A 59,072-nucleotide genomic window follows, 5' to 3' on the forward strand; every position below is an offset into this window, starting at 1 on the left:
ACCAGGAGGAAAAGAGGGTGCGGGGCGAGAGATGAAGAGACCTCGGTCGCAGCCCCTCGTAACCACACCTTCCCCGGCGGAAACCATAGAGGTGACATCGTGGTCGAGGGTAGTGGGAAGGAAAGAGAAGGTGGGGGCGGGTAAACAGAAGGCCCCGGCAAAACAAACCGCCAGCAAGGCGGAAAGTAGGCCGGAGCCCAGCGGGAAGTCCGCGAATAAGAATACCACCCCTACCCAACCGAAGAAGACCAAACGCAGGGTGCCGAAAACGTCGGCGGTCACCCTGACGTATTCCAAAGAGGGAAAGTACGCCGAGACCGTGGGCCTAATGAGAAAGGCCATTAAACTCTCGGACCTTGGGATTGAGAAAATCTCAAACCTGAGAAAGACGGCCACAGGAGCAATGAGCTTTGAGCTCTCGGTTAAAGACAGCGCGGCGAAAGCGGATGCTCTTGCCAACAAAATGGCCGAAATTCTCAATGGGAAAGAGGGAGTTAGGATAGCCCGCCCTGTCATGTCCGCCGAGCTCAGGATAAGCGGGTTTGACGTATCGGTGACGGGGGACGAAATACGGGATACCCTAGCTGCTAAAGGAGGATCGCACCCCTCCGACATAGCAATGGGGCCGGTATGACGATCGCCCAATAGGCTCTGCACCGCGTTTGTAAGGTGCCCAGTGGCGACCACGAACGTGCTTACAAGAGAGAAGCGCGTGACGATTGGATGCGCGAATGCAAAGGTCGAGTTGTTAGACAAGCGACCTTTGGAATGCTACAGGTGCCTGGAGTTTGGTCACACCAGGGCCACCTGTGGCAGCGACATTGACCGCACCGGTACCTGTTACCGGTACGGTGAGTCAGGCCACCAAGCCCGACTATGCGAGGCGCCGTTTAAGTGCGCAGTTTGCGCCAGTCGGAGATTGCCCAGTAACCACCGAGTTGGCAATAAGTCATGTCCCGGTGGTAAGAGGAGCAAGGGAGGAGCAACTCCTCCAAAGAATGGAGGAAAGGCAACCCCAAAAGCGGCAGCCAACACGAAGGGCGGCGCCGCCAATAGTGGGACGGAAACGCCGGCTTTGAGCAAGAAGGCCAAGGCGTCGACGACAACCTTAGACACAAAACCCAAGCCCAAGGTTGTCAAATCGGTGAAGGTAGCCGGCTTCAAGGTCGCTGGTGACAAGGTCACAGTCAAAAAGGCCACGAAATTAGCGGTTGAGGCCATTGACACAAACAGACCCAGGGAGGAAACGAAGGAAAGGGTGGATCCCGCGTTGGCAAGGCCAGATGAGCCAGTGGAGATAGATGCTGTCACAGCAGAACCAACGAGGACAAGGGTGGAGGACCCCGTGGGAACGAAATAAAATGTCCCTGCGGGTCCTACAAGCAAACCTGAACCACGCCCGCGCCGCACAGGATTTGTTTTTCCATGTCCTTGCGAAACGCGGGTGTGGTCTGGGAATAGTGGCAGAGTTCTACAGGGTCCCGGCAGACCACCCCTGCTGGGCCGCGGATCGTAGTGGCTCCGCCGCAATCACGTGGAGGACACTGCCACACTCCCCCCCGTGCAATCTCATCGAAGCCGGGGATGGGTTTGTGGCAGTCGAATGGGGGCCCATTCCGTTATGGGAGTCTAAGCCCCTCCGAGCTGGGACCTGGTCAGGTTCAAGCGGATGCTATATGACCTTGCTGCGTGCGTCCGCAGACGCCTGCCTGGCTGGGTCACGGTGGCGGGGGACTTCAACGCAAAGTCTTCGCTGTGGGGTTCCCCGCGCACCGACCGGAGAGGCAAGATCCTGGAGGGATGGGCGGCGGGCTCGGCCTGGAATTAATAAACACAGGCCGAGAAAGCACCTGCGTGCGCCGGCAGGGGACGTCGGTAATCGACCTCACGTAGGCCAATTCCCTTGCCGGGCGCGAAATACGCGACTGGAGAGTGGTCACGGGCCAGGAGACACTCTCCGATCACCTCTATATAGAGATGACGGTCCGGGCCACCCCTCCAGGGTTGCTTGCCCGCCGCCGAGACGCGGAGAAAAAGCGACGGAGATGGGCCATAAAAAAGTTGGACAAGGACTTGTTCGAAGCGGCAGTCCTTGGACTAACTTGGGGAGAGGAGGGCGTGCGACGCCTCTACGTGGCGACGGTCCACTGCGTACAGCAGCACCGATCTGGTGGGATAAGGTGGGCAAAAGCGTCCACCTCAGTAGGCAAATGGCGACGGCCCAGCGCATAATTGCAAATAGGGCCGCCAGAGCCTACAGGACCGTCTCCCACGTGGGGACGACCACCCTTGCCGGGATTCGCCCGGTCCACCTGATCGCGAAATCCTACGCCGAAATGTATAGGTCGGTGAGGGCGATCAGGGAAAGGCTGGGGGAAGTTCCGGCGAGGGCAAGGAGGGCGCTGAAGCTCCAGGTACAGGGGACCCTCCTCCGCAGCTGGGAGGAATATCTGGCGAACCCCCAGTTGGCGAGTAGGAGGGTACGCGAGGCTGTCCAGCCGGTATTAGCGGAGTGGCTGAAACGAAAAAAAAGGGGAATTTTGTTCCACACGGCACAGGTGGTCACCGGGCACGGCTGCTTCGGTGATTACCTGTGCCGGATCGGGAAGGAGCGCACCACGCGCTGCCATCACTGCCCGGGGGAGGCAGACACGGCGCAACACAAGTTGGAACACTGTCCAGCGTGGGACGAACAGCGCCGTGTCCTCCGGGCAGTCATCGGGGAAGATCTCTCCCTCCCGGCCGTCATTGCAAAGACAATCGAGGGAGGAGAAAAAGGCGACAACAACTGGAAGGCGTTTGCCTTCTTCTGCGGCAACGTGATGTCGCGGAAGGAGGCAAACGAGAGGATAAGGAGGGGGGAAGCGGCGGAAGGCGACGCGGACCTCGCATGGATGCCCCTGCCGCTGCTCTTGATAGAGCACAGGACTAAGACAACGGTTGGGGGGTGAGGGACGTCGCCTGCTGACGCGGGTGGCATTCCCACTCACCCTTCCGGCCGGGACCTCCCCTCTCGGAAGGGGGGTGTGTGTCAAACTAGGAGTGCGGCGGGCGATTGATCCGCACAGAAGGGGGGGTTGGACGGCGGCGGCACGGGGGCTCTCTAGGGGCCCGTTCCCCTGCCGCTGATTCTCGTGCCGAGCAGGTTGGTGGAGGATGCGGCCCGGGAGGGGCTCGGGCGGACTCCCTATGGGGTTTCCGTCGCGGACGCTCCTTCCGGACCGTGGAGGGTTGGGGGCGGGGCCTGGGGGTGTCTCGGCGCTCCTGGGTTTTGCCTCCACCTGCCCTCCATATGGGAGCGCGAGGGGGGAAGGGGCCCATCACATGGTGATGGTCACTCCTCCCCTCACTCGCCCGGGGGTGGGCGCGCGGTCGGGGACAGCCGCGCGCCCGCTGCTGCTTGCAGCAACCCCCGGAGGGGGGTGGCGGGTGGGGGTGGTGTCATCCACCCTCCACAAGTTAGATTCAAGCCCTACAGGGCTAGGCGTGGGGAGGCTCATGGACGAATCAGCGCGTTTCCCGGGGCCTTCCCACACAAACGCCGAGAGGGATATCCGGGGGGTTTTAGCCGGTAGAAGTTCGGCATGACCGTCCGCCCCGCCCCGCCCCGGTATCCGATGAGGATTTCCCTCCCGTTAACAAAAAGAAAAAAGAAAAAAAGACAGATATAGATATATAACATAGAAAACAGGGTTAGAAATGTTGACATTATCGACATCGAGGAAGTTCGGCCTCCGCTATAGGATCCCCTTAAGAATAAAATAATGTTATCAAGAGACACGGTAGTGTCTCGCGCCAAGTATACGCGGAGCGAGACCGACCGTGACTCTTTTACGCGACGCGACGGGTTGCGAGTACTCGAGATGTTGAGATCTCGATAACGAGTGAACGGATCAAGTTCTAATTAGGCTTGATCGATAGCTTGGGGTCGATTTAGAGAATTTTCAAGTTATTAAAATACTCCAGTGTCACTTTTGGAGTAACATTGGCGTGACATAAATGTTCTACTGCATAAATTAAATTTTCACAGGTAATTCTATCTATCAGCTTCTTCAGAGATGTTTAGAAGTTCTGAAGCGTGAATTCAGCGAGCTTAAAACAGTAATGGCAGATCAGTTAATGTATGTCAAAGAGGATCTTTCTTATATTACCGCACCATTATACGTTTTACGATTTTATTGTAACTAAGGTAAAGATACTAAATGATAAAACTTATGAAGCAATATCACAATGTTGGCATGTTATTTTAATGTATGTAATATTGTGATTAGGCACGAGGAAAAAGCGAACCTCTGTTCACATTTGACGTTCACGATGATATTCGTGTTATACACGATGCTTCTGTCGAATCCGAGGAATCACATGCCGGAAAAATTTTACTTAGGTATATTTATCATTAAAAGAATACTTTGTATAATTCTCTTTTATGTTATTTCTCATTAGATCATGGTACGAGAGGAACAAACACATTTTTCCAGCGAGTAGATGGGAACCTTTTGATCCAACGAAAAGTTGACAAGTATACACTGTCGGATAAAAATAGGAAGAAAGATAAAATCTGATAAACTTAGATTCAACGAATTGTCCAATTTCGTTTAAAGGATTCAGATTCAAAAGACTAATTTAGTAGAGCTACATAATCGAGTAAATGAATTAAATATTATTATATAACTGAATGAATTAAAATCACAGTCCTTAAAAATACAATGTAGCTACAATATATATACATATATATATTTGTATATATATTGTAATATATATATATATATATAAATTACAATCTGTTGCATAATGAATCAATTGTACGATGAAACAAAGTTATTTATCTGGTTATAATATTTACAGTCCTTTGAATCTGAATCTTTTAAACGAAATTGGACAATTCGTTGAATCTAAGTTTATCAGATTTTATCTTTCTTCCAATTTTTATCCGACACTGTATACTTGTCGTAACTTTTCGTTGGATCAAAAGGTTCCCATTTACTCGCTGGAAAAATGTGTTTGTTCCTCTTGTACCATGATCTAATGAGAAAAAATAAAAAAATAACATAAAAGAGAATTATACAAAGTATTCTTTTAATAATAAATACCTAAGTAAAACTTTTCCGCATGTGATTCCTCGATTTCGACAGAAGCATCGTGCATAACACGAATATCATCGTGAACGTCAAATGTGAACAGAGGCCCGCTCTTTCCTCGTACTTATAGATATCCATTAACAGGTGGTACTTATGGTCGGCAGTCCAGACTCCGGAAAATCGCATTTTGCAAAGAATTATCTGAAGGAATACGGATACGTCAACAGAGACACTTTAGAGAGCTGGCAGAAGTGCATTGCCGCAGTCCAACAATACTTGAATCAAGGAAAAAGTATAGTTATAGACAATACCAATCCCGATCCAGCTTCGAGAAAGAGATACATTGAGGTAGCCAAGAAGCGCAATGTCTCGGTCAGATGTTTCGTCATGACGACAAGTATAGAACACGCAAAACATAATAATAAGGTAATCGGAAATTAACATTAACCGTCATCGTGTGAAAGAATCGTATGAAGTGATGTTTCCGAAAATTCTAATCGATTTATTATTATATTACAGTGTCGCGAGTTGACTGATCCAAGCCACATTCCAATCAACGAGATTATTATCAACTCCTACGTGTAAGTAGATTTTAGATATATACATCTCTACTCAAAATTATTTATCTTTGGATATGTAATTATACTTTGATGTTACTCCTTTGCAGGTAAATGGTCGACAGAAGCTTACAATGTGGTACATATTTTTAACAATATTTCTATATGTAAGTATATTTGATGAACCAATAAATGGTAAACATAAATTCAAAATCTTGCTAATAGTTATATGAAATGACTGTTTTATGATAGTTCAAACATATATACATATTAGATTTTATAATATATTATTAAAAATTACAAAGTGCAGTTTTCTTTATTTTAATTATGTTTAATATAGAATATTCATAAATAAATCCGCGATTTATCTTGGTTGGCGCTCGCTTGTATATAGTCAATATCAGCATCCTTAGTGTTAGTTGTATATACTAGTTAATAAGTTGCATGTATTATTAGCGTACATTGGTTGGAACGTTACCGTCGGTAACACCAAAATCGTAATTCGTGACTCGCGCGAGACGTTGGCGGATCGCGATAAATAGGCAACACTCGCGCGACTCACCCGACTCGTGCTGCCCGCCCGCGGGTGGCCCGCCCAATTGCTGGAAAAACTGGTACTCGCTCGCGCCGCAATTCGCAGGTGCGTGAGACGATGGAGTACCGGAGCACACTTTCGCTGTTCGAACGCGAACTCGTCAACTCGCACGCGGAGTCGACTCCCTTCGAGCCCGTGCTTTGCTTGCCTGTTCTGTCCGCTGCACCGCTCGCCTGCCTATCTCGGGCCTTGCCTAACTTCCTGCACTGCTTGCTTGTCTATCGTGCCTTGCCTGCTTGCCTGCCGGCTCGCCTTCTCGCTTACAACGAAGGGCTTACCCGAGGGAAGGACGAAGGAGAGAGGAATAGAGAGAGAGACGAGAAAACACCATCCGAGAGGGCAACGGGCAACGAACGGTGAGTCGCTTGGCTTTGCATTTTTCACTTGCGCTTTCGCTTTCGTTTTGCATGTCGGTACATCTCGTGAGGGAACGGTCCCTCTGGTCCTTCGAGTTATCGCTACACGCTTTAGACCATTCGCGAATCCGGGGCGACTAATACCCCCCCGAGCAATCTTTTATGTCCTTTTCCGATCGTTTCCAATAATCTTCATTCCGTTGTCATACTTACGTGATATACATACGTGTAGCATGTTGATTTAAGCAAATAAGACTTTACCTTTGTCGATATACTTGTCACTTAACTGTTTGGATCTGTTAATTGCATATTCGTAGATAAAATAGCAAGTCCTATCAAGCTTATCCATACATTTTCTAAGAGTAGCAATTTTGAACAATATCATAATGATAAAGATACAAGACATAACGAGAGACATTTTTGTAAAACTCACAAGTGCTTCAAATAAAAGAATTTGAATTTTTTTCTAATTGAATTGACAAATGGTTAATAAAAATATAGCATCGTATATTATAGATAGTAGATGATACGTTATGTCGAGGCGGAAATTCCAAAATCCGTGGAAGAACAATTAGCCGAGTTAATGGCGAAATCGATAAGAAACAGGAACGGTTAATAAAACCTGTTCTAACCACGCAACTATCAATTTTAGTACTTAATAACTTTTTTCCTAATTGAGAGCGACAATTTTAACTTATAGATTCATGTTTTACGCACCAAAATACACAAAATTAAAATTATAGCCAATTCGGTGAGGAAGCCCCTCTCCTTCATAATTACCTTTTTTAAACCACATTTAACTGCTTATAAATATAAATAATATAAATATTATAAATAATTAATATAAATAATATAAATAATTAAATTATTTACATTCAACCAATTAATAATTTTTAAAATATAAGTAATTTATCTGAGACTATTTATTTATTATTGAAAAAATTAATAATTATTTTCCACTAATTATTAATTTTCAAATAGATAGTAATTTATTTTTGATAAACCATCTATTAATTATTTTAATAATAAAGAATTTATTTTTACTAATTACCAGTTTACAAAAGAAATTAATTCATTTTCACCTAATTATTAACTTTCACAAACTAGAAATTTTTCTCTGACAAATTACCAATTTTTTAAGTAATCTACACTTTTCACAAAAATTAAAGGAACACTATATATCTTTAAAAATATGCAAAATTCAAGCAGCTGTAACTTTGTTAAAAATGAACGAAATTTAAATTTAAAAAAAGGATTTTAAAGCTCAACATTTCTACTTTCGAAAGGTTACTATTATTTTTTAGTTTCTGTGAGTTTGGTAATTTTTACATATAGAAAACTACGAGCTAGACAAAATAGAAAATTTTCTTCTCACTTTGTGGGCCTGTCAAGTGCACAAAAAAAATCTGCGAAAATTTTCGACTTTCTAACGTAAAAGCTTGAAGTTTTCCTTGCAAAATCTTTTTTAAAAAATGTTTCTACGATTTTTTGTTACTGATTTATCGCGGATTGAATAAGAAATGAGGATTTTGACTTTGATTGCTCATAATTCCCTTAGAAATCATCGTATCGCAATTCAAAAAATAGATTCTTAAAGCTGAAACTTTGTTCTATTGAACGGTATAATTGCCAAATTTTTTTAAATAACATGTAGATATGATACAAATAGATGAAAATAATGTAAAAATTCAGGTTTTAAGCTTTAAATTTAAATTTTGTTAATTTATAACAAAGTTACAGCTGCTTGAATTTTGCCTATTTTTAAAGATTTTAGTGTTTCTTTCATTTTTGTGAGAAATATATAATTTACTTTTACTTAAATATTATTAATTTTTATGTAAATAGTAATTTTTTGTAACTAATTATTAATTTGCTACTTTAATAAAAATTTAATTTGTTGTTATTGCCAATTTCGTGAATAATTAAAAAATAAAAAATAAAATTTTTTTGCAGATCTTTGCTTAACACTACAAAATGGGTGATATCAGTACAAAATTACCTTTTTCAAAAAAAGTAAAAAAAGGCGCCAAGTACACGCAATGTATTTTGTAAATTCAAAAATCCAACTTAAGTGGTAGCTTTATTTCTTTTTCACAAAATTATATTACTTAACTTAACTCAAGTGACATATATTTCAAAAAAAGATATAAAATCTTTAATTTCTTCTTCACAAAATTATATTACCTAACTCAACTCAAGTGACATGTATTTCAAAAAAAGATATAAAATCTTTAATTTCTTCTTCACAAAATTATATTACCTAACTTGAAGGGTAGTGGGGAGACGTAGTGGACGAGTTGGCCCGGAGTGGAGAGGAGTAAGAAAAGGGTTTTGAGAGAAGGTAAAGAGTAAGGGAAGATGAAGTAGGGTGCGGAGCTTGTTAAGGAGGTTCGGAGGAAGCCGTGAAAGTGGAGGAGAAGTCGAGGATAGCGTGGTTGAAGAGTAGTGATGAGAGAAAGTAAGGGAACGCTTGAGAGGTTAGAATGAGAAGCAGGATAAAAGGGCCAGGTTACACGATGAGGAAGCTGAGCGAGTTGGCAACATGGAGTTTCGATCGAGCGATCGGTCGACCTGTCGCGAGACAGAGAGATTGTCGATGGTGGCGCGGCAGGTGCGAAACGGAGCAGGGAGTCATCGAGACGGGTCGATGGATCGAACGATCGAAGGGGCCGGCCATATAGACAGGTGATAGAAGGAGAAGGAGAGAAAGCGACGAGGAAGGGAGTAGATTAAGGGTGAAGATGGACGAGGATAAATTGGTGGATACGAGGAGGGTAAGAGAGAGAGAGGAGAAGGAAAGGAGAAAGGAGAGGAGAGAGGAGAAATGTAGGAGTTTGAAGGGGACGGAGGAGAGTCTGTTCGGAAGGGTTAAAGGTAAAGGCGAAGGTGAAAGAGGTAAGCGAGGAGAGAGGAGAAATGGAGGAGTTAGAAGGGGACGGAGGACGAGATTACGGAAAGGATGGAGGAGAGTCTGTTTGGAAGGGTTAAAGGTAAAGGCGGAGGTGAAAGAGAGTGAAGGTGGAATAAGGAGGGAAGGCGGCGAGCGAGAGGATGGAAAGAGACGGAAGGAAGAGCAGTGGCAGAAAGGAAGGAAGTAAAGAGGTGGCTGAAGCAAGGGAGGCGGAAGGAGACGGCCGGATGGAAGACGAAGGGAGGGGAAATGAAATATAAGGTCGCAAGGGAAGATGATGTTATAACACAGTTTATTTTCAGAGAGAAGGTGGAATAAGGAGTGAAGGCGACGAGCGAGAGGAGGGAGAGAGACGGAAGGAAAGGGGAAGAGCATTGGCAGAAAGAAGGGTAGCAAAGAGGTGGTTGAAGTAAGGGAGGCGGAAGGAGATGGACGGATGGAAGACGAAGGGAGGTGAAATGAAATGTAAGGTCGCAAAGGACCCAGGTAGCAAGGTGACGTTAATATGACGTCAATAATTCGTCATTTTTTGGGTACGACGTCATTTTACCAACTTAAGACGTATAAATGTCGTGACTTTTTTGACGAAATAATAACTAATCGTAGAATGACCTCATTATAACGTACCCTTGACGTCATTTGTATAACCATAAAAACACTTCGACAATTTAACCAAACTATAACGTCCAAGTAATGTTAGATTAGTGCCCATTTAATGACGTTAGTTATTTATCCATTGTACGACGTATCTGAGACGTCAGAATTTCGACCAATAAAAGACGTTAGTTAAATCACTTTAATACGACGTTTCTGGTTCGTCAGATTGTAGACCAATAAATAATGTTAGTTAACTGACGTTAATACGACGTACCTGAGACGTCAGACTTTAGACTAATAAAAGATGTTAGTTAACTGACGTTAACACAACGTACCTGAGACGTCAGAATTTCGACCAATAAAAGACGTTAGTTAAATCGCTTTAATACGACGTTCCTGGTTCGTCATATTATAGACCAATAAATGATGTTAGTTAACTGACGTTAATACGACGTACCTGAGACGTCAGACTTTAGACTAATAAAAGATATTAATTAACTGACGTTAACACGACGTACCTGAGACGTCAGACTTTAGACTAATAAAAAATGTTAGTTAACTGACTTTAACACGACATACCTGAGACGTCAGACTTTAGACTAATAAAAGACGTTAGTTGACTGACTTTAACACGACGTATCTGGTTCGTCAGTTTGTAGACCAGTACCCAACCCAAGGAGCAAAGTGACGTCAGAAGACGACATCGACATAATGACGTCTATTTTTAGTCATTTTTGGTCTATGACGTCGGCAACTAATAATGGACGTTTATAAGACAATGATAACTATTTCATGCAGTGTTATAGCTATCAAGAAGATATCATTACAAGATTTTTGAACACTTTAAAGATGTACTTGTTATAGACAAGTACAGTTACTAAGGAAGCATCAGGGTCAGAAGATCGTCACTGTTCACTGGATCATCGAAGTCAAGCAACACGGGCGCGGTACTGTACTAGGATGGGTGACCGCCTTGAGAAAGCGGGGCTATATGCACATGATACGTAAAGAAACAGTTAAAAAAGCGTTTTTTTTTTCATAGATAAAGAAGAAAAACGGTTTTTTATAAACGTTTATCAAGTGGACATTTTAACATTTTAATTTCATAAAAAATAATGTAGATTAAAAAGTTGTCGTCAAATAGACGACATTTTATGGTCAGTCTTGTGACTGCCATTCCAAGATGACGTCCAAATGTTCAAAATCTGACGTACTTTTATTTCGTAACGGCGACGTCATTAATTACGTATTAGTGACGTCAATATATGACGTCACGGAGATGAGACAAAAGTACGTCATTTTTACGGCACTTTGACGTCATTTCATAACGTCGCAATCGTCAGAACATGACCAAAAAATGACGTTAAACAGACGTCACTTTGCTACCTGGGGAGGGGAAAGGAATTGTAAGGTCGTGTGGAGAAGGAGATCACGAGAAGGATGGAGGAGAAACGGACGAGGACGAAGTTCAGGGGAAGAAAGGAGGAGAGAAGGTAGAATAAAATAGAGGGGTGTGGTGAGCGTGAGGAGGGTGAGAGACGGGGGGAAAGGAGAGCAGTGGTGGATAGGAGGGAAGCGGAGAGGTGGCTGAGGGAAACGGACGAGGACAGGGAACAGTTGAGACAGGAAGGAGGAAGGCAAAGGTACGCGGAACCGGAGGAAGCAGAAGAAGATAAACAGAGGGATGAAGGAAGAGGGGGGAGGGAGAGGGAGATAGAATAAATTGTAAGGTCGCATATGGCCAGGGCGTGTAAGGGAGTGATTTGTAAGAGGTTTGGGTACGTTCCTCATAAAAAAAAACGCCTTGTAAACCCTACGGGGATACACAATAAATCTACATACATATTACCTAACTTAACTCAAGTGACATGTATTTCAAAAAAAGATATGAAATCTTTAAATTAAATTACGCCAATTGCAAAGAGAATATGTATATTGCTTTGAAAGATAATTGTTGTGCAATTTCTTCTTCACAAAATTATATTACCTAACTCAACTCAAGTGACATGTATTTCAAAAAAAGATATAAAATCTTTAATTTCTTCTTCACAAAATTATATTACCTAACTTAACTCAAGTGACATGTATTTCAAAAAAAGATATGGAATCTTTAAATTAAATTACGCCAATTGCAAAGAGAATATGTATATTGCTTTGAAAGATAATTGTTGTGCAACTACTTAAAAAAAATAAAACCCAAGTGGTATCTTTGTATTCCTATTCAAGGGTCTTCCTATTCCAACCCAAGTGATAATAGCTTCTTAATTCTCTTTAACAAATTTTTAATATTACAAAGAATTATTGTAATTACAAAGAATTAAAGAAGTAACAGTACAAAATAAAAATATTTAATTATAACAAAATAAATAAATTTTTCTTGTAAAGAAACTTGGCGCTGCTAGACTTTGAAACTTAAACATTAAAATTTAAACATTAGTACTAGATTTTTGATTGAATAAAAAACAATAAACATAATTTAGGGAAGAATGCGACAGGAGTAAAAAAGCAGCGCCAAGTTTTTTTACAAGAAAAATTTATTTATTTTGTTATAATTAAATATTTTTATTTTGTACTGTTACTTCTTTAATTCTTTGTAATTTAAATGATTCTTTGTAATATTAAAAATTTGTTAAAGAGAATTAAGAAGCTATTACCACTTGGGTTGGAATAAGAAGACCCTTGAATAGGAACACAAAGATACCACTTGGGTTTTATTTTTTAAAAGTAGTTGCACAACAATTATTTTTCAAAGCAATATACATATTCTCTTTGCAATTGACGCAATTTAATTTAAAGATTTCACATCTTTTTTTAAAATACATGTCACTTGAGTTAAGTTAGGTAACATAATTTTGTGAAGGAGAAATAAAGCTACCACTTAGGTTGGATTTTTGAATTTACAAAATACATTGCGTGTACTTGGAGCCTTTTTTTACTTTTTTGAAAAAGGTAATTTTGTATTGATATCACCCATTTTGTAGTGTTAAGCAGGGTCGGCAAAAAATTTTTATTTTTTATTTTTTAATTATTTACGAAATTGGCAATAACAACAAATTAAATTTTTATTGAATTAGCAAATTAGTAATTAGTTACAAAAAATTACTATTTACATAAAAATTAATAATATTTAAGTAAAAGTAAATTATACACTTCTCCCTAAAAATTAAAGGAACGCTAAATTTATCTCTAAAAATAGGCAAAATTCAAGCAGCTGTAACTTTATTAAAAATGAACGAAATTTAAATTTAAAGCTTAAAACCTCTACTTTCGAAGGTTTACTATTATTTTTTAGTTTATGTGAGTTTGGTAATTTTTGCATATAGAAAACTACGAGCTGGACAAAATAGAAAATTTTTCTCTCACTTTGTAAACCTGTCACGTGCACAAAAAAATCTACAAAAATTTTTGACTTTCTGACGTGAAAGCTTGAAGATTTCCTTGCAAAATCTTTTTTTAAAAACGTTTCTACGATATTTTGTTACTGAGTTATCGTGGATTGAATAAGAAATGAGGATTTTGACTTTGATTGCTCATAACTCTCTTTAAAAAATCATTGTATCGCAATTCAAAAAACAGATCCTTAAAGCTGAAACTTTGCTCTATTGAACGGTATAATTGCCAAATTTTTTAAAATAACATGTAGATATGATACAAATGGATGAAAATAATGTAAAAATTAGCGATTTTTCCCTTTTTCATTTTGACCCAGAAAACAATTGTGCAAAACAATAAAACAAATTTATTCTTTATGTTTTTTTGTACTTTTAAGTACCCTGCATTAAAAAACGTAAAAAAATTACGTCTGGGAGTTTAAACGATTTCATGTTTTTCTGCATTTTCTTTCGTTTTCCATGTTTTCTCCGCTATAGACACAATTTTTATGGCCATTTTCGGATTCTACGACTCAAAATACGTAAGAATATGTAAGATATTTATTCGTTCCCCTAACAGTTCCCAAAACTCAATTTTGTGTACCCCCCTTAAGCAATTTTACAATCTTTTGTACGTTTTGCTCCATAAAACCATAGTGGCCACCATGAAAAAAATGTCATAGCTATTTGGCAAATTTTTTTTAAATGCAGGGTACTTAAAAGTACAAAAAACATAAAGAATAAATTTGTGTTGTTGTTCTGCACAATTGTTTTCTGGGTCAAAATTAAAAAGAGAAAAATCGCTAATTTTTATATTATTTTCATCCATTTGTATCATGTCTACATGTTATTGAAAAAAGTTTGGCAATTATACCGTTCAATAGAGCAAAGTTTCAGCTTTAAGAATCTGTTTTTTGAATTGCGATACGATAAATTTTAAGGGAATTTTGAGAAATCAAACTCAAAAAGCTCATTTCTTATTCAATCCGCGATAAATCAGTAACAAAAAATCGTAGAAACATTTTTAAAAAAAGATTTTGCAAGGAAAACTTCAAGCTTTCATGTTAGAAAGTCGAAAATTTTCGCAGATTTTTTTTGTAACAGGCCTACAAAGTGAGAGGAAAATTTTTTATTTTGTCCAGCTCGTAGTTTTTTATATGTAATGTCACGACTTTTTCACTCCCGGAGCGGTCCGGGACGTGTGCCGGATCAAAAGGGGAAAGGAGAGCGGGATGATAGGCCTCTCCGGTGATTCTCTCGCACCTCCGACACTTCACGAAGCGATTCTCTTGTTGGGCGCCAGACGCGTAAATTCGCGTCCGCGAAATCGCGAGAAACCAAAAACGAGACGCAAAACGAATAAGTCGGTGTGCGAGGGAATGGCTAGCTCGACCTAATAGCAGGGCGGGGTTGATGAAGGGCAGCGCAGTATTCGGCGGGGTGACGCCTAATTAATAACGAATGTCGTAACTCAAGCCATTAACAAATAAAGAATAACATTTATTCTGTAATGATCCCCGGATGAACAGTAAATGCCAATGGGGCTTTCAAAACAAAAGCAAATAGCAGGTGGTAGATAACGCGGGCGTCAAATTTCGAATACAAAATATGATAACGCGGACGCCAGAAATAAACGGAAAATTACGTTAACTCAGTATACGCGCGGAAGGCGCAGCAAGAGAACGTGTGAGGAAAACTAAACTTACCAAATCATCGAGATCATATAATTTCACAGCTAACAATAGTAGAAAAGCTCGCGGGCAAATAACATAGAATATCGGTACAAATTACGACTGACTACGACATAACGGAAATAAACGCGAAATAATAGCGCGCAATACCGCGAAATTATAATGCGCCACGCTTGGAGCGCGTGAACGCAAGTTTCCAAACCCGTGCCGGGATTCTGTCGCCAAATAATCTTAACCTAACGCAAATCATAATCTTAATCTACCGCAAGTAATAATCTTAAACTAACGCAAAGAATAATCTTAAACTAACGCAACGAACGCGACGCGAGTAACGTCCCAACGCAAGAAGGAACGAACGCAACATGTGATATCGCCAGGGATATCCTCACGCGAAGAATAAAGGCGCCGGGGCGCTCGACGAAACGCGAAATACTAAACTAACGCGAGAAAATATACGGAAGTACCGCGAGCAACATTATAACTAACGCGAAATGACCGATTTATCCTAACGCAAGAACTGAGATTACGCCAGTGATTCTGATCGAACGCAACACACGCGATCGTCAGCGATCGTCCAACGCGAAAAATGATGCGCCGAGACACTCGGCATAACGCGAAATACTCGAATTAACGCGAGAAAGATTACGGAATTACCGCGAGTAATAACGAGACGCAACCTTAGGTCGACGCGGATGGTATCTTAAGGCGAACCACATCCTACCGCGAATAATATCTCAACGCAGCCGATATCGCGAGGATAGTCTAAATGCCCGAACGCGAATCGTAAGTAACGCAATTAAACCAACGCGAATATCCCTCTGACGCCATTAATATCGCGTGCAGAATCTACGATTCGACCGGGCGCAATACTACGCATAACGAGACACGCGGTCGTGAACGTGAAGGGCGCGAGAAATGGCGTATTCGCGATATCGAACGTCGTCATCGACGCGCCTACCGCGATCTCCAGAGGTTCGTAGATTTCGATCGCGATCCCACGGCCACGAGACCATTCCGGTGCCCCTCGCTCTCGCTATCGATCGCTAAATACGCCTTGTCGGCGAATACGCTAATTATCGCGAATTTTCCCGAGCGAGAGCGCGACCCGGGGAGCGGTGTCGTGGCTTTACATAAAACGTTACCGAGGCAACCTCACCGTAGGCAGATTCTCTCCCGAGGGTCCTCGCCGTGTCGTCCCAAGGGTCGAAAGAGAGCAGCCGGACGTCGTACTCAGCTCCCAAAATGCGACTTAACGCGAAGAGAATATCGCGACTTGGCCTTTGACGTGCGTCGGTTATCGAGGACGATCCACGAATGCTCCCGAAATTTCGCTCGATGGCGGAATCGATAGCACACCCCACCCCGGGCGTACGCGGCCCCGCGACGTTGGAGCGCGGACCAATGAGGGGTGAGCTCGCAGGCTCGCGGCGGATTCGTGCGTAGGGCCGTGAATTACGGCTTTCCGCAGGGCGCTAAACGGCCCTTCGCTCGCGCGGCAACTTTTCCGGGATTCTTCCCGGCGGCGGACGGGACGTGTCTGCCTCCGTGTTCCTCCTTTTCGGTTCGGGAATGGCGGCCGCCTATCCCGGAATCCGGTCAGCAGTGTGAGGAGGGCAGATGAGCTGATTTAGCCCCGGCGTCCCGGGGCCCTGCCATTATGGGTCCGCCCGCCGCTGTGTCACGCGCCGCGCGCGTGTTTTCCTGCGCTCCGTCGCTCTCGGCGGCCCGCGAGTCGCTTCGATCCGCTTTCCGTCGTCCGGTCTCTCGCCGTTACCCTTCTCGTCGACTCCGCTTTCGCGTCCTCTGCATCCTCTCAGGAAACTCCGGTCTTCGGCTCGGTGAGGCGCCACGCAAATGATACAAAATAAAATAAAAGGGATCAGTAATTTGTAACGCAATTATAATATGCCCCTGGAGATCTCGCATCGATTCGTTGAACCGTCCTCGGGCGTGAAAAAGGTCGCGAAACCCGCGCCTTGTGACGGCGGCGGGGCGCTGCAACCATGCAGCGAAACTGCACAGTAAAAATTACCAAACTCACAGAAACTAAAAAATAATAGTAACCTTTCGAAAGTAGAAATTTCAAGCTTTAAAATCCCTTTTTTTAAATTTAAATTTCGTTCATTTTTAACAAAGTTACAGCTGCTTGAATTTTGCCTATTTTTGAAAATAAATTTAGTGTTCCTTTAACTTTTGTTAAAAGTGTAGATTACTTAAAGAATTGGTAATTTGTCAGAGAAAAATTTCTAGTTCGTAAAAGTTAATATTTAGGTAAAAATAAATTAATTTATTTTGTAAACTGGTAATTAGTAGAAATAAATTCTTTATTATTAAAATAATTAATAGATAGTTTATCAAAAATAAATTACTATTTATTTGAAAATTAATAATCAATGGAAAATAATTATTTATTTTTTCAATAATAAATAAATAGTCTCAGGTAAATTACTTATATTTCAAAAATTATTAATTGGTTGAATATAAATAATTTAATTATTGCAGTTAAATGTTATTTAAAAAAGGTAATTATGAAGGAGAGAGGTTTCCTCACCAATTTGGCTGACAATTTTGTGTATTTTGGTGCATAAAACATGAATCTGTAAGTTAAAATTGTCGCTCTCAATTAGGAAAAAAGTTATTAAGTACTAAAATTGATAGTTGCGTGGTTAGAATGTCTGTCATACCGACATGATGTAGACGCACATGATCATGCGTAGTGACGTAAAAGAGCATGAAATTACAGTAATAATACAGTATAACGGCAATCTGTCCTACAATAGTCTGGCGCCTTACTTTAATTATGTGCTATTATTTGACTTTGTATTTATTATACTTTGTATTTATATACACTTTTTAATATACCAATTATTTTCTGCTTTAAAAAAAGCATTAACTTTATTTCTATTATCTTTCTTAACCATATAGTTAAAAAAAATCTCTAGGAGTCTCGTGAGTCGAAAGGCTCAAAACAATGTGACACACTACTAGGCGGCCGGTCCTCGCGGTCCGGTCGTCGCACGAGCCCGGTTTGCCGTACGGCGCCTCTGCCCGTCGTCGGGATCTCACCGCTTACGACGGCACGGCGTCTAACGGTCGAACATGAGTTTCGCGAGTTCGATGTCGAGACTCGGAATCGTCTGTAGACGACTTAGGTTTTTAAAGCAGACTAGAACATTACAAGCGCTCGCTACGCGCGCGCCATTTAGCTTTTTTTCTATATTATTACACAAAACATTTGCAACGCTATTGCTCTTTAATAGTAACATATTAAGAAAAATTCAACGGTATATACATAACAATATGACTTTCAAATGACTTTGTACAGAAAAATTTTTATTTAAATTGATTTCATGTTTTTTGCAACGATATAAATACACTTTTAATAATTAATTAAAAACCTCGAAAAAAATACGTACAATTTTTATATACAAAATTTTTAACATGCTTCTTATCTCTTTGATATCGAAATTGAATTCTTAACTCTCCGGCCCCGCCTCTCTCTCTCTCTCTCTCTCTCTCGTTCTCTCTGTTTCTTTCTTTTTCTTTCTCTCTGTCTCTCTCGACTTTTATTCTTTTTCTTTTAGTTGTCATCTTTAACTTTGTCATATCCAATCATGGAGAACGAAGAAATTACGAACACACACGCTATCACCATCTTCATCGTCGACGAATTACGTACAATATAAGTTTAATTATTATTTTAAGGCTTACCTCCCTCCCTCTCCTTTTCTCTCTCTCTCTCTCTCTCTCTCTCTCTCTCTCTCTCTCTCTCTCTCTCTCCTCTCTCTCTCTCTCTCTCTCTCTCTCTCTCTCTCTCTCTCTCTCTCTCTCTCTCTCTCTCTCTCTCTCTCTCTCTCTCTCTCTCTCTCTCTCTCTCTCTCTCTCTCTCTCTCTCTCTCTCTCTCTCTCTCTCTCTCTCTCTCTCTCTCTCTCTCTCTCTCTCTCTCTCTCTCTCTCTCTTTCTCTCTATCTCTCTTTCTCTCTTTCTCTCTCTCTCTCTCTCTCTCTCTCTCTCTCTCTCTCTCACTCTTGTGCGTCGGGCTTTGACGGCATTCCGCTTCATGTTCTTCGTATTGCTTGGCCGGTTGTTTCTCAATGGCTCTTACCGCTGCTTAATCGCTCACTTGAGTCTTCCTTCTTTCCTTCAATGTGGAAACGCGCGCTGATTCGTCCTCTATCGAAAATTCGTACTCCGCTGTCTCCGTCCGATACGAGACCCATCGCTAATTTGCCGGAAATGTCTAAAATCCTTGAAAGAATTGTAGCCTCACAAATCACAGATTACCTAAATAAATACAACCTCTTGAATCCTAGACAATCTGCGTATCGGGTGGGTCACAACACTCAATCTGCACTTCTACGTGTCTGTGACGATATTAAGAGCGGAATTGACAACAGACTAATTACATTAATGATTCTATTTGATTTTAGTAAGGCATTCGATACTGTCCCACATCTAAGACTGCTCATCAAGTTGAAAGAAATCGGTTTTTCTGATGCGGTTCTCGCGTGGATTTTCTCTTATCTTACTGGCCGTTATCAAGCTGTAGTGGATGATGAGGGTAATTTTTCTGAATGGTTATACACGTCTTCAGGCGTTCCTCAGGGCTCTGTACTTGGCCCACTTTTATTCGCTCTTTACATTAATGACATTGGTGGAATCCTGTCTTTTGTTTATCATATGCTATTTGCTGATGATATACAAATATATCTGCAATGTTCTTTGGCTAATATTCGTCATGCTCTGGAGCTTATTTCAAGAGATGCAAATGCGTTGTTCAACTATGCCAACTTGAATGGTCTTAAACTTAATCCGGCTAAATCAAAGGTAATCATATTCGCTAGTAGGTCTTATACTAATGATATTGACCTCGACTGCTTGCCACCTATTATTGTAAACCAGACGCCTTATCCCTTTGTAAGTGAAGTGAGGAATCTGGGCGTGACATTCATGTCTAATTTATCATGGAAAAAACATATCTTACATGTCTCTCAGAAGGTTCATCATGCTTTGTACAAGCTTAAGTTCAATAAAAATTCTCTTTCTATCGGGTTAAGGATAAAGCTAGTATTGTCTCTAATTATGCCTCATATCGACTACTGCTGTCTGGTTTATCATGGCTTGAGTGGAGAGTTGAACAATGCATTACAGAGACTTGTCAACTGTTGTATTCGTTTCATTTTTTATCTTAAGCGTGATGAACATATCACTCCGTTTAGACGCCAACTGAAGTGGCTTTCAGTTGAGAATAGGAGATTGTATTTTCTCGGCTGCCAAACGTTTCGTATACTTTATATGTCTTCTCCTTCTTATCTGAGGGAGCATTTCACTTTACTTAATCCATCGTTGAGGAGATCCGACCGTCATGCATCACAAACTTTTCATGTTCCTTCCCATAGAACAACCACATACAGAAACTCTTTTCATCTTTCCTCGATCTATTTCTGGCATTCTCTTCCTTGTAATATCACTTCGGCTTCTTCATTCCCTTCCTTCAAGAATCTTCTTAGGAAGTTTCTGCTTGCTAGCGAACTGTGATGCATTGGTCTGTCTTTCCTCAATTTCTTTTTTATTATTAGCTTTAAGTGCGTTAGTTCTTAGTTTTATTTCTTACTTGTTATATTAGTTTTAAGTGCGTTATTTTATACCGTAGTTATTCTATTTGTACTATCCAATATTGCAGTTTTCCTTGTTTCATTGCATTTCTAGTCTGCTAGTGCAATACACTGTGTAATTATGTATATTTGCCCTTTAGTCATGCTTGGGCATAATAAATCATATCATATCATATCATATCTCTCTCTCTCTCTCTCTCTCTCTCTTAAAATTATTGTTTATGTATGCTAGTTCTTACAGATATTTTTATGTCGTTATCTTGCCATTTTGTATCTTTGCCCTTCGGCCTATGCTTGGGCATATTAAATATATATCAAATCAAATATCTCTTTCTTCTTCTTCTTCTTCTTCTTCTTTTTCTTTCTCTCTGTCCCTCTCGACTTTTCTTCTTTTTCTCTTATTTGTCATCCTCAACTTTGTCATATCTAATTACAGAGAACAAAAAAATTACTAACACACAATTACTAACACAATTACTATCACCATCTTTATATCGTCGACGATTTACGCACAATATAAGTTTAATTATTTTTTTAAAACTTACTTTCTTCTGTTTTCCTCCATCTTTCTCTCTTTTTTTCTTTGTCTCCTTCTTTTTCTCTTGTTCATCATCTTTAACTTTGTAATATCTAATCACAAAGAATGAAAAAATTACGAACGAACGCTCTATCATCATCTTCATCATAGACGTGTTACGTATAATATAAGTTCAATTATTATTTTAAGGCTTACCTCTCACTTTTTCTCCCTGTCTACTTCTCTTTCTTTCTCTTTTTTGACACTTTTTAATTTGCACACACTGTCTGCACTGAGCGCACACGTGCGTATATATGCTGTCTCTTTTCAATATTCTCAAACGTCATCAGGTTTCAAGATTGCCGGCCATGCATATATTTCTCTCTCTTTATACGTATCTTTATATAACCTTATATAGTAGTAATTTTACTACTGTTGTATGCACAAAACATTTGTACACAAAACACATTGTTAGCAACATTTATGAAAACCGTTAATAACTGAAATAAGAAGATAACACAAAGTATCTTATGTAAAATAATAAAATACTAAAAATTATAATAAAAACATTATATAGAATTTATCTAAAACTTATCTGAAATTTTTCGATGACAACCGTTAACAGACGCGCGCTGCGCGCGCGTTATTTAGCTTTTTAAATTTTATACTTTTTATTATAACTTACCCTGCTAAAAATGACCGATTGAATCCGATTAAAAATTTTGAATCCGAATGAATCTGGATTCTTGATCCGGAAATCACGGATTTATAACGATTACACCGACTGAAAACGATTGAAACGGATTGGTATTCAAGGATGTAATTTCAATCGGATTCTATCGATTTGAATCGTTATGATTTTATAAATGATTACACTGATTGAAAACGATTGAAACGGATTGGTATTCAACGATGTAATTTCAATCGGTTCCTATCGGTTTGAATCGTTATGATTTCGTAACGATTACACCGATCGAAACCGATTGAAACGGATTCGTAATCAATTAACGATGTAATTTCAATCGGTTCCTATCGGTTTGAATCGTCATGATTTCATAACGATTATACCGATTGGAAACGATTGAAACGGATTCGTACTCAAGGATGTAATTTCACTCGTTTTCTATCGGTTTGAATCGGTCTTAGTCAATCGTTTAAATCGTTATGATTTCATGAACCCCGAAATCACGAAATTATAATGATTTATACGGATTGACTGACCGATTCAAACTGATAGAATCCGTGAATTCCGGATATATAAACAGGATTATTTATTACTTTATTATAATTCCATTCTTTGTACTACAAATTTATTACAATGTGCAGTATTTATTCAAATGAAAACATTTTACAGTTTTGCAAATATAGAACTCATGACTTTACCAAAAGGAAATCCTGTAGTAAGAACTCTATTACGTAAAAATTATGTGTTGTATACAATTTTAATGATTAAGGCGGATTTAATCCGATTCACATAGCTACTTTAATTACCCGATTTAAATGGATTAAGCGCAGATACGATTGAAACCGATTGAGTCGGATTCAGATAAATCCGGAAATATCGCATTAAATCCGATTCCGGTGTTGTATTAAAATTTCACGATTGATGCGGATTCAATAGGATTCATGTGGTCATTTTATTTACCCGCTTAAAATGGATTGGCATTAATACGATTGAAATCGATTCAGTCGGATTCAGATGAATCCGGAAATATCGCATTAAATTTGATTCCGATGTTGTATTAAAATTTTACGATTGATGCGGATTCAATACGATTCGTGTGGTCACTTTATTCACCCGATTAAAATGAATTGGCATTAATACGATTGAAACCGATAACGGAGGATTCAGATCAATCCGGAAATGCCGAATTAAAAACGATTCCGATTGATTTGTTATTGATTTGTGATTGATTCACTTCCAATCGGGCATCCGATTAACCGGATTGAAAACGCATTTATTCCGATTCAATTTCACCAAATTTAATGCGGAACCAATCGGATTCAATCGGTCATTTTCAGCAGGGATACTACGTTTACGCGAACGTTTTACTTCTGTAGTAATTTATACGATAATTCCTCCACGTAAACGGAGGTTCTGTAGTAACTTATGATAATTTATCCCGCGTAAACGAGTGAATTATCGTAAGTTACTACAAAAGTAACGTTCGCGTAAACATACAGTTTGACAACTTTTACAAGATAGCATATACGTACGTGTACGATTTTGTGGATACACCTTCCTTCTTAAAGATCTTTTCGGCATCAGCTCTCTACGGTCAATACAATATATATTTCACTATCTGTCACGACTATCACACACTTATCCTTTTCTAGGTTATAACTGACTTACGTTTACGCAAGCGTTACTTCTGTAGTAACTTACGATAATTCACTCGTTTACACGGAATGAATTATCGTAAGTTATTAGAATAGAATAGAAATGATACTTTATTACCCCAAGGGGTCTAAAAGGGCGTTTTGTAGGGACGTACCCAACCCTGTACAAACATACAATTTACAATCTTATTTCCCGACCTGGCCATTGAGCGACCTCACAACTTATTTCCCTTCCCTCCCTCTTCCATCCTGCATCTTTCTGGCCATCTCCTTTAGCTTTCCTAACTTTAGCTTCCTACAGTGCCAGACTAGAGTCAAGCTCAACAGGGTCTTCTTTCCCCGCTAATTTTTCCAAGCCCGTTCCCTTGGCAGTGGTTTCTCCAGTACCTGACGTCTTCCTTCTTTCCTACTCTACCTTCCATTCTAAATATAAAATAGAGATTATTCTTACTGTCTTACAAACTTACCTTCTTCTCCTTTTCCCCTCCCTCTCCCTTAACGCTTCTCCCATTATCTCTCTTCATCTCTCCTTTTCATCCTAAATTCTTTCTATTCTTTTCTTCCTATCTGCTTCGTCATCGTCCGTATCCATTAGGTAGATTCTCTTCCATCCTTTTCGCTATCTCGTCCTCCTTGGTCCTTTTTGACCTCCTGCTTTCCTCTCCTCTCCTCTCTTTTCTCCTTTCTTTCTCCTCTCTTTCTCTTATCCTCGTTTCCACCGATTCATTTTCGTCTATTACTTACTCGCTCTCTCGCTCTCTCGCTCGCTCGCTTATTCGTTTATGACTTCCGTTTCTTTTACATCCTTCCATTTCATTCATATCATTCTCTCATCCATCTCTTCCATTCTCCTCCCTCCATCTTGTCTCATTTCCTCTATCGCTTTCATCCATTCCTCTCCCTCTCCTTTTTCTCCCAGTAACCTCCCCACCACATCCTGCCATCCCTCTCCGTCCCACTTCCCCCATCTCGTACACTCTTCCCATATGTGTTCCCATGTTTCCTCTTCCCTCCCACACATCCTACACCTTCTATTCTTCTCCCTTTCCCAATATAGTCCTTCTCTAACTTCATTACTGAGTCTAAACCTTGCAATCCTACTCCACCTTGCTTCCTCCCAGTCCTTCTTTAAGTATTCTGGGATCCCGTTCTTCCTTATAATCTTATACCACTGGTTGTATCTCGAGCCCATGATCTTTTCTATCCTTTCTTGTTTTTGTTTCAATTTCTCTTTATTCTCCAAAGTTTCACCTTCCAATTCCTCCTCTTCTTCAGCTCCCACCCCAATCTCTTCCAAATAACTATTTCTCTCCCTTCTGCTCCCACCTTCCTATTATCTTCCCCTTCTTCCATCTCTCTTTCATTTCTTCCAGGCATTTCGTCGCTATTCCCCCTCCTTTGCCTTCTTCCAGTTTTCTTTCAAACCATGCTCTCTTACTTGCTCTGCCTCTCATCTTCTCTCTCTCCACTTCATCTCTCACCATATATCCTGTTGTCCTCCAATTTAATCCAAATATCCATCTGAGATATCTCTCCTGTATACCTTCTACCTCCTTCCTTTCTTTCCATCCCCATATTTCCGCCCCGTATCCCATCACTGTCCATATCAAGGTGTCGTAAAACCAGATCCTTCTTTTCCAATTCTTTTTCCACATTCTTTTCCCTATCCCCCAAACTTCCCTTATTACTCTCGCCGCCTTCCTTCTTCTCTCTCTAATGTGCGCCTCTTGTCCCCCACATTTTCCTTTAGAATATATCCAAGATATTTGAATTCCTTAACTTCCTCTAATTTCTTTCCTTTCCATCTCCAGTCATACTTCTTCCTTCCTCCACCCTTTCTGAATTTCATTATTTTTGTTTTCTCTATGCTCAATGTTAATCCCTTCCTGTCCAGGTATCTCTCTAGCCTGCTTATCATCGATCTCATGTCCTGTTCCTCTTCCGCCATCAACGCTACATCATCCGCATACATTAATGTGTATATCTTCTCCCCTCTCTTGTCAGTGGTGTTATTCACTTATTGGTCCTTTTTTTCACTTATTGTATATTTATATTATAATCGTAATATTTGGACGGTCTCACATTTGCATGAAAATTCATTACATAAGATACAGCAAATCTCATTTTAAACCTTCGCCGTCGTCGTCGTCGTCGTGGTGGTCGTGGCCGTCGTCGTCGTCATTGTCGTTGCTCCGTACAAAGCGACGTAAATCACAGAATCCCTGGGTCCTGACGGAGCGATTCCGACGACGTGTCGTCGTCGGCGCGTCGAAGAATCGGCGCGAGGACGCCGTCGATTCCCGTCGACAAGGAGCAACTCAAGAAGGCAGTTCTTGCGGTGAGAAAAGATAAAATAAAAAAAATGCCACACAAACAGAACCGCAGCCTTCGACGAGCAGTGGGCGTAAATCGAAATCAAGGAAGCAGCAGCGGTCGGATTCTGACGAAGACTTGGATAATACGTGCTGCGTGTGCTCAAAGAAGTTGACAATAAACAGAGCATATGGGAAACAGTGCATTGCGTGCGAGCGTAGGGCACACAACACATGCGTGCGCTTGTCAGGATCTGTATTCACGTGCCTAAAATGTTTTATGGAATAGGTAAAACAATTATTTTTTAATAAATTTTTATATTTTTCTCTTAAAAAACAATTATTAAAATGTATCCTATCATTTTTCAGGATTAGATGTAACTATATGTATTGAAAATGCAGTGTGACGGATAAACCCCGGGGGGTGACGGTTAAACCCCGGCATTTTTGAGATTTCAATTTTTCCACCGTTGTCGTTTTTGCTCTATACCGGTTAAACATCGGCACCGAAAAAAAACTGACGGTTAGGCCCCGGTCTCCCCTACTATTTAACATATTAAAAGTCCCCATGTGTAGACGCTACGTTGCGGGCAGGGGAGGGTCCAAAAGGTCCAAAAAACCATTTTTTCGCAAATAACTCGGAAAATATTAACTTTACGGAAATTTATGTAGATATAAAAATTGTAGCTTACAAAATTCCGCACAATTTCGTTTTTTATTCAAGTCTGTACGACCAAATGGAGCAGAGATAGCATTTTTTTAAACACGGGTAGTTTTGCGACGCAACGAAAACGCGTACGCACGTCGAGCATTTTTCGCTAATATCTCGAAAATGGACTCTTGAATTGAAAAATGTTCGAAATAAAAGTTGTAGAGAATCTAATTACGAACAATTTCGTTCTTTATTCATTTCTCTACGGTCCAAATTCGCCGAGTTATTAATTAAAAGACAATTTTTTTTTATGTTGATAGTGGATGTTTTGCATGTAAAAATCAGTATTAACTCTGAAAGTATAGGTCGTACACATATAGTATGTATAATGAAAGTTAAAGAGAATAAAATTTTGAACATGTTGATGTATGCATGAATCCATTTTGGTAAAGATAGCTTGAAGTTAAGAGCAAAAAACATAAAAAAATGTCATTTTTGAGTGCATTTTGGAAAATAACTTTTTCTGATTGGTTGAAGGCAGTAATGTTATGTATTTTTCTTGAAGATATTTTAATTATCTTTAAAATGAGACGTCGTAGATCTTTTTTCATTGAAACGTTGATGAGTTACAGGCGTTTAAATATTGAAGAAAAAAAAACAATTTTTGTTAAATTAACATTTTAGTCCAAAAATATATGAATAATAATTTTTCAAAAATTTATTTTACCTTGTTTTCATTACTTTATATATACATGAACGTGCTGGAGTAGTATAAGTCCTTCGCAAAGTATGGTTGTTTTCCAGCAACGACACAATGCGACACAAAGTGACACAGTGTTCGACACAATGCTTTCCTACAAAGACACACCTCGACACAAGTATACACAGCTAAAAAGGTGAGTTGAGAGATTTGTGTTCAATTCATGGTTGCCAATTATTTGACGAATATAGGGAAATTTCAAGTTATAAAGATTAAAACACTGTCTTTTTAGCGTTCTCCTCGTACTGTCAGTACAAATCTGATAGATAAGTAATCGGATCCGCGTGTGATTGATTGAATTTTCGACATACTGCAAACCATTATAAAAATAAAAATGTTTTCTTGCAAACATTGTGGAAGAGTAATTAATTCACTTGATAACGCCCCAAAACATTTGTGTTTTGTGGGAAAATGTATTTATTTAGAAGACAATAATGTATTATACGCAACTGAGGATGATAAAGGTAAGTAAATATTTTTAACTTCTGTTTTTAACAGTAAAACAAAGTATATTTTTGAAACATTTTGTTTTGCAGATTTACATCGTGTAGATGATTCTAATTCTTTTGCATCGAAGGAATACCCAACTGAAGAGAATGATGAAGGTAAGTAAATATTTTTAACCTTGGGTACTTTTTTTCTATTAGCAACACAAATTGACACAAGTCGACACAAGCATCATTCTGTCTTTTTTCAATATTCAGGAATAATAAAAGATAGAATGATACTTGTGTTAGCTTGTGTCAACTTGTGTCGCTAATAGGAAAGTACCTTTTGTTTATAATATTAAAAAAATTATATTTTGGTATACAGATTTGATTTATGTAGATGACTCTTCTGCAATTAATAATTCTATGATGAGGGAAGAATCATTGTCCACATCTAATTGTTCAACAACAAAACAACGTATAAAATATAATAAAATACATAATTAATCCATAATTAAAATATGAATAATGCAACAAGTTGTTATTATTACAGATGCTGTTTGGACTCGAAGTGCAATTTTGGCATTGCTGGCTCTCTACGAAGCAAAAATTAATATGCTAGATAATCCTAAAAAAAAGAGGAAAAATTTGGCAAGAAATTGCTAATAATTTACTAGAAAATTACGGTATTGAGGTATTTATTTTTTACAACTATTAAAATGATTCATCATTTAATTTTATTAAATTTCAAGTAAGAAATTACATCTTATTTGTATAATATTATATTTGAATTATTTTGTTTACAAATTAAATTAATTAATTTTTATTATAGATGACAAGCGATCAAGTAAGATGGAAAATGAACGCTTTACTAAAAATATATAAAGAAGTAATCGATAATTTTTCTAAATCTGGAAGAGGAAATATTGAATTTGAATGGTTTCAACCTGTTACGTCCTGTGGACTTTGCGATTTCATTCTTTCATAAAAACCTTTCGCAAGATGTTTTTCCTACAGAATTGTTTTTGGGATGACGAAATCCGAATAATATTTGTCGATCGGCGGGCAGGTTACTGATAATAATGAATCACCATTCTTTCCAACAGTAAAATCAAACAATGAGTATATTAATTGTGAAACCTGCGCCGCCGGTCAACGGCCGGTCAATAGCCGGTCAGGCCGTCAGTCCCGGGGAAAATTCGGGAAAAACACTTCATGCTGGACGAAAACAGATAAGAACGAGACGATAGAAATTCCGAAATCTAGCGTCTCAATCCACGAGAAATTGTGAAACCCGCGCCACCGAAAATTCGTGGAAAACACTTCACGCTAGACGAAACCAGATAAGGACGAGACAATAGAAATTTCGAGATCTAGGGTCTCGATCCGTGAGAAAAACATGTTTTTCAATCGATGACTAACTAGAGTCATCATCGTAAAACATGTCACCCACCAAAAGGTTGAGACATATTCCTTGATAACCCATCCCTGAAAATCATATATAAACCGCGACAGCGGAACACCGACCCATTCCGAAATTCTAAACAGTAGAGTCCGCGTCCAACGGGATTCATAATACAATCGCTTCTGGTCTCGACCCGCGCCGTCAACTTTATATTTATTATAACTAAATTCTGTGCGCGTTAAGTCTCAACACGAAATCACCATGCCGATGAAAACCACCACCGATCTGCAGAGCCACGAGATCTTGAAACTCCGTCAAGAAGAAAAAACGCTAAAGGCCAGCAAGTATTAAGTTCTTCAAATTTTCTCTCACCTCTACCCTTTTCCCCTACAAAAAGTCTATCGAATCTTCGGATTTTATTTCTCAAATTTCGTTTCAACTCTACCGCAGATTTGTAATATATATGTATATATATATTGTGACGTTGCAGTTTCGCTGCATCGTTGCAGCGCCCCGCCGCCGTCACAAGGCGCGGGTTTCGCGACCTTTTTCACGCCCGAGGACGGTTCAACGAATCGATGCGAGATCTCCAGGGGCATATTATAATTGCGTTACGATATTCTGATCCTTTTTTTTTTTTTGTATTATTGCGTGGCGCCTCACCGATCCGAGACCCGGAGTTTCCTGAGAGGACGCAGAGGAAGCGGAAGCGGAGTCGACGGAAAGGGACAAAGGCGAGAAATCGGACGACGAAAAGCGGATCGAAGCGATAACTCGCGGGCCGCTGAGAGCGACGGAGCGCAGGAAGACGCGCGCGGCGCGTGACACAGCGGCGGGCGGACCCGTAATGGCAGGGCCCCGGGACGCCGGGGCGAAATCAGCTCACCTGCCCTTCTCACACTACTGACCGGATCCCGGGATGGTTGGCCACCATTCCCGAACCGACAGGAAGGAACGCGGAGGCAAACACGTCCCGTCCGCTGCCGGGAAGAATTCCGGAAAAATTGCCGCGCGAGCGAAGGGCCGTTTAGCGCCCTGCGGAAAGCCGTAATTCACGGCCCTACGCAAGAATCCACCGCGAGCCTGCGAGCTCACCCCTCATTGGTCCGCGTTCGAACGTCGCGGAGCCGCGTACGCCCGGGGTGGGGCGCGCTATCGATTCCGCCATCGAGCGAAATTTCGGGAGCATTCTTGGATCGTCCTCGATAACCGACGCACGTCGAAAGTTAAGTCGCGGTACTCTCTTCGCACTTGAGTCGCATTCGGAGTCTAATACGACCCCCGGCAGCTACCTTCTCGACCCTTGGGACGACGGCGAGGATCCTCGGGAGAGAATCAGCCTACGGTGAGGTTGCCTCGGTAACGTTCTATGTAAAGCCACGACACCGCTCCCCGGGTCGCGCTCTCGCTCGGGAATATTCGCGATAATTAGCGTATTCGCCGACAAGGCGTATGTATAGCGATCGATAGCGAGAGCGAGGGGCACCGGAATGGTCTCGTGGCCGTGGGATCGCGATCGAAATCTACGAACTCCTGGAGATCGCGGTAGGCGCGTCAATGACAACGTTCGATATCGCAAGTACGCCATTTCTCGCGCCCTTCGCGTTCACGACCGCGTGTCTCGTTGTGCGTAGTATTTCGCCCGGTCGAATCTTGGATTCCGCACGCGATATTAATTGCATCAGACGGTTATTCGCGTTGGGTTGATTGCGTACTTGCGATTCGCGTCCGGACACTTAGATTATCCTCGCGATATCGGCCGCGTTGAGATATTATTTGCGTTAGGATGTTGTTTGCCTTAAGATCCCAGTCGCGTTGACCTAATATGGCGTCTCGTTATTACTCGCGATAATTCCGTAATCTTTCTCGTGTTAATTCGAGTATTTCGCGTTATGCCGAGTGTCTCGGCGCCTCATTTTTCGCGTTGGACGATCGCTTGCGTTCGATCAGACTCACTTGCGTTACCCTCAGTTTCCTGCGTTAGGATAAATCGGTAATTTCGCGTTAGTTATAGTATTGCTTGCGGTAATTCCGCATATTTCCTCGCGTTAGAATCGTGTTTCGCGTTACGTCGAGCGCCTCGGCACCTTATTCTTCGCGTTAGGATATTCTCGGCGATATCACACCTTGCGTTCGTTCCCTCTTGCGTTGGGACGTTACTCGCGTCACGTTCGTTCTCTGCGTTAGGTTAAGATTATTCCCTGCGTTAGTTTAAGATTATTCCCTGCGTTAGATTAAGATTATTACTTGCGTTAGATTAAGATTGTTTGGTGACAGAATCCCTGCACGGGTTTGGACCTTGCGTTCACGCGCTCCGAGCGTGGCGCACTATCATTTCGCGGCATTTCACGCTATTGTTTCGCGTTCATCCCAGTTATGTCGTATTCGGTCGTAACGTGCGCCGATGCTCTACATTATTCGTCATTTTAATACTCTTATTATTACCTGCGTAGTCTATATGACTCTGACGATCTTGTGAGTTTGAGTTTCTCCTGATATTATTTTGCTGAATAACGACGCCTTCCGCTCGTTTACAAAATTTTCTTCATTCTCCGTGTTTTCTGGCGTCTGCGTTACTATCGTTTTGTTATTTGAAAATGGACGCCCGCATTATCAACCGCGCCAGCATTTTTCTTATTAGTGAACGCCATTATGGCCCTTGTTCTATTACATAATAAATGTTGCTCTTTATTTGTTACTGACTGAGTTAATAATTCACACGTCACCCCGCCAAGTACCGCGCTGCCCTCCATCAACCCCGCCCTGCTATTAGGTCGAGCTAGCCATTCCCTCGCACACCGACTTATTTCGTTTTGCGTCTCGTTTTTGGTTTTTCGCGATTTCGTGGACGCGAATTTACGCGTCTGGCGCCCAACATTAAAATCGTTTCGTGGAGTGTCGGAGGTGCGAGAGAATCACCGGAGAGGCCTACCATCCCGCTCTCCTTTCCCCTTTTGATCCGGCACACGCCCCGGACCGCTTCGGGAGTGAAAAAAGTTGTGACAATATATATATAATTAAATAATTATGTACATTTAACCACGACATATTTGCTTATTTTATTTTTATTGCGGTCCGACATACAGCCCACATTTAATTTACTATAAATGTTTTCAATTCCCTGTTTAATTTGCATGATCCTCGATATGTATATACATTACACCATTTAATTTCTCTTTTCCTTCTTTTACATATAAATTTATTATTAATAATGATTCTGTAATAATCCGAGCAGGCTGTCAAGTTAATTTAGATTTATAAGAAATATGTGTTTGTTCCGCCAATAATAAATAACAAAAGGTGCGTATATTTAATCGACTATAATTGGCCAAAATTTTCAAAATTACACGACGTTTCGACCCAAGCTTCGGGTCCTTCTCAAGTAATCTAACAACAAACAATTATGAAAATCGCAGCGTCAATACAACGGGTAAAAATATGTACGGAATTTAAATCGTGAGTAACACTTAAAAATACCTGATGAGGAAAAAATGCCATTATCAAACATTCTCTCCCAAGGCGGCTGACATTGTAATGGAGGATTTGGAGACCCATTGCCTTGGTGCTCTTGACTTTGACCTTCCTTTTTATTGTAGGTATGTAGACGATAGTTTTGCTATAATTCCGATGTCAAGACTAAATGACATACTTGATGTGTTCAATAGTTACCACCCGCGATTAAAATTCACATATGAACTAGAAAACAACGATGGCCTCCCGTTTCTCGACACGATGGTCATCCGCGATGGAAATAGATTGACCTCGAATTGGTATAGAAAACCAACGTTCTCCGGCCGTTACACGAATTATTTCTCTAGCCATCCATTGAAATATAAAGTGAATACAATTACGAGCTTAGTCGATCATGCTGTTCTATTGTCTGATGCTCGCTACCATGATTCAAACATCAATTTAGTCAAAAAAATTTTGGTGAATAACTCCTTCCCAATGGATCTCATTAATAAGCACATCAACAATAGAATTAAGCAGCTGCGACACAAACCAGATATTGCTAGCTCGCCGGTTCAATTTGATCCTCGACGTTGCGTGGTACTACCATATGTTAAAGATCTTGGCGGGACTATAAGTCGCACACTCAATAATGTTGGTATTACTACAGTTTATACTGTCCCCAAAAAATTAGATACTATCATAAAAAAGGGCAAGGATCGTCTCGATAAAAACCAGTCTACTGAGGTAGTTTATAGAATCAACTGTAACGATTGTTGTGCTTCCTATATTGGTCAAACGAAGCGATACTTGAAAACGCGCGTCACGGAACATTTCAATGATATTAAAAAGATTGATCATCAGCATTCCGTGGTCAGCAAGCACCGCGTTTCTCTCGGCCACGAATTTAAATGGTCTGAAGTTGAGATACTTCATAAAGAAAAAAATACTAAAAAAAGAGAAATCGCTGAAATGTTTCTAATCAAGAAATATTCTGATACCATTAATTTACAGAAAGATACGGACAACTTAAACCCTATTTATGACAACGTCATCTCTTGTTTATAATTTGTATCGTGGTTACCCGCTCTGTCACCTTTCGATCTGTTCTCAACTACATGACGCGATATGTTCAGTTCGTTTCCGACGTCCATCGCATAAACATGTAATTGCTGTGCCGTTCTGACGATACTTCGTTAACTCAGCGAGCATGATACGAACCGGTGCCTTTGGAAAACTTTCTCTGTGTAACTAAGTTTTTTCTTTGTTCGTGTTCCTTTTTACTTTTTTGACAACTTACTGACGAATATATTTTTTAGCACTCTGTGACTTTTCTATCAAAATTTCACGAACAGTTGACTGAGAATTGTTTGATAATGGCATTTTTTCCTCATCAGGTATTTTTAAGTGTTACTCACGATTTAAATTCCGTACATATTTTTACCCGTTGTATTGACGCTGCGATTTTTATAATTGTTTGTTGTTAGATTACTTGAGAAGGACCCGAAGCTTGGGTCGAAACGTCGTGTAATTTTGAAAATTTTGGCCAATTATAGTCGATTAAATATACGCACCTTTTGCTAATTTAGATTCTTTTCCCTCTAAATCCTGTTCGATGACTTCCGCACCTTTGTAACACCCGCGCCCTTCCCACACACACACATACACCTCACACTCGTATATATGTGTATATAATGAGTAGGGAGATAGTGAGACTTCTAGGCCGTGGTGCTCGAGGGGGGAGCGGGGCGGGGGGGAACTCTAGCGCCGCGGTCCGGCCGAGGGGTCTGCGGGGGGGGGACCTGCGTTCCCAGCATAGGGTTCGCGGGGGGGGGGAGGGCTTCGAGATCGCGGAGGTACCTAGGGAAGGGGGGGGAGAGGGGGGATCAGGCGAGCGCGTCGGGGCATGTTCGATAAACAAATGCCGCCTCGCGTCGATGTTCGGCCGATAGTATTTATAAACAGATGTCATTTCACACCTCAGATGCGAGCGAGCGCCTATGGCAGGCGGCTATAATTTATGACCTGCGACTAGCGTGACGCCGCGGTCCTTTTCACCTTTCTTCGTAGGAAGAGCCGCTTATCGGAGTTTCGCGGCGCCATTCGGTTATGGCGTCGCGCGTTACAAAGGCGAGCGCTGATGACAGGCAGCTAGATTTTATAAACACTAGACGGCATAAGCGCAGCAACGCGACTCAATTTCTATGGCTATCGACGAACGTTGATGACAGAATTTATAAACGAATATCATCTCGCACTGCAGATGGTCGAGCATCGATGGTCGACGTAGGTACTCGATCAAAAATTTTAGGCGACTTAACCGTCGCGGGATGTTAAAAAAACTCCGAGATATAGTAAGTAATAAAAAGAGAAACAAAGAAACGCCGAAAAAGGAAGTTGGCCTGGGAGTCTCTCTCGGAGACCCCCGTTGTGCATGTCTAGGGTTAACCGTCGCGATGTCCTCTTTACACATGTTTTTGAACAATTTATTGAGGTTTTGGCGAACATGATGGGTCACTGGGTCACTAGGTCATGTTTTTTTGCAGCACCGATCGGTTATAACGTCGCGCGTTACAAAAGCAGATAGAATTTATGTAAAGTACCTTTTGTATAGAAAATAGAAATATTATAGGAAATATCGTATTACAGTCGATGTCTGGAAGACATAATTTAGAAACATAACATCTGACACATTATATGCATCCCTACTCTATATTTTAACTACTAGGACCGTCTTCATCATAGACTCAAGGTGTAGTCGAACAGTGAAAGTGACAGTGCAAACATGAAATTAAAAATTACGTTTCCGTGTGTCAGGGTAAGTATTTTGTGCTGTGCATTAATAAAATTTATGCATTAATTTGTACAATGTTTTGTTTTTATTTTTAGTGCATAAAAGTTGATCAGGTGAAGGTTGCAGAGGTGCCTGAATCAAGGGTACCAATGCAAATCGATTTTGAATTTTTGCCATACGAGCGGGTACCTCCGAGAATGAGGTACCTCTTTAACGAGGAATCGTTTGAGGTGCCCGTATATATAACTGTGAGTACATTTAAGTTATATGATTTGTATGTAATTTATTTAAAAAATTTATTAATTAATCTGTTTCAGTCTGATGTCGTGCGCGAGGGGGACTTTCCTCTTCCAGAGGCATGCTACATGCACTTCATTCCGGAGGTATGTAATTTGTGTGTGTGTGTGTGTGTGTGTGTGTGTGTGATGCGCGCGTTTCTTTAATAATATATCTTGTTTAATTTTTACAGCATGATGTGAACGAGAGGAGCCTCGAAGACAGGACGCTTGACGAATATATAAATTTCGTCAAATTTGCGGCTGACACGGAGAACCCAGCCGAAATGCATGTGCGTTTCGGCATGTCGACGGTGAGTTTTTTTAAAATAATATTTTATTTTAAAAATATAATTATATAATAAGTAATTCATAAATAATATATTTTTATAGATTACCAGATATTCTGATGATAGACCCGCCACGTTCTCGCCAAGGGTATGTGTGTGTGTGTGTGTGTGTGTGTGTGTGCGCGTGTAATTAAAAAATTATTTTTTATAAATTTTCAGTGGGTGATAGACGTCCCGGGCACGGGACGATTATACATCCAGTCGATACATCATTAACAGATAAAATTAATCGGGGAGACATCCCTGGTCTTTTGCCCGCCGGAGGTACATTCAGTATTAATATCATATATATACAAATATAATTTTTAAAGTATATGCAATTTTTAATAATTTATTTTTTTCAGAACATCACTACAACCGATATACAAATAAAAGGGTACATCAACAAAATTTCGCAGTGGTGGGCACAGCAAAAGAAGCGGTGGCGGCGAGAAGACGTCGACCACTTGTGGAACGACACGCCGGAGGATCGAGAAATGGAAGCCGTGTACCATTTCGAAGATGTGTTTTATCTAAGATGTCTCTTCGGGCTCCAGCCCTATGAGGAGTTTTATGAGGAAGGGCCCGAAGATTGGAATTAAATTTTTATAAAACTTTTTATAATACTTTAAAAAATTATTTTTATAAAAATAAATATAAAAAAATACATTAAAAGTGTCAATTTTCATATCCTATCCTATCTCCTTGCACTGTCTCCCACTCGCGTCTCTTCGTTCGCGTTCTCTCTCGTTCACATTTCTTTTCTTTATAATAAATAATTGGGAGAATTGAAAGATAATAAACTTTTTATCATATAAACGTTAATTTATTTCTCATGTGTTGCATCGTATACAATATTGTCTAAAGCATAAGCTAATAATTCGCAATCAATAATCGAATTTTTATCAAAAACATCGCGCAAGGTTCTTGCTGCATCACATTTATCGGTTATACAATTTCTTCGTAAAATGATTACAAATTGTTTAAATTTTTCACTTACGCCATGAACATTTTGGCATAGTTGAAAATACACATTCTCGACGCAATGTTCTAGTTCGAACAAGAAGAATACGGTCGATGATTTCATATACATGGAATTATTATGCAACGTAAGTTTTACAACATTCGCATCGCGTATTTTTACGAGTTCTATACGCAGATCTCGAATCAACATTGATGAAGGTGCGGTTGACTGCAGGAGTCGTTCGATATCCGCACGTCTTTCAATTAGCGCTGTCCACGTCGTATGAGCCAACACCATCTGATTTCCTCGGTTATCACCGAGAAGTAGTTCCACAGAGGACACAGGTCCCACGCTGATTCCAATATCCAAATATTTATAAGCCGTTGATGTCAATGCGTATCGTCTGCCTAGTTTAGTATACGAACCGCGCGACGCTCCAACGAGATGCTGTAGAAAAAAATAATGAGATTACTTTCAAAATAATACAATTCGCAAAAAAATATAAAAATATATAGCTCTATAAATTAAACAAAACTTACTTGTTTTCACACGTTGGAGTTTCAACATCGGGAATCGGTACGTAATAATTCATACGTCTACTGCCGCCGTTGCTTCCTTCAACGGAATACATTCTTTCTCTCGGTTATGAGAAGCAGACCGTTCGCACAAGCAGCCGATACGAGACTAATCGTATAAAATTAATCGAGTATACGCGGCAATTTCCAAAAAACTATGATGAAGGAGGGGGAAATTAATGTTTCTGTAACGCGCAATCAGAGCTCTGAAATTTAGGAGAGGGGACTAAGGTAGGATTTTTTCTGTATTAAGACGTATACCCCCTCTCCGAATGACATCAACCGTGAAACATGTTCAGACATGTTCGTCTAAACCTGATACCCCCCCTCGAAGCTCTCGAGTTAGAATTCGTCACGTATACCTACTTATTATTTAATTTTTTTACACTATCGACTAATGGGAAAGGGAAAAGGAAATTAAACATTGTAAAATTTATATTTTTTTATTTAAAAAAAATTACATCTCTCTCTGGCGTCGCGACCACCAGTTAAATATTTTTAATACATTTTGCAATGCGCAATTCTTAACATGTTTTCCACATCGCACAGTATTGGTAACATCTAGATTATTTAAAGATTCGATATCTTCGTAATCCGCATCCAAAGTCTCGATGGTTAAGTTTTTTCTCACTTTATTCTCAAGCAGATCCACCAGCCATTCTCGTTTCTGGCATCCCTTGACGTACATGAGAGTCGGCATCTCGTCGTCATCGTCGTCGTCCTCGTGCTCACCGAGCACGGCCGATGTAATTAAACGTTTCACCATGCTGTACGGCACGTTTCCGTCTTCCCATCGTAATCCATGGTGATTGTGAATCAACCAGGAAGCACATGACTTGTCGAATTTTGTAAGGAGACTCCATGGCATGGGGCATGTAAAGATGTGATGCGCCAGAACAGCCCCGTTTCTCAGCACCGCTACCTCCTTTACGACAAATTTCATCCCGACGATGAATCCTTGCAGATCGACGAACGTTGGCGCGATCATGATGCAACGAAGGAACGATCCGTACTGTATCACATCGCGATACATCTGTCTCTCTTATATCGAAATTTTTATCGACATTACAATTTACGTGAGTTTGCGCACTACGTTTGACAACGGACAGTATTCGATTACGCGGTCATGCAAGATGAGACAATAAGCGGTAGTATTTGCAGGCACGTTCTCTTTACAGTCAAATTCTATTCGCACATCCACGGTGGCGCTCTTGACGGACTCGTTTTGTCGGGAGCAATCGATGATGACGAAAGGTCCAAGCGTCAGGAATGTAGTCAAATTGAGAAACGTATCGTAGCGATCGTATCCGTAATAAGCTTTACGAAAACGCGCGTACATATCATAAAGAAGGGCGTATCGATTTTTTTCAAAATCTAGATTTAAGTCATCGTATGGATAAGATTCAGAGTTTAGATAAAGCTTGATATTGGTCAAGTTACAGTGATTGAAATAGCCAACATTTTGAGCCATGTTATTTTTGCGACCGGTCTGCAGCGCAAAGATAACGTATCGCGGTTTCTTTAACTGAGTCGCAGTCTTGACGGCCCACGAATGCTTGGTCGTGCTCTGCAGCAGGGGGTACTCGTACAGATCCCACGAACGAAAACTGACACTAAGACATCGTCCGCTTCCCAAGGCCCGTAACATGGACAGTTTATTAACCTCGTTTAACGTAACGTGAGGCATTCGCCATTGTACTTTGAACAATTCGATTTCCGGCTCAGTCGTCGGATTTCCTATAATGCAATTGTTATCGTTACGCGCTCGTATCAAAATTAATTCGTGACGAGCGTTAACAATCACGCGTTTGTAATCCTCGCAAAAGCCTAACAATGTGTAGAGCGGAACGCAAAAATTAAAATATCCTTCCGAGCGGGTAGGTGAAATGTCCCATCCAGCATTCCGCAACATCTCCGCCTTGTCATACGTTATCGATACATAGTTCTTGAGAGTACTGGTTATTCCAGCGTTTCTGCTGCGATCAATCTCCACGCCGTTGAGCTCGTATCGAATTTCATCGAACATGAACGCCACGCAATTAGTTACAAACGCTGTCATAGACTCGTTACTCCTTTTCTTTACCACCAATCTTCCTTCGACGTAGAGAAAGCTTTCGCACGGCAACGTGTATAAATCTTGTTGTTGTATGGGTATTCTTATCTCGTCGCTGTGTCCAAACGTCGTATTGGCGTACGGACTGTACGTGTGTGTTTCAATCTTGACGACACTGTCGTCAAAGATCGGTTCACCTCCAATGTTAAGGATATCGACCATGCTTCCTCAGATATTTCGCACCGCGAATCCCAAAGATCGTAGAAATTCAACGTTCGATGCGGTGAGCTTCTTTCTCGTCTCTTTTTTAGCTCCACCGAATGTTGATCGGGTGATATCGTCGACCGCTGCCGTAAAGATATTCTTATCTCTCGCGTGCTCCGAGTCGTTCAGTATGAGCATCTCATATGTCGTCCGTACACTCGCGCGCGTTATCGCTGTCGCAGTCGTACGTGCAATCTGACGGTGATCTCTTCTCCTCGAAAATCAATCAATCGATCGTCCTGATCCACAAAGCGATTCGTTAGGTCCGTAATGCTCCGTACGGTGATTGGCAGGTAAATGATCTGTGCCGGCGTTTCCGATATCTTATATCCTGGTGGCACGCTCGGTGAAAACTCGTGTATCGTGTGCACGTACTTGTCGTTGCTGTACGCGCCCGCGGTCACGTTACACTCTACGCGAATGATGTTTACGCTAATGATATTTATCGGTACGTCCGATTCGTACCATTGTCGCGGCTCCAGCACGCGATTCGTTGAAAATCCCAGCAGCGATCCAATGTTGTTCGGTTTGTTAAAGTTTACTCTGAAAGCGCACTTGATCTCACTCTTCATCGTATTGTTGTTGGCACGAATAATCAACGGATAGTCTTCATCTTCGCCGACGTGTTTCTTTCTCGCGACATTATTGGATTGATCCCGTAAAATGACGCGTCTTAGATACGTGTTTATATCACGCAATTCGTACGATCCTTCGGGAATGGTAATTTCCTTGTCGTCAAAGTAGAATTTATTGTTCGAAGAATTCACGTTCGGTATCGTGTAATAGGTTTCAAAATTTGTCAGGCCGAGCTCGTAATCACCATCGCTCAAGTCCACGGCGGGAAAGTAGCTTACCGCGAGGACGCTACTCTTGCCGGTGAGCGTGAATGTCAGCGACATGTTTGAATGAATACTGAGTTCAAACAGCGCGACGGTCGTCTTTAAATTGATCGTCAACTGTCTGTAGAAAGCGTAGACACAGTTGTCCGCAATTGCTCTGATCGTATCGTTGAAAAGGCATGTGATTGTACTCTATCTTCGTCATGTTGTTCTTTAGATACAGCACCAATTCCCTCGGCGGTCGAAGATTGCCAAAACTGTCGAAATATATGGCTCGATCTCCCCTCTTCGCGTACGCCACCCAGTGAGTACCCGGTCCCTCGGCGTTATCCAAATTCACGATACCACTCTCGTTTCGACGCACTCCCTCTGTTGGTAAGGCAGTACGCATGAAAATACCTCTAAAATATGGAATGCGCATACGTTTTGCCAGTTTTTGTAGTTGTACGTTGGTTGTTACGCCCTTGGGAATTTTCAGTATCTCCGCGACTTTTTTTTTCTTCTTCGATGCCACTCCTTGCCCGCGTTTGTACGGAGCGAGATAAAGTCCATGACCTTTCATGGCGCGATTGTGACGTTTCAATTCTTCCAGCTGACGCTGCGCGGCTTTGTTATCGTTCACGGCCTTTACGACTCCCGCCGCTCCGCCGACCAACGAGCCAAGAACTCCCAACAACGGTAGAATCGGCAATACGCCGCCTCGTTTCGCCGCCGGAAGTATTCGCCTGTTCGATAATCTCTTCTTCTTCTTCGTCTTCTTTGTTTTCAAGCCCATTCCGAGCTTCGTCTTAGCCTTCATGGCCACCCAGACGGCTGTAGCGGCAGCTCTCTCTCCGAGAGTCGAATCTTTCGCGGTAATGCGTTTTCGCGCTTCCGCAGCGAGTATCTCGTCCGCCGCGTGTCTCTCGGCGAGATCGTTGCTACGCGAATAAGCTATGTCGTGCTCGCGACACGCCGCGTCTAATGGATTGATACCTTGATCGCCTCTCGCCAATCGTTCTTCTAAATGAGTGCCCGGGCCACAAAATTGATAGCCTGGAATATGCAATTCGATCGGAAGTGCGTTTATCGCGCGATTTAACAGGCCTCTACCAATTTTTTTCGTTGACATTCGCCGCAATCCTTTATCATTGGCGCGGGACCGTCAATGTGCGTTCGCTGCCACGGTTGATTGTAATGTTCGTAACAGCGACGATAGGTCTGAACCTCTAAATCCGCCTTTATATGTTCCGGAAGCTTGTCCCACACGCAGTGGACGTGATCACCGCACGTTTGCAACAGAACGGCTTTCGGCACAAATTGCAGCTGTTCGGCGCTCAAGCCGCGAATATCGGAAGGTCTCGACAGTAGGACGAACATCTTTGCTACTGAGCGATTCGCGGTTCCGCTCGCCTATAAATAGGCGTTCGAGTCAGCCAGAGAGTCGGCAGTGTGGAAAAAATGAGATTCGTGCGACAACCGTTGGCGATTCGCGTGACCAATTGCGACGACAAATTACGGTCGATGGGGAGCAACGCGGAGAAACGCAAGCACGGTACGATGTTACCGACTACTATACGCGCGATCATTTGCGGCCCCTCGAATTGCGGTAAAACCAACGTTTTGATAAGCATGGTTGATAAGTTGGAAAGTCCGCACGGCGTACGTTTCGAAAACGTGTACGTATACTCGAAATCGTTGCAACAGCCGAAATATCGATATTTGGAGAATTTGTTGACATCGATCGATGAAATCGGCTACTTTACGTTCTCCAATAACAGTGACGTCATTCCACCGAGCGACGCGCGTCCAAACTCAATCTTCGTCTTCGATGACGTGGCGTGCGATAAGCAAGACTCGGTGAGAGAGTATTTTTCAATGGGCAGGCACTCGAGCGTTGACTCCTTCTATCTCTGTCAGACGTACGCGAGAATACCTAAACATCTGATACGCGACAACGCGAACCTGCTGATCCTGTTCAAACAGGATGGTACCAATTTGAAACACGTGTACAACGATCACGTAAATACCGACATGCCGTACGACGAATTTTGCTCGTTGTGCCACGATTGTTGGCAACAAAAGTACGGATTCGTAGTGATAGACAAGGACAGCGCGCTTTCGAACGGCCGATACAGAAAAGGATTTAACGTGTTCGCGATACCACAAAAGCGATCAGTCGTTGCCGATACCTCGTCGGAGGTGAAACGTTAGCGTTATAGAGACATCGACACTCTGCTTTGTTTTCCCCGCGATGGCCGCGATCAACGGGGGCGAGAATATTCGCGAACGCGAGTAGATCGTGAAAGAGATTGCGAAAACGAGTGATTCGATTCGCAAGAAACTTCGCGCTTTGAAGACCGGTAAGATCGAGAAGGACATTGAGTTGGACACGCACTTTAAGCCCCTCATCGGACCGCTGCAAAAGATCGTCGACAACTCGATCGCGGTGAAGGAGGAGCCGGAAAGCGTCGCTGACGCGGGGATGGAAACGTTACCCGATCAACAGCGCGAAGAGGAGGATGCAATGTCGAGAAAGAGGAGACGAGATAGCTCCTGGTCGAATCGCTTCGGATCGACGCCGCTTAATTTTCTTAAATCGAAACGATCGAAAGTTGCTCCACTAAATGTACCTGCACTGATAACCTCTACACCGTCCGCGGCGACGCGAACTGTACAACGTACAAGTTCCGAATCACTCGCGAGCGGCGATGATGATGATGATGATGATGATGATGATGATGATGATGATGATGATGATGATGATGATGATGATGATGATGATGATGATGATGATGATGATGATGATGATGATGATTTCGAAAGCGTAAACACAAGTAATCTTGAGACGTCCATTCGAAAGCAGTTGCAGACAGCGGAGGGTCGAGAAATATTTGAAGAATCAAAGCGAGATCACTTGGGTCCGTTGGGCCAAAAGTACATCGGAACTGCTTTGAGCGACAATCAAAAGGTTATAGACTACGTGTACGGCGTTCGTTTCGACAACGATGGAATGATGCTCGGCAATAAACGTTTTGACGTGGACAAGGCGGATAACATAATTATCGGCGACGTACGATATATCGGCACACCTGGTCTTTACGAGTTGATCTTCAAGAGTCAACCCAATGACGACATCTACACGGAGGACGATAAGCAAACGTACAAGAGCATCCTGTTGGAGACGAGTGCTCATAAACGCAAACACAATGCGCATGCTCCATTACTGGGCAACAGGGGATACAAGTATAGATATGTAATCGCACCGTTGATATCTATCGAATCCAGAAAGAAAAAATCTGGAAAGGGATTATCCATGCCTCGCGCGATGACGCTAACCGACAATAAGATCGACTACGTGCACTGGGACGACCCCAACGAGCTGGTGGATCGTCTCCGATTGCTCGACGCTTTGCGCCACGCTGGCAACAATGCTCACGACAACGAGATCATGTCGATCATCGAGGAACTTCGCGAAGCCGGACTTATTATAAATTAAACCATGCGTCGGTGAACCATTCAATCAGCATTGAAATGCCGATCAACAAGTTTGGCATATCGCTCGGAAGAGACGGGGCGGAACCATACCATCGATGGAGCGGATTAATGAGAAATTTCGTGCGCGATAACGCTCTGTGTCGCACCGTTACGGACTTTGACGCAAGGTTGCGGAAGATTCGCCGCGTGGCGCAACCGGAGGCTGACGATGACGTGGTTAATAAACTATACGTTGATCAATTCTTTAAAATGTTGAGCAATCAACGAAAAAAATCAGACGAGAAGCTGACTACGTTCGAGAAGGATCTGCAAGCGTTACGGACTACGATAAACGAGCTTCGCCATTCGACTATCGTTGAATCAGACGCGACAACGAACAACAATGGACAAACGGTTCAGCAGAAACGACTATCGAAAGGCGGCGAGTGAAGAGAGGCAACGGTTAATTGACGACGGCGACGAACGAAAACGAACGATTCGAGAACGATTGTCGGACGGCTGTCTTACGGTTCAAGAACGGTTATCGGACGGTTGTCGAACGGTTCAAAAACAGCTTAAAAACGATTACGAGCGGTTTAGAAACATCTGCGAACTACGCGGAGACAGGAAAGGCTACAAACGGCTAAAGAACGACGACGACGACGACGACGAATGGAAATAAACGGTTAGCAAACGGAAATAAACGGCTCAGGAACGGCTAACGAGCAGTTATAAACGGCAACAAAAACATGACATCGCTAAAATCCGACGGACGTAAAAATATCGAGAAGCAACGACTCGTTGAGGAACTGCACGCTCCGGCGAGAAGAAATTTTCCCCGAAGACACGTCATAGTGCGAGGGTACGATGACCTGTGGCAGGCTGACATCGTCGAGATGCGTCCGTACTCACGTTTCAACGGAGGCTACCACTACATACTTACCGTCATCGATGTATTGAGCAAGCACGTGTGGGCCGTGCCACTCAAGGGTAAAGGCGGAAGCGAAACAGCTAACGCTGTCGCTGAGATCATTCGACGCAGCGGGAGGTGCCCTAGTAACCTACAAACCGATATGGGGAAGGAATTTTACAACACCGACGTGCAACGTCTCGTGAGGAAACACGGTATCAATCATTATTCCACATATTCGGTATTGAAGGCGTCGGTCGTCGAGCGATTCAATCGCACGCTCAAGAACGACATGTGAAAGATGTTTACGCTCAATGGAAGTTACAAATGGGTCGGCGCCTTGCCGCGACTCGTATCGGGTTACAACGCGCGCAAGCATCGAACCATCGGCATGCGACCCGTCGACGTTACCCCCGCGATCGCTGAAAAACTCTTGGCTACCGTATACAGCGCGATAAAAATCGCAGGTCTGGCAAAGTTCAAAGCGGGCGACTCGGTACGCGTTAGCAAATACAAGACGATTTTCGAAAAGGGTTACACGCCGAATTGGACCACCGAGGTGTTTAAGATCGTTAAAGTGCAGCATACCAATCCCGTAACCTATCTACTCGAGGACTATCGTGGAAAATCCGTCGCTGGAGGGTTCTACGAACACGAGTTGCATCGCGCGACTTATCCGGACGTGTATCTCGTGGAGAAAGTACTGCGCAGGAGGGACGACGAGGTTTACATTAAATGGCTAGGATTCGATGGATCGCACAACTCATGGATACATAAAGAAAATGTTATTTAATACGTGCAAACTTTTTTTATTTTTTAACATAAAAAATATGCAATATGTAATACATATGTAAAGTGTTTGATATATGAAATACAAATAAAGTATGTGAAATACACACATGTGCAATATATTTATTAATATTCTTTCCAATACTGTAATATAATACTCACAATACGTTACGTTATACTACATACATTCATACATTCATACGTTATACTATTACATACGTTATACGACATACATACGTTATACATTCATACATTCATACGTTATACGACATACGTTATACTATTACATACGTTATACTACATACATATGTACGACATACATATACTACTACATACGTTATACTATTACATACGTTATACGACATACATACGTTATACTATTACATACATATACTACTACATACGTTATACTATTACATACGTTATACTATTACATACGTTATACTATTACATACGTTATACTATTACATACGTTATACTATTACATACGTTATACTATTACATACGTTATACTATTACATACGTTATACTATTACATTTTATACATACAATACACTACGTTTTCGGAGGGGGTATTTGATAATGTCTCCACGGTAACGTATCGGTCGAATCGGGTATAATGTATCGCTTATCGTCATACGGACTCAGAGCGATTTTCGTTTCGTTCACGGTGTACACCTCGTGCTTTTCCGATCTTATGCAAGCCTGCTGTCGCGTCATTTCAATTTCGTCTCGCAGACACCGCGTGTAATCGTCGAACGTTATCGACCTGGCTACGACATTACTCTTAACACCTTTAGCCTTTTTCGTATCTTTCTTACCGTCTTGTTTTCGTCTTTCATCAAGCCCGGCACCTTCTTGTTCTCGAGCGGTATACCGTACGCGTTGTCGATCGCGTAATCGCTCGTGTCGAATTTAGCGATATCGCGTTTCATGTTCTTGTACACATCCTCGCACTTTACGTGATATATCAGACTGTCCGTATCGGTGTACATAATTCTACACATGTCCTCATACAGGGGAGACATGTACTCGTGATGAAATTCGTACAAACACGTCTTGGATATATCGAGAATGCACATGCCGACGTAAATAGGTTTGTCAAATTTAACCTCGAGTTTTCGCAGTTCGACGGCTATCAGATTTTCCGAAAAAACGGTCCTACTGTGAAAATTTGGTTTCGAGATCAGTGCCTCCGCGCCGTATCTACCGCTCCACTTTGTTAATAATTTTACATTAACGTGATTTCGAACATTCTCCATAGTTTTACCGAAAACCGCGTTGTTCATCAATTTATATAAATTTTTCTCGAAATCGTTTTTGGCCAGTGTTCTAAATTTTGTATTAAGTTCGATGTATTCGCGGAGCCATGGAGATTGAGAGAATTGTAATACGCGATGAATTTTTGTGACGCGAAGGCCGTGGCGCGTGCACTGCTGTAGGTTGCTGTAGTGTATTACATAACGCTTTTTATCGTATAATGTTGCGAGAAGTTTTTCCTGTCGTTTTCCGGGCGGTTTATCACGCGTTGGACAGAACGGTAGGTCGGCGTGCGCGTCGTGTTTATTCTGCGGATACTCTATGTCGACTTCGAGAATGTAACCCGTGGGCGAATCCAACGCGACATCCATAACATTAAAATCGGTTACGTTTTCGACCCATTGAAAATCTGCATAGGGCAATGGTCGACACATCGCCCAGCCGTACAAGTCGTTTACATCGAAATACATCAGGTATGACGTTGGTTTCGACGAATCATAAGATTGCATGTACCTGTTATTGGCTTGTGCGTATCTGTTTGAACATTGACTCAAACCGCCGCGTATACCACGTTCGATGAACATGACCATATCAATGTCCGTGAGCAGTTCGAAATTGATACGCGTATGTTTCAACATAGCGTCCCACGTAAAACCTGGTAGAGTGTAATAATACGCCGGATCGAGTCCATAACTCGCGACGCAGCTATCGCGAAAATTTTCAAACACGTCGGCCAATAACAAGACATCGATCTTTAGATATAAATCGCTGTATTCGCCCAAGGTTCGAACGGAGAACCGCTGCCAGACGTTAACGGCGTGCTCGTAATTGCTCTCGGATACGGTGTCACCTGTCAATGAACTGTAAAACGAGTCGCGCGATGGTAAACACGAGTCCTCCAACTTTTCGACGCAGTCAATGTACTCGTATGGAAATACACCTTTTCGCGTCAGCAAATCAAAATTTTCTGTGGCTAATTCACAAAATTCGCGTTGTAATATTTGCAGTTTATCCTTGCTGAGATATGATGCTAATTTTTCGAGACTTGCGGTGAGAAATTTGTATGAGTCAATGAATCTTAATTTGATGCAATTTTTTTTGTCTTTATCCTCAGTGCTTTTAACGTTCTTCGTAAACGAAATGTATTTTTCTTTGGTAATTAAGAGTAAGTCTACACGTCCTTCGTACGCGGTAGCTATTGTCTTTATTATAAAATGAGAATCATAACCCGATAAATTATGAAATATTACTGGGATAAAGTGAGAATTTTTATAATTCAAGTTACAATTAGAATGCGCGGGACCTCGATAATTGCCGGTCAAGTGACAGTAATCGCGTACTCGCACGTCGTCTGGCTTGAACGGTTTTTCGCACACGTGACAGTGCGTTGCGCTGTTAAACTTTTCCCACTCGTCTCGCGTGAAATCCGCCATGGGTATATTAGCGGACAAGATGTTCTTTACGTCGTGTGCTAAACGTCTTAGTTCCTCGGCGAACCACGCGACGCAATCCTTATCGCGACGAAATCGATACGCGAATAACGAGTCGTCGTACGAGCACCGCACGTAGTATCCTATGCTAAATACCTGATGATGTTGAGACTTGAACGTGGACGTTGTCGGATTCGCATCCGTCTTCTCGAGGGTACATTCCAGGTCGGCGTATACGACATATGGAAGTCGTTCCTTCCTGCTGTGATTCTTAAAGGCCAACCACTTGTCGTTATCACTCGGTAACTTGATCGCGCAGTCGTTCATCTGCTGACAGTCGACGGTGTGGGCTTCCAATTTCTCGCTCGTGTAGAAATAATGTAAACAGCTGCAAAAAGAAAAACACAATTTTTGTAAATTATTAAATAAAAAATAAAATATTCTATAATTTTTATTAAAAGAAGTATAGGTACTCACCGATCGCAAAAGTATTTCCGACCACGGTGCCTGCTCAATTGCGTGCTCACGAGGCGGGATAGATTTTTTATCCACGCGAAATGTCCCACGTTGTCGTCTCGCGGGTCCTGCGCGTACAGCAGATTTACGTGCTTTTCTCTCTTCCGGTCGGTGAGCCGTATCGGGAGAACGGTTGGCGTCTTCTCTCCCTCGATGGTATACACATTGACGGATATATCGTTGCGTTGTTCAAACTGTTTAATCTGTTTTAAAGTCATTGGAAACTCAATGTCTTGTAATTTTAATATTTTTGCGTAATGAGGGTACGAGGATTCCCGATATGTATGATCCTTGGCAGGATACAGCGCGGCGACCACTGACCACGCGAAGCACGCATTGTCCATAGATTGCACGTTGATCACAGCTTTTTTCGATTTAATTTCTTGCGGTAAATTGATGTAACATCCCGCGCGCAAAGGATTGTACTTGTTCACGTTCACTGTTAAATTGAGTATACGCGATAACACACGCCCACCCGCTGTCGCGTTCCTGAAACTCCTCGAGTTTCGCTAATGTGGGATCGATAACGTGTAGCTTGTACCACTCGCGCAGATTGGACCGATCGGACGAACGAAAGAGTTCACTGTTTCTCGTGTTGATACTTTTGTTCGCACGTTTCTCACCCGTCACAAACTCGCCGTTGAACACAGTGTTTATCTTTATACTTGCGTGTCTTTGCATAACGTTTTGCACATGATCGAGCACGATGACCTCAGCATCTTCGAGAAATTTTTGCGGTTCGATGTAATTGGTATTTATCACTGCACCGGTCAATACACGGCTTTCGAACGCGGCATCGATCTCTCGCCAGACGAGTCTTTCCACGTTTTCGTTACCGCTACTACTGCCCGCCGCGTACTCACCACCACCGATATGTACGAACCGTCTCTGTAATAGAGTCTTCACACCTTCGAGTCGCGCGATTCTTGCCACTAAAGATTGTCTGTGTCCCGGATTGTCTGTTTCGCGGATTGAGAGCCGCGGACGCTTGGAACGACAGTCTTCTTCGAGCTGCTCGATAAACTCCTCGCATCGCTGTGCCCATGCTAAATATTCGCTCAAGGTAGCGATTTGGTCGGATCCTTCCAACAGGTTGCGTTCCGTTTTATCGATATGTTCCATGTTTTTTTAATACTGTCTTTTTCACACTATTTTTTAGATCACGTCACATTCTTCGATGGAGCACTTGCACGTGACTCGCTTACACGTTGGACAACGTCGACAGAAATATAGAATGGAATAATGTTTAAGCATAAGATTATAAAGACTGAAGAATGGGACATCAAAGTGCCAATCATTAAAATCATTAAGTTCACGGTCAAGAGCTCTTTGAATCTGTCATGTTCCGGGGTGAGGTGGCAATGAAGTGTCGTCATATTAAAAGTTTATTGTGACTTACTCAAGTACAATATTAAAGTGTGATATATGTAATGCGCGTCGATCAAGAACACACGTATACCTCAGAGCTTACTCGAGACTGGCTCGGGGAGGACTGTCGTTCGCGTCGGCACACAGCACGGCATTGTCGCTCTCTCATCACGACACACGCACGTGAACATGATGGAGCGCGTGTACTCATGCAAATACATTACAATTCCTCCTTCTTAAGTTTGAGCCTTACTCTTTTTTTTCCTTTCTGAGCGCCGTAATACGACTTCCGGTTTCTCGATCGTCCCGTTAACATTTGTCGATATTGGACGCGTTACCCGATTATTTGTCTCCGGGAATTTAATGATTTGGTCGACGTGTCGCTTCCAAGTATTTCCTCCCTCGACCTCTACCTTAAACGTTACCGGGGACAACTTTTGTACTATTCGTCCCCGGATGCGCTTCTTATTGCGCACGCTAAAGTCATCGACCATTACAGATTCTCCAACTTGGAACTCGACATTTCGACTGCCTCGTTTTGCAGCTGACTGAGCCATTTGCTTATCGTACACGTCGCCAGCAACGTCTGGTTTTAATAAATCGAAACGCGTTCTCAGTTCTCTTTTATAAACCAAGTATGCCGGGGTTCTGCCAGTCGTGCAATGCTCCGTAGTACGGTAATCAAACAGGAATAAATTTATCGCATAGTCAAGTGACCTTCCGGTAGCAATTATTTTGTTGACCTTATCTTTAAATGTTCCCACAAAATTCTCCGCTGCACCATTTGTCGCAGGGTGGTGCGGGGCGCTGAAACTATGCTTAATTCCGTTACGCTTTACAAAATCTTGGAACTCTTGGCAAGTATACTGAGTTCCATTATCGGTTACCAAATGTCGCGGTAATCCGTGTCTGACGAGTACCTTTTTGAATTCCTCGATAACTTTTGGTGCCTGTGTACATTTTTGCATATTTATTATCTCTGGCCACTTTGAGTGAGCATCAACAATTAGCATAAACATTTGTCCGTGAAAAGGACCTAGAAAATCTGAGTGTACCCTGCTCCAAAATTTATCGGGGTATGGCCACGGGTTTAACGGTACGCTCGGCGGGGCTTTCCTCTCTCTCACGCATGCTGTACACGTCGCGATCATTTGTTCGATCTCTTTGTCGATGTCCGGCCACCACACGTATGATCGTGCAATCATTTTTGTCTTCACGATGCCAAAGTGCGATGCATGTAGCTCGCGAAGGACACTTTGTTGTAACTTTTCCGGCACTATCACTCTGTATCCCCACAATAAACAACCCTTTTCCACCGTTAACTCGTCGCGCTTTGCATACAATTTCTGTTCATACTCGTTCAATGTATCTACCCTAGGCCATACGTCATTTACGTATCGTAGTACTTTGCTTAATACTTTGTCACGCTTCGTTTCTCTTGCAATCTCCGCCGCATTTAGAGTTTCGAGTGCTTCCTCTACATAATTAATTGCAATGAACTCGTTATCAAAGATAGGAGTTTTGTCATCGACAGGGAGTCTAGATAACGCGTCACAATTTCCGTTGCTTCCTGACCGTATATATTCGATGTCGTAAGAAAATCTTGACAGAAAATAAGCCCACCTTTGAAGTCTGCTTGCCACTGTTAGTGGAATCTCTTGTCTTGGACCGAAAATATAGATTAAAGGCTTATGATCTGTTCTCAAAATAATTTTCTTTCCGTAGATATAATTATAAAATTTTTTAAAACCGAATACAATAGCGCTAGCCTCCTTGTCGATTATTGCTCTATTTAATTCCGAATCTGGTATAACCTTTGATGCGTATGCAATCGGCCTTTCCGCTTTATTTTTATATCTATGCGACAATATCGCCGATAAACCGTATGCCGATGCATCGCAAGCGAGTATTATGTCTTCCTCCGGGTCAAAATGCGCAAGTACTTTAGGTGACGTTAACTCTGCTTTCACCCACTTAAAAGCATTTTCGCAATCTTTCGTCCATTCAAATGTCGCTTTTTTTGCACACTCGTAAAGTGGTTTTAATTCTCGCGCCCTATCCGGTAAAAATCGCCCGTAGTAGGTAATTAAACCGATGAATGAGTCTAATTGTTTCTTATTTGCCGGAGTGGGTGCGTTAATCATGGCTTTTACCTTTGTAACTGACTTATGCAAACCATTCTTATCTATAACAAATCCTAGTATATCTAATCGATCTTTAAAAAACTCACATTTTTTGAAGGAGACTTTAAAGCCACTTTCCTCGAGACGTGTGAATACCATGTTAAGAGCTCGCAAATGCTCTTCATCGTTTGCACCTGTGCAATAAATATTGTCGAGGTACGCTATTACGCCGTCGATACCTGCGAGACATTGTTCGATTTTTCTTTGAAAATCGCCCGGACCCGATGCTATCCCCTCGGTCATTTTCGTATACTTATATAGGCCCTTATGTGTAATTATCGTTAAATAGTCTTGGCTTGACTCGTCTACAGGGATTTGCATATAAGCATGTTCTAAATCTATCTGAGAAAATTTCTCTCCTTTTCTAAGTGCCATAAAAATTTCATCGATCAAAGGTAATGGATGACGATCCATTACTAAGCATGGATTCACCGTAAGTTTGAAGTTACCGCAAATCCTTACTGCTCCGTTTGCCTTTATTACAGGCACAATGGGAGTGGCCCACTCACTCACATCGACCTTTTTTAGATGACCCAGTGACTCTAATCTTTTAATTTCGGCCTCAACTTTTTCCGTTAATGCGAATGGCAAGTGTCTAGCCTTAAGAGCTCTGGGCTCTGAATCTTTTCGTAATACTAATTTTAGAACACCCTTATTATACAATCCGGGACCTGGACCAAAAAGCTTAGGGAATTTACTCGGAAATTCTCGCGCGATACAATTCAAATCAATTTTATTACAATTCAACGTCTCGTTTACAGCTGATTTCCATGTTAATGGCCATAAAGAAAAGGCTTGCAGCCACTGTCTGCCAATTAATGTTGGTCCCGCTCCCTTCATAATTACCATTTTTAACTGTTGAATTTCCTTCTTACCGATTTTAACTTTTAAATTCGTTGCAATTCCTACATGTTTCAAGGAAACTTTTCCGTAAGCTTTTAAGTTTGTGTCCATCGTTTCAATTCGAATACCCGGAAAATATTTATTTTGAACTTCCTCCGAAATTATCGTCGTGTACGTTCCCGTATCAACTTCCATATCTATCGCAACATCGTTTACAAATACATTTACATACATAGGTTCTGCCCGAATACCGTCGTATACACTGTTTACGTTACCGACCCTTGAAATGTTGTCGTCTTCTTCTGCGAAGTAGAAGTCGTGCGCCGTTTCCTCCTCTCGGTGATCCTCCGTTGCGGGCTGCACATGTTGGACTTCAGTCTTCTTCGCCCTACACATCGCTTCAAGGTGTCCTTTCTTCTTGCAGGCGCGGCAGGTCTGGTAACGGTGGAAACAATCTCGTGCCATGTGGTTCGCGCCCCCACAGCAGTAGCAACTGGGTGCTTGGCGATTCGTGCTCTGATTAGACGAGAATGATGACTTCAATGCGTTGTTGTTGTTGTAGGTTTTGCCTCGTCCCCCTCGTCCGCGATTGTTCGACCGACCTCTCCTTCCTTGTTGCTGTCGTTGCTGCCTAGGCTTCTGCGTCCAGTTTACCAAATTCGTATTTGCCGCTGCTTCCGTGTTCGTCTTCTCCGTTACCGTTGCATCCTTTTCGGCTGCTTCCATGGCTAGTGCAATTTTATAGGCATTCTCGTATTTTAAGTCGGTTTCGCTCAATAGTTTCTTCTTCGTTGCATGGTCCCTTAACCCACAAACAAGTCGATCTCGTATTACTACGTTTGCGTCCGTGAAATTGCAGTTTAGCGATAAATGTTTTAAACGTGCAACAAAGTCCGCCACCGATTCTGTCGCCGCTTGCTGCGCTTGGTTAAACTTATACCTTTCCATTGTTTCTGATGGCTTTGGATTTAGATGGTCTTTGATAAGCTTAACTAATTGGTCGTATGTTTTTGCGCCCGGCTTATCCGGTGCACATAAATCTCTTGCCAACTTATATGTTTCGGGATTTATTTTCGTTAATAATATGGGGACTTTCTTTTCATTCTTCACGTCGTTTGCAAGGAAATATAATTCCAATCTCTCTGTGTAAATCTCCCAATCGTCTTTGCCTAGAATGAATTCTAATTTCGAAGAACTGGAATTGTGTTCAGCCATTGTGTGTACTGTTTTTGTCTCGTTAGCTCTCTCCTCTTGGTTTACACGCTGGATATGTTTCCTTAGAATATTTCGCAGCGCGTCGATGCCACTATTTGCGTCGAATTCCAATCCTAAACGCGCTAGGCGGTCGATTAATTGTTGCTTATTAATCGTCTGGATCCACGCGGTTCCCGTATAGTCAATGTCCACGGGTTCGTTAGTCGACATTCGAATACCAAATAATAATTATAGTGGCACTATTGTCACTTATTACAATATATGCGATTTGCCGAGCACTTTTTGCTATGCAATGTTTCGTACTACTCCGTTCGAATACACGCGTCTTTCGAATACTGTATCATTACGCGTTCACTTTAATTAGAGTATATATTTTTCTCAAGCGTTATAACTTACGCGCTTTCCTTTATCACACACGAGTACACTTCTGCCTTGGGTTCACTGAGAAAATCTCGTCGCCAAATTGTCATGTTCCGGGGTGAGGTGGCAATGAAGTGTCGTCATATTAAAAGTTTATTGTGACTTACTCAAGTACAATATTAAAGTGTGATATATGTAATGCGCGTCGATCAAGAACACACGTATACCTCAGAGCTTACTCGAGACTGGCTCGGGGAGGACTGTCGTTCGCGTCGGCACACAGCACGGCATTGTCGCTCTCTCATCACGACACACGCACGTGAACATGATGGAGCGCGTGTACTCATGCAAATACATTACAGAATCGATGTATGATTAGGACCTATTATCTTATTAAAGATATGTAAAATTGATCTCTGTCTGTTCATGTTTTTCATCACCGCCAATTCGACGCACTTCCCAATGCCTGTGCGAATTTGAATGAGCATAGTATCAGTGAGCATGAGCATATCAGTAATAACTTTATTCGCCCAATAGCGATACTCCTGATACTCCGAATCAAAGTCAGGTTTAAAGTAAAAATCATAAAAATAAGAATTATCACGAGCTTCACGAGCTTCACGTTCTTTTGCCTCGTCCCGCAGCCGCCGATACAATTTCCGTCTCACGTTATCCGAATCCCATTCATAAGAATAATTAATATAGTCGATAGCGACTCTTTGTTTAACGCTGCGTCGATCAGTTCCGCGTATACCTAGTTCGCGATCGCGAAGAAACTGCACCGGTGATGTCACATACGTCAATTTCACTCCTCGATCTTCTTCACGCAGAACATTGGTGACATCGTTTATTAAATCATCGTCAGATTTCTCTTCTTCACTTGGCCATTCCATGTTGCACACATTTATAATGCCCCACTCGCGATAATGTTTTTTTATCACTTCATGCAAATCGGGCACATTTTGCATGGATATATTTGGAACAATGGAGTGCGACAATCTTCACAAAATCGACCGTTCATTACGTTGTACGGTTCGGTTACATGCTCTCGATATTCACGTATGTGCTCACCAGTGTCTGGTACAGTGATCATGCACGAATAACACAGGTTATCTGAACCATATATAAAATAAAAATAAATCGCGCAACACTTCGTATGTCCATCCACCGCTAAAAATTCGGGACGTGGCACTAATTTATTGACGACTTCTTTATGATCGTTGTCTTCATCACTCAAATAATCACTGTCGTCCGTTAACGCGCGATCCTCGTCTACATCCATATCGAAATTATTGTCCATCTTGTGTGCAAATTGGGCACATATTACGTGGAAATATCATGTACAATGTTTCATGACATCTTGAACAACACCGGGTATCAATCATTCCGCGAAACTCAACGAAGTGTTTTCGACGAGCGTACATGTAATCGCCAAGGTCCGATAGAACATCCATGCACGGAGCACATAGTGCTAGTGCACCACCCGTTGAATAATAAAAATATATTACGCAACGTTTCCTACGTAAATTTTGTGCAACGATTTCCCAAGGCAGCACCATTCTATCGATGACTTCTTCATGATCGTCGTCTTCATCACTGAAATAGTCACTGTCGTCCGTTAACGCGCGATCTTCGTCTACATCCATGTCGAAATTATTGTCATCTTTTTTATCGCGAAAAATATTCCTCTGTATTGAATACTCGGCACAAAAAATGCAAAATAACCGCTATACTTTTTTCCAATCGATATACCGACGCGTAGACTTTCAAATCACAGACTGTGATTTTGACTCGCTTCATTCTTCCTTATATACTTTTTCTATTGCCTTTTTCTCTCGTTCCAACTAGAGCATCGCGTATCGTTTCTTCTGTTTTAGTGCATGGTGTGCATACACTGCAGAGAAACAATATCACTCATAGAAATTAAGTCGCGTTGCTGCGCGAGACGGTTAAGTTGCCTAAAATTTATGGTCGAGTACCTACGTCGACCATCGATGCTCGACCATCTGCAGTGCGAGATGATATTCGTTTATAAATTCTGTCATCGACGTTCGTCGATACCCAGAGAAATTGAGTCGCGTTGCTGCGCTTATGCCGTCTAGTGTTTATAAAATCTAGCTGCCTGTCATCGGCGCTCGCCTTTGTAACGCGCGACGCCATAACCGAATGGCGCCGCGAAACCTCGATAAGCGACTCTTCCTAGAAAGAAAAATAAAGAGGAGAGACCGCGACGGTTAAGTCGCCTAAAATTTTTGATGAAGTACCTACGTCGACCATCGATGCTCGACCATCTGCAGTGCGAGATAATATTCGTTTATAAATTCTGTCATCGACGTTCGTCGATAGCCATAGAAATTGAGTCGCGTTGCTGCGCTTATGCCGTCTAGTGTTTATAAAATCTAGCTGCCTGTCATCAGCGCTCGCCTTTGTAACGCGCGACGCCATAACCGAATGGCGCCGCGAAACCCCGATAAGCGACTCTTCCTACGAAGAAAGGTGAAAAGGACCGCGGCGTCACGCTAGTCGCAGGTCATAAATTATAGCCGCCTGCCATAGGCGCTCGCTCGCATCTGAGGTGTGAAATGACATCTGTTTATAAATACTATCGGCCGAACATCGACGCGAGGCGGCATTTGTTTATCGAACATGCCCCGACGCGCTCGCCTGATCCCCCCTCTCCCCCCTCCCCTTCCCTAGGACCTCCGCGATCTCGAGGCCCTCCCCCACCCCGCGAACCCTATGCTGGGAACGCAGGTCCCCCCCCGCAGACCCCTCGGCCGGACCGCGGCGCTAGAGTTCCCCCCCGCCCCGCTCCCCCCTCGAGCACCCCGGCCTAGAAGTCTCACTATCTCCCTACTATAATGATTTGCCTATTTCTCTGTAATAATTATATTCCGCTTAAATTTTACTAGATCTTTTCCTTATTAATAAATGTTTAAATGATTTTGTTATGAATAACCCGCGGAAAAGAGTTAAATATGTTTTAAATATGGTTTATATTAGTCATTTATATGAACGAAATTAAACTCAAATAAAAACCAAATATTGAATATAAAAGTAATTAAATTTAAATATGTTCCAAATTTGGATCGAAATTAAATTTAAATAAGATCTTGCTATTGGATTTAACTTGTCCAGGCGCATATATGGATCATATTAATATTTAATAAGCATCTAACCATCCTGAGTTCAAATTTTATTTGTATTTGAAACAAATAAAATTTTAATTAACACCCAAATTAAATTTTTATTTAATTGAAAGTGTTTCCATTGACCCATCATATATTCATATTTAATCAAAAATTGTGATTCATAAGATTTTAATAAACCTGCGAGTTATGTTAGTCTTGCGTTGTAGTCTGTTAGGTTATAGGTTTATTATTGAATTTTGTCATTATCAACCACAAATCTGCATGTTTAATTATGTTAATTATTTTATACTGTCTACATCGTACATATATTTTATAATTTCAGTTTTAGTTATGTAGGTCATTGGCTTCCCACATAGCATGCATATCAAAAAGACGTCCAGAAGATATCCCGAAGATATATTTAGGAGATAGGATATCTTCTCGGGATATCTTCGGGACGTCTTTTTGATATGCATGCTATGTGAGTTTTTAATCATTTTAAATATATATGTATCGAAAAACAGGCAAATTATGTATTTTCTGTTAAGACATGGATATTTCATCATTTCGATATCGATTCAAAGCTATTTTGATTTGCCTGTCAAATATATAATAACATTGCCATTATATAGAATGCAATATGAATAAAAAATTATATTGTATTGGCAGACATGGATAATGTAAATATTTTATAATTTGAGCATTATAATAATTGCGTTACAATATTAATTTTTTTAGGCTTCCATTTCCATTAAATAGTTACTTTATAACTGTAAAAGTCACAACAAAATTCCTGTTTGTAATTTGACAATTTTGAAAATTAAAATATTATATAATAGGTACATTTTCAGTACTACATCCGCTCATTTATTAAACAAGAAG

At 41.7% G+C, this 59,072-nt stretch overlaps 2 protein-coding genes, 1 long non-coding RNA gene and 1 pseudogene across 3 annotated transcripts; 2 read left to right on the plus strand and 2 right to left on the minus strand.

The window, feature by feature from the left end:
* Positions 1–5,596: 5,596 nt before the first annotated feature.
* On the plus strand, positions 5,597–5,991 carry LOC139780521 (uncharacterized). Its single transcript, XR_011720267.1, has 2 exons — positions 5,597–5,659; positions 5,746–5,991. It is a non-coding gene; the product is annotated as an uncharacterized lncRNA (long non-coding RNA).
* Positions 5,992–40,158: 34,167 nt separating this feature from the next.
* Positions 40,159–41,872, minus strand: LOC139780535 (uncharacterized). Its single transcript, XM_071719187.1, has one exon. The coding sequence runs from the start codon at positions 41,838–41,840 to the stop codon at positions 40,809–40,811; it is 1,032 nt and encodes a 343-aa protein (XP_071575288.1). The 5' UTR covers positions 41,841–41,872; the 3' UTR covers positions 40,159–40,808.
* Positions 41,873–42,616: 744 nt separating this feature from the next.
* LOC139780536 (uncharacterized) lies at positions 42,617–44,207 on the plus strand. Its single transcript, XM_071719188.1, has one exon. It carries the CDS (start codon positions 43,194–43,196, stop codon positions 44,205–44,207), a length of 1,014 nt encoding a protein of 337 aa, XP_071575289.1. The 5' UTR covers positions 42,617–43,193.
* Positions 44,208–49,047: 4,840 nt separating this feature from the next.
* On the minus strand, positions 49,048–50,212 carry LOC139780527 (uncharacterized; annotated as a pseudogene).
* Positions 50,213–59,072: the final 8,860 nt, after the last annotated feature.

Source organism: Temnothorax nylanderi, unplaced genomic scaffold (genome assembly GCF_030848795.1).
Source record: "Temnothorax nylanderi isolate EJ_2023f unplaced genomic scaffold, tnyl_v1.0 TNYL_tig0283_pilon, whole genome shotgun sequence".
Lineage (NCBI taxonomy): Eukaryota > Metazoa > Arthropoda > Insecta > Hymenoptera > Formicidae > Temnothorax > Temnothorax nylanderi.

Coding starts and splice junctions, on each gene's coding strand:
- LOC139780535 (XM_071719187.1), bottom strand. CDS start 41,840: ATGTCAACGAAAAAAATTGGTAGAGGCCTGTTAAATCGCGCGATAAAC.
- LOC139780536 (XM_071719188.1), top strand. CDS start 43,194: ATGGAAACGTTACCCGATCAACAGCGCGAAGAGGAGGATGCAATGTCG.